Consider the following 72089-nt stretch of genomic DNA (forward strand, 5'->3'; position numbering starts at 1 on the left):
AGCTAACCTGGAGTAACCGGTCGTAAAGACTGAATGTGTAAAGTCTAATAAGTTGAAGGGGTAAATATAGATGAAAAAAAAATCAGTGACTAAATATATACAAATCAAAAAATAGATTATTCTTTTAAGTCATTTTCTCTTTTATTTTGTATTGAGTTTTTATATTGCTCATTAGCTAGTCTATCAATTATGTCTTTTCCTTTCTATTGTATTTGTATTTCTTATTTATAATAATAATATGAAACACTAGCTCTTCTATGTCTTTTACATGTTAGTTCACAACATTGATATAGAGATAATTAAAAAAGCTAATGTGACATATTGTGAAAGATCATTGATATTGTACTATGTGAATGATTTTATGAGTTGATGAGACTATAAATATTGAGTAAATAGTGTCCTGTTATGAAACTTATTTCACGGATTCTAAAAGAATTTGCAGGAATTTGAAGAGAGGATTCCTTCAATAACAATGGGATTACATACAATTCCTGTACATTCCATATTTAACGGATTTTATCATTACTCTTATCAATAGGAGAAATTTGTCCTTCTGTATTTAAAGACAAAACAATGCTCATTCGTATAAAAAATAAATAAATAAATAAAACAAATTTGTTTATGATATTCTTGCGATATACCTTGTTTTTTGATTGATTATTTTAATTCAATTTATAAAAAAAAAAAATAACTTTTTTTCCTTTCATTTTTTTTTGATAAAAAAATACTAGATAGTCTACTCATAGTTAAAACATAATGTTTAGTTGTTTACGTGTTCTTTTTGTTCGCAATTCTTCAAACTATAAACTTTAACTCAAATGAGATTTTATTAAGAGGGTTTGAAAACTACTTAAATATTTGAAGGGTGTTTTGGTCCTTTAGCATAATTAAATATTTGAAGGGTATTTTGGTCCATCACATCAGAAATTCAAATTTCGTTTGGATTCCAATTCCCTCAAATTTCATCCTTACCCTTCTAAAAAGCCCTTAATTTCACAAGTACAATTTTGAAAGACAATGTAACAACATTATAAAATATTTAGTTATGTACACATAATTTCCTCTCCTATATAAAATAATTTCAAAATCAAAATAACAGGACTCATTTGTATATCTAACATTCCTAACCCTCAACTACAAACAAACCCTACAAATTAAAACCATAAAAAAAAAAAAAAAAAAAAAAAAAAAAAAAAAAAAATTAAAAAAAAAATTAAAACATCAAACAACACAAATTTGAATCATACTCTACCCCAAAAATTGCCTTGATGAAAAACAGATCAAAATCATCATCAAACACAGGTTTAAAATGCAAAAAAATGAAAAAAAAAAAAAAGGAGCATCAATCTAAAACATATATGACTAACGAAAAAGCCTTGGCACCGATCTTTTTGGAATCTTTCCTTCAAGTTTTAACCTTCTGTACGCTTCCCGAATGTGACACGGCCTTATTGGCCCCGTCTCCTTTCTCTCTGTCATCACTACCCTCGCTGCAATATCACAAATTAAAATTCCTTCAATTTTTATTTACAATCGTTAACGACGACAAGGGCAATCACGTCATTTGCACAAAAGATTGTAACTTTTGTCTCGTTGACATCAGTCTCAATCCTTGTCCAATGCATGTCAAACACAGTATACAGTGTACCTGTCTCAACAAGTTCACCAACAAAAATCTTTGCTATCCCGGATACGACAATAGTCATTGGCATTGAAATCTTGGCACTTCCAGTAATGCTGGCTAATAACTACATAAAGAAGGATTATTAGGCTTCATTCGTTCATTTACTCATTTTTTCAAGTAGAGAGAAAAAGAGAAATACCCTCTTCATGTTTGATTTCTGAAATCCAGATCTTCTGAAAGATTCATACCTACTCATTTGTTCCTCAGTGAACTGAGATAATATTGATCTGGAACATGTAGATAAAATTATAATATTATTTTTGATGTTAAAAGTAGTTTTTGAAGGGCATATGTAAACTTACTGCATCTTGGCCATTTTGTCGGGGTCTCCTGTAGATGGGAATTTTCCAAGTTCAACATCCATGTTTTCCTCTTCTTCTTCCTCATCATCTTCTTTGTTCTTCTGATTGGTTGGGATGGCTGCTGAAGTTGAGGCCAATCTGACTCTTGATTTTGGTTGGTTTAAAGGATGAATACTGTTTTCCAAATCATCTCTTTGCGAGTTGATATTTGGTTTTGATGATAAAGTTTGAGCCATAATCTCATCATGAGTGTCGGGGGAATCAGGAAGGGATTCATCTAGTTCCTCAAACGCTACTTCAAATGGATCTTTTGATTGCTTCATGAGACCTTGTAGAACAAATTTTACAAATGGTATCCTTCAAGATTTAGCGAATGAGTTGCTTTTGTAACCATTGAATGACACTATGCTTGAAAAAACAAATGAACTTTGAAAAGTATTGAATAAAGAGGTGCATTCTGTGCTTAATTTAAGCATTAAAACAGGCAAAATTTAGGCAAAAACGTTTTGTTTTTGCAATCAGAGACGTTTCTGTGATACTAACAGTCAAGATTCATAGCTTGAAAATCATTTTAGTAAGATTTAAGTAATGTGAAAATACTGACCAAATATATAACCGAGAACTCCTTGCTTTTTGTTCCCTATCGAAAACGAAGAAACCTACAATGGCGATTGATAAAGTTTCCACCAGCTCTCTTTATCCTCACTCGCGACCAAAAATCCGAAAACCTAAAAATATGCATTGACAATTAAGCGTGATCGAACCAGTGATTCTTCATAGATTCCATTTCCACATTGAAATAAGAGTATTATCCAACGCTAAATGCATGGTATTTCCATATAAGATGTGCGACGTTTACCTTCATTCGATTCTGACGCTTTCACAGTGCGAATTTCAAGAATTTCAAACGCACAAATAGGGTCGCCGGCGCCAAAGCCCTTCCAGCTCTGGCAGCGTCTAGGGATGCCAGGAAATCAGGAATAACAAAACGGACAATCGAATTGAATGTTTATAAGAAACGGAGTTACAAAATTAGTCCCTCAATTATACATGAACATGCAGTTTTAGTCCAATACGAGTCGTTGATTTCGCCTCTTCTAGATGCACGGATTCGTTTTGGGTCTAATAAGAAATTTTACCAAATTCGTCCCTCGATTATACATTTTGTTGTCTAGGGTCATTTATTTTACATTTTGAATAATATGCCCATCAAAGTACTTCGTTTCCACAAAATCGGCTATTACCAGGATTGTTATCAAATCCATGAAAGCGCTTTTGGATCTAATAATTTTGAATTGTAATTGTAACTATATAATAAATATAGAGTTGATAAAATGCTGAATTTTTCTATGTAGTTTCTTGCATCTAGTTTCATATTGGCTTTTACAAATAGTAGTTGATTTATCATTCCTATGGTAACAAACCTTACCATTATAGTAATATATAGAACAAATGATAAAGTGTGGCAATGAAATCTTTTAGCACCGAGACTTGATGACACCATTAAACAGTCATACAATTTGGCATTCTCTTAATCAATTAAATTTATCACACAACTTGTCTTTTGGTGTAGCTACATTTTTCATTTACTAAAATTTGAATTTACATGATCATGGTGTTTAAATTATGTGACGGACATCATAAAACATATAATAATTGTCCTATGTATTGTGTTATCGTACATGTTTTTTTTAATAGAAAATTGTATTTAGTAATTACTCTAAGGAGTTATCCTCCTTTTTGGCACACCTCTTCTTACTAGATCCATTTGCAATATGTTATTATGAAATTAATCACTTTAAGAGTATCGTGTTGTGTTAGAGGTCGATTCATTCATCTAAGATATAAAAATATTATAATTAAGTTCGACGGAGAGGATCATATTTGTTATCATTTCTTTTTCATTGTAGGCGATAAGGTATTATCTTTGACTCTTGACTTTGAGGTGGATTTTGTCCTCTTGTTTCACCTATAAAGACAACAAATTTACAATTTTTATAACTTTTTTTCATGGGATTTGACAAAAAATTTCTTTGAACAAAATGGAACGAACGTTGCAGATATATTGTGCAGTGACGTCGAAAGAAGGATTGTATTATGAAAAACTAAACAATGGCTTAGGGCCCTCAATTTCAAAGTTTATTCTATTATATATATATATATATATATATATATATATATATATATATATATATATATATATATATATACACACACACACACATATTTTTGAGGATATAAAGACAAGTTGAAGCTTGACTTGGTGGTAAAAACACTAGTTTATAAAACTAAAGGTCTCAAGTTCAAAACCCTTTGCTTACTTAAAGGGCCTCAATTTTTGGTTTGCTTAGAGCCTCTAAATTAGTTGAACCGCCCTGACCTTGATGAGGAAGATGTGTTGAGATTCTGGAAGAAGGTGTTAATTCACAATTATGTTCCAAAGAAGGCTGCAAGGAAGTTCCAAATGGGGATCTTAGCTGATGAAGTCCATGAGTTTAGAGCTTAGTTTTATCTAATTTTATATTGTTGGGTGGAAGCGTAAAATTATTTTAATTATTCAGGTTTGTACGTTAATATAGTTATAGAAATTGTTTCAACTTAAAAGTTTATGTCTATGTGCTTGTTCTACGAGGATACGTGAAAAAATTGTTTGATCTGGCTTTAAACTAAGTAATATTTTTTCTGAAAAACATGTGATAAATGGTTTGTTTGGTTTTTGTAATCACATTTTGACATGACTGGAGATAATGATCATCAAATATTTTGAGATTTAACAATGAAATGGTTTTGATTATTATATATATATATATATATATATATATATATATATATATATATATATATATATATATATATATAGGGAAAAGGAAACATACATTACAACCCCACCTAAGTTTAGGTACTAAAACTCTTGAAAATACATTGTTTTACTATATAAAGATTACGGTTAATGGATTCACGATTAATACTTCAAGATGTAAACTCAAGATCGACACAATAAGGTTTATGGTTTAGGGTTTAGGTTTATGTTTAGGGTTTAGGGTTTAGGGTTAAGGTTTAGGGTTTAAGGTTTAGGGTTAGGGTTTAGGGTTTAGGGTTTAGTGTTTAGATTTAGGGTTTAGCTTTAGTGTTTAGGGTTTAAATTTAGGGTTTAGGTTTAGGTTTAGGGTTTAGTAATGTTCACTTGGATGAAGTAATAAACGATAATTGAGGAAGGAAAACGGAGATGATAAAACGATAATGAAAGAAAGAAATGTTATGGAGAATGATATATTTACCAAGTGAAACCAAACCGGGTATATTTAGCATGTTAAAACGACATATTTTAGAGGTTTAGTACCTAAGCTTAGGTGTGGCTGTAATGTATATTCTCTATCCTCATATATATATATATATATATATATATATATATATATATATATATATATATATATATATATATATATATATATATATATATATATATATATATATATATATATATATATATATAGGAAGAGAGATATGTTCAACTATTTTAACTAAGTATTGTGTGGATGTAGGAATGATTGTGAATCATTCATTCCAAAAGGATAATTTGATAATGTTAGCTATAATTATTTATGGTAATTATTAAATGGATTAATAACCCCTAAAATGGAAAATCAATTTTAAATCCCCAATCGTTCATGTTTATTAACCCTACCTGCTGAAGAAGATAAGTGCGCTTGAGCTTGCCCTTTTGCCGACCAAACTTAAACGAATTTAGGGCTCTTTCCAACCCATTTTTTGTTTGATTGGGAAAAAGGGAAAAGGCACACAACGAGGCGATGAAAGATACACGAAGGAAAGCACGAGGCAGAATCATTGGGGAAAAAGGAATTTGATCCTCGCCTGATCGAGAAGGAGAACCACGGTTGAGAACGGCCGCAAGGTCTATTAATGGTCCAGTGGCCGAATTCGTCAGTGGCCAAATTCACAAGGAGGGGCGAGCAACACAAGAGGTCGTCGCCTCTTGTCTTTCATCGGGAAGAGAAATTGCTGTCTCTCGGTGTTTGGAGGAGGACGACGATAGGATTGTAAGAAAGATTTCCACACCTTTTGTAGCTCCATGCCTGAATTCAACGTCGTGGGTTCATGTAATGACTTGTTATGCTTGTCTGATTCGCTTTACGGTGAACCCGTTTACGTTTTCAACCCGTTTTCTCGGGATTATTTGTAGCTTAGGAAGTCCAAGCAGTTTCAAGAATAGGTCGAAGAAACTGAGGCAAATTAAACATTTTTTTCACCTGAATCGCATGTGAAATTCTTCCTCCATCTATTCGAATTTCTAAAATCTAAATGATAACAACTTTTATTTTAAATTCATTGTCAATTTGGCATTTTTCTGGTATCAGTTTTCTCGCATGAAGCTGCAATTGACTTCGTAATTTGCTATTCCTCTTACATATTTAGGTGGTCAAAATTTGGGCTAAATTGTGTTAATGAGAATTGCTCAATTCAACAAAGTTTTCAATGCCTATTAGGTGTTCGATGAAATGCTTGATAGGTGTTTTTGACCAATGGTTGCTCAACGACCATATACATGGACTGCTATTTCTATGTCGATGATGTGGGGGTATTTGACATCAGTAGCTTTAATTTTTGTTGCATATGGTGAAATTTATGAAGGTGAAGATGACCTTCTTTAACCTTTTCTTGCTGGACTTAGGTAAGGTATTTTATTAATTGGGTTCTTTGAACAATCATGACTAATTTTCTATAATATTTGCTCAATTTATTATTGTTGATTTCGATTGGTTTAATTGGTTTTAGTTATGCGAAGAAGTGCACGACAAGTGTCTATTCATGTATCATAGTTTTCGACATGCCTAGCTTAAAGAATGGCCATGAAATAAATTTATGTTACTTCATCTCACGAAAATTGAGTATGTAATTGTGGTGTTGATTTGTAACTTACAGGTAAACCAATGAAGAATCACATGAAAAGAAAATATATGCAATATTCTTTCAGAATCAATATTTTAGCATATTCTTTTAGAATGAGGAAGATCAATAATTACATTGTAGAAGATTTCGAATCAAGTCGATTATTTGGACCATTGAAAAAGAACAAGCGTATCTGTTCAAGAATCATATATTTGAGAATGATATTTTTTAAGAATTTTATGCATTTTAATGATATTCTGTTAGAATATGTATAATTATATTAAAATGTATCAGATTAATAGTCTGTAAGAATATTTATGAACTTGTAATTAAGTTCGGATGTATATGAATATGTAAGAATGTTGTTATTATTCAACTGCATGTTTAAGAATTTTGACAAAACAATCTCATAGAACATCATTATAACAAAATAAAATTCTAACAAAATCATAATTGAATTAATTAAAAAAATATGAATTCAAAATTAAGATAATAAAAAATCCCTTAAATTTTGAAAATTCAATTTTTAAATTTGTGTTTCCTAATTTAAAAGTAATGGAAATATACAATTTTACCCTTCTTTTATATAGATGGTATTATTCTATTTTTGTTTTTAATTTAATAATATGGATAAATGATTTTCTTAAAATAACTAAAATGATAGGTCAACAATCATTCCTACATCCACACAATAATTAGTTGGAATACAATAACCTAAGTCTATATATATAGGGTTAAGTTCAAATGAGAACACTATTTAATATAAGAAAGTGACAACACTACTTTATGTTACTATTCTACTATGAATTTAATATGCATTGTATTGTAGTAATTATAATATGAATATATTCAATTTTATATTGCTATTCTACTATAAAATATATATATATATATATATAGTGATTTAGTAAATTCTAATGTGAATGTTAAATATGTGATTGTTCATATATTCGGTAATGAATAATGTCATAAAGGTGTACATACAAAATTTTAATGTGAATATTAATGTGTGGTTGTTCGTATATTTGTTGATGAATAATGTCATATCGTTGTATACACACAATTCTGTAGTTGTTTAGATTATGATGACATGTGCGGAATTAGAAAGATCTAGTGAATCATCATGTAAAATCAAGAACACAAGGAGTAAATAAATCTTTGTAAGCTCTTATTAGATCTAGAAAGATTATACAAATGGGTTTTGTATACAATTTCTCTCTCTAGTCTAACACTCCAAATGGACTCTTACATAATGGGAGTCACTCACTTCCTATTTATAGGAAAAGACTCAACCCATTTACACATACAAAGAGGAAAGCCTAAAACATTACATCCAAGCATGACTTTGCACCCTAACATTCTCCCCCTCAAAGTTAGGATTGGATGTCCGGCTTTAATTTCCAACGAGCTAGCGCGATCAAGACCAAACTCCCCCTCGAAGTAACACCGGTCTTCAAATCCGCAAATGAATATTTGATAAACCCAAGAAGCTTCGAATACCCATCATTCTCCCCCTTTTTATAATCAAAAAATGATTATAAAACCCACTAAGGATGAGAAGCGCCTGAGGAATAGACTTCACAATACTCCCCCTTGATGTGTACCAAAAATGAATCACCAAAAATCTTGCACGGAAAAACAATCACGAAAAAGCCATAAAAATTTTCAATTTATGAAAAATTTTGACTTTTTGGGTGAAAGTTGCAAGATTTTTCAAAATCCGGGTAGAAATTGTCACTTTCTGAAACTTGCAGGGACCCGTTGCGCCAAAAATAGTCAAATATGCGAAACTCTAGCCCATTTGTGAAACTGGGCATAAAGCCTAAATTCGCACAAACTGTAGGGACCAAAACTGAAAATTCTGCATTTTTTCAGCTTTTATTACCCATATGCGAAGTTGGGTCAATTTTGCCATTTCGTGAAAAGATCAGGGACCAATTTTGAAACTATTTGCTTTCTTCTTCCCCAATTCACTTATACAGTCAATTACTTCGCATTTTTAGATTCTTCGCACGTTTGTGAACATGGATGCGAACTAACTATTTTGATCTCATATGCGAACCGTTCTTGACCTCAAATGCGAACTCGCACAAATTAATCACAAAATTTTTATTATTCGCATTTCATTCACAATCCAAACACAAGCAATCAATTTTTCATTTTCCTGTAAACATCTTCGCATTTCGTTCTTCAGCTTTATACATCATAGATCAACAATGGAACTTGCGAACTCACACAACCAACCATATCATCAACAACTAACAACATTATCCAACATCGATTCCCAAATCTTTGAAGAAATCGACCCATCTAATCTTCTAAATCCAAACACATAGATGCTTCGTACATTCACCCCAAATTCTTTCCAAATCAAAATTATCAACAACAAACAACCTTCGCTTGTTCATTCACGAATCGTGAATCCAGTAACAAACGATTCCAAAATCTTCGTCCTTTGTATTTCAGTGATCAACCCAAATCATCAATCACCTTTCGCTTTTAATCCAAAACTTCCCAGTCTTCGTAAATCAACATCACTGAAAATCGATTCCCAAATCTTCGTTTTTCAGTCAACAACACAAATCAAGAGATTGTTTCCTCAAAATCAATCCATAACCCAAACTTTCGAAATAGACAAACACCAAATCATCAATTTCTCAAAATCGGCACCAAATACGATTGATTTTCATCCAAAACAGTCGACGACTCCAAAAGCGAATTCCAATATATAAACAAACATCGATTTCTAGCTACTTATTAGTGAATTCAAGCAAATCATCCCGTTATCAAGCATCGAATAACAACTGAAGTCATCCCATTCTTCATCCCATCTTCATCTGTTCTTCAGTTCATTATCAATTAACCATTGAAACATACTCAATCCGACATCAAACCTTCGAATCCAAAATCAAACTCTATCATCTATTTCCAAACTAACGAACATAGACACCAATCTTTCGAAATCAACATCACAACCAACCATTCCTCAGTTAAATAACCTTCGATCCTATAGATAAAACTTCCAAAATCTTCATTCGATTTGAAATTCCTTTACTGTCGAAAACTCAAATCGACTGTCGACTTCATACAATCGACATTTGATAATCCGATTTCAATTTATTTCACAGCAAAGGCTGTTTAACCTTCAAACCAATCGACGACATCAATAATCTCGATTTCAAACCTTCAATATTGACTATACGACTTTCAATTCCCTGAATCGACAATTTGAAAGTCTAATTTTGACTTTTTTTTGGATACTCGATTGACTAATATTGATTAAAATCGGCATCGATGTTTGATTGTTAAGAAATGACGAGAAGGAATTATACATGAGATTGAACAATTATCGAGAATCAAGAGTATTTGGTCTCCAGATGAGATACATGAATAGTGTCTGAATTTGTTGTATTGGGCTCAATGAACAGTAACAAGTCACATGAATGGACCAAAATATGAATTGTTGAACAATACATATTGATTTAGTAGCTTTGGGTTCGAACATACACAAATGAACAATAATGGATTATTATTTTGGGCTCAAACATTTGGATTAATGAACAGTGAACAATTTTTAGAAAATGACTTTTATTTTGTGATTTGATCTAAAAAAAATAATTGGATCAAACAAAGGGGTTAAAACGAATTTCGATCCAATGAGACAAATCGATCAAAAACGAAGAACGCAAAACACGAATCGAATTCATGGACGTTTTGGAATCCATTTGAGAATTTGAGATACCTTTTTGACGAATCGAGTTCCGTTTTCAACAAATGAATCGAATTTAGAAGATCTTGGTTCTTTTGTTGGAATGAGAAAATCTCCAATTTGAACATTGTATCACCTACTATGTGAGATGTACAACTTGTTCTTCGTGTTCTTCGTGTTCTTCGTGTTCTTCATCAAACCAAGAACATCTTCAAAAGAACCTCCAACACTTTTGGGTTTTGACTTCAAATTCAATTCAACACTTGGAGATTGTTGCTTTGGAACCCAATTTCGCCTCACGGATTTCGGCTTCACAACGTTTGACGATTTTTGTGAGTAAACCCGCTTATTTTTGTGATTAATCTTCTTCTTCTTTTTCTTTCTCATCTTTTTGCATCTTGAAGACTTGACTCCATGAACAAACCCACTTTCAACAACATGAACATTTTGAGTTTGAATCAAATCTTTTGGAGTTTGATATTTGTGAATTTCTTGAATCACCAGCTTCCGATAAGGAATCATTCCTTCAAACGAATCACAAGAACACAAAATATCATCGGTTTGAACTCCAATTGAGCAAAAAACTTTTTCATCTTGAGAATCAACTTGAACTCCTTTTTCTTGAACATCAAGAACATCACATTGAACTCCATTGTTTTGAACTTCTTTTCCTTGAACATCATGAACACGATGAACATCATCAAGAACATGTTCTTGAGCTTCACGACAATTTGCATAATATTCAAGTCTATTTCTTCCCGCTTTACAATTAGCAAGAAGAATTCCTTTTATGACTTCACCATTCCTCTTATTTCTTCGTCTTTCTTGATATGTTGTAATCAATCGATCAAACAAATCTTTGTTTTGATAAATTGGATAACCAATGAAATCTCCCTTTCCATCCCTTTCTCCATTTGACATAAGTGTATCTTCACTTTGCAATCCAACAGTCAATTGATAAAGAATGCATTCAAAAGAAGTGTATACGCATAGAAAACTTTCATTCCGAACCAACCATTGCTCCATAATTGCTTCTTTTCTTTTGAATCAAATGTTATGAACTTGAGTTTTCTAGAGAGAGAAAGTGTGAATCAAGGAGATCTCTAGAGAGAGAAAGTGAATATGAACCAAATTCTAGTGAGAGAAAGTGGTACAAACAAGTATTCTAGAGAGAGAAAGTCGAATTATGGATCAAATCAAGGAAAAATTCGACTTCAAGAACACAAAAACACTCTAAAACACGAAGATGAATGAACAATAAGAATCACCAAATCAAAAATAGCCATCAAGGATCAATTCTTGATGAAAATCAAGAACACCCGCTCTGATACCAATTGTAGTTGTTTAGATTATGATGGCATGTGCGGAATTAGAAAGATCTAGTGAATCATCATGTAAAATCAAGAACACAAGGAGTAAATAAATCTTTGTAAGCTCTTATTAGATCTAGAAAGATTATAGAAATGGGTCTTGTATATAATTTCTCTCTCTAGTCTTACACTCCAAATGGATTCTTACATAATGGGAGTCACTCACTTCCTATTTATAGGAAAAGACTCAACCCATTTACACATACAAAAAGGAAAGCCTAAAACATTACATCCAAGCATGACTTTGCACCCTAACAAATTCATAGTAGAATAGTAACATAAAGTAGTGTTCTCACGTTCTCACATTAAATAGTGTTCTCATTTGAACTTAACCCATATATATATATATATATATATATATATATATATATATATATATATATATATATAGAAATTTAGAAGATAATGATGTCGAATTCACAAGATTATGCACTTCTTGTAACATGGTATTTTTGTCGTTGTCAATAAATTACATTTTATTCACTAGTAATTTTCTACCTACCAAACAATATAAATTAATGAGTTGTTCCATATAGTAGAGTAACCAAATATGATTATGGATAATGATCAATTCCATTACCTTGTGATTCCATTCATTACGTTGTCAGTTTATTCTATTAAACCAAAAACGCCTAAGTTTTAGGGGTTTTAATATAATTTTTATCGATTATCGTTTTTCTTTTGCACAATACCTTGTTAATGTTAGTTTTATCCATCATTGATGTAAATGAGATTTATAGGATACTGTAGAGTTTAGTTTAAGCTCCATTTAGTTTATGAGGTATGTAGTGCATGCTCTTTATGTTACACCCGCCAAACCAAGTGGCAGAGATCGACCCAAATGCAACAGAAGGGCGCCAAAATGGCAAAAGGATTTTAAGATGGGATAAGTTTGGTTGTTTAAACTATTGATAAGTATTATGTTTTGTTTGGTTGGATAAAATTGAGTTGTTTTCCTGTTGGACTATTTAAACGATTGCATGAATGAAGTTTATTAAGTTTTAGCCAGATATTTCTCTCGTTCCTTCTTGTTTTCTTAGGGAGCCTGCACTCGCTTGAAGTAGTGCCAATCTTGTTCATTAAGCGTGTAACAATTGGTGCTTTCATTGAGTTTCACCATGGATGAAGCAACAATCCAACTATTATTGAAGGAGCAATTAGATGGATTCACCATCCATATCGTAAGGCTCACTACCGGACTCCAAGCTACCAAGGCATTGGTTGCCAACAAATCTCCTAAGGATTCTGGATCCAGTGGTGAAAACAGCACCAATATTCCCCGCTCTATGATGTTCCAAAGTTCAATGGTGACGACCTTGAGCGTTGGATCTTTGCTATCCTTGAGTATTTTGAACTTCACACCACCGCTCCAGATCAAAAACCACGCATCACGGGTTCAATCTTGAGGGTGACGCTATAGAATGGTACAGGTGGATGTCCCGGAATAAATTGATTACCACGTGGGAGGATTTTCTTACCAACCTTCATGTTCTATTCGGATCGTCTCGCTTCGAGGACCCCCAAGGAGCTCTATCAAAATTGCTGCAACTTACCACGATGGCTCAATACTAAAGAGATTTCGAGAAGTTGATGAACCGGGTAACAAATATTCCTGAAACCCTACTTATTTCCTTCTATATTTATGGGCTCAAACCTGCTATTCAACGGGAACTTTTGGCCTCCAAACCCCCACCTTAGGTGAAGCATTTAACGTGGCTAGAATCACAGAACCCCAATTTGAGGACCAATGGATCGTCACACCTGTGGGTCGTCCTCCTTCCACCAATACACCAGTCATATCTATCCCAAGAGTCACCTTCACTCGTCCAGACCAAACCAAATCGCCTCTACTACTGTCACCTAACACCGCCAAACCTATAACCACAAAGCCCGTCGACACCACCCACAACACGAAACCACTTGCAATTAAGTGGATCACGCCAATAGAATGACAGGAGCATATGGACAAGGGTTTATGCTTTAATTGCGACAACAAGTAGGTGAAGGGGCATAAGTGCCTATACAAATTTTTATTGCTCATGAAGGGGGAGGATGATGATGATCATGATCCGGGTCCAATTATCACCGAATTAGAGGACGAAGTGGTGGAAAATGCTGACATATTGCTGCTTAATTCCCTTATTGGCCACGTTCACTTCAACTATGGGGCCAAATTGGTTCTGACAAGGTACATGTTCTAACTGACAATGGAAGTACTCATAATTTCATACAACTTGACACTGTCAAAAATATGAATCTACCCACGAAAAACACCAGACCATTCAAGGTGTACATTGGCAGTGGGGAGTTTTTGATGTGTGAAAACATATGCACGGCTATTCCTCTACACATGCAATGGTTGGACATGAAAATCGATCTGTATGTTTTGCCTATGAAAGGGGCAGGAATTCTTCTGGGGTACAATGGTTATAGAAATTGGGGTGCGTAACACATGATTATACGTTGCAAACTATGGAGTTTTCGGTTGATAGTAAAGCATATATACCCAAGGGGGAGGAGTCACTTTGGATGAAACTATTACTCTCCACCATATGCACGCCTTGTTGGAGCCGGATGAATTTTGTAGGGTTTATAATGTGCACGATGGTTCATTAGAAAACGGGTCTCCCATGGTTGTGGGTCCATCAGCACCGGAGATCGCCAATCTCCTCACTGATTTCGCTACTCTATTCGAGGTACCGGATTCCCTTCCAACCCATCAGATGATAGATCATCGAATTCATCTGTTTCTAAATACGATCCCGATCAATGTCCGTCCGTATTGATACCCGCACTACCAAAATGAATAGATGGAGAAATTGGTACAAGAAATGCCGAGTCAAGGGATTATACGATTCATCCATAGCCCATTCTCATCATCGATTTTGCTAGTAAAAAAGAAGGATGGTAGCTTCCGGTTCTGTGTTGATTACTAAGCCCTAAATGTTGTCACTATTAAAGACAAGTTTCCCGTTCCAACTGCGAATGAGATGTTTAATGAACTTGGAGGAGTAGGAATTTTTATTAAACTCGATTTACGGGTAGCGTACCACCAGATACGTGTGCATGACCGAGACGTTTATAAGACCGCCTTCCAGACACATGATGGGCACTATGATTTTTGGTCATGCCCTTTGGGCTCACGAATGCTCCATCCACGTTTCAAGCAACCATGAACAATCTCTTCTCGCCCTACCTTTGCAAAATTGTTATTGTTTTCTTTGATGACATATTGGTTTATAGTACCAATTTGCCTTCTCACATTGAGCACTTGAGATGCGTATTCCAGTGTGTGTAGGAATAGCAATTCTTTATTAAGCAATCTAAGTGCGTTTTCGGAGCTGCGACCTTGGAGTAATTGGGCCATATATGGAGATTATGGTGAAACACCATGGTTTTCCTAAGCGTATTATGTCGGATCGGGACCCGATCTTCGTCAACAAGTTCTGAAAGCAACTATTCACTTTTAGTGGAACTCAAATTAATTATAGCACCGCTTGCCACCCGCGGACTAACGGGCAAACGAAGGTGGTTAATCATGGTTTAGAGCAATATTTGCGGGCTATGGTGTCAGATAAACCTTAGCAGTGGGCTCGCTTGTTGTCTCGGGCCGAATTATGTTTAACTCCACCTACCACAGAAGCATCAAGATGTCGTATTATCAAGCTCTATATGACAACTTGTTGGAATAGTGTCTAAGGCTGCAACTATATTAGGCAAGTATTTGACCCGGTTGTGCATGGTCCTTTTGGGTTGCCTTCACCATAGCAACTTGACAGGATGATTTATAATAAGAGAAGAAATATTATTAATATATTATGAGAATAATATAAGGAATAATAATATTATTATTTGATTAATATAAGTCATAAATTAATTAGGAATTAATTTGGTGACTTAAAGAGATTAATTGAATAAAGGGGCATAAACTGTCAATTATATGATAGTTGTACTTTGGGCTATAATCTCTTAAGGATAAGGGGTGGACGAATTTAGGGTTTAGAAGAGCCTAGAATTCGTCCAAGGGCTTATCATAAAGGGATTGGATTGCTTAGGGCCTAAGTTATCCAATTAGGGTTTTAAGGGTGAAACCCTAGGAGCCTTACAAGTATAAATAGACCCAAGGGGGTTAATGAAATCGACACTCTTGCCTTTGGAAGAACCCTGGCAGATTTCTAGCTCCCTCCCCTCTCTCTCTAATCATCCTCTTGCTAAGTTGGTGTTTGTAAGCCATTAGAGGAGTGACAATTATGACTCTAAAGCTCCAAGGACAAGAAGATTCAAGCAAGTGATCCAAGGTAATCTTCCAAATCTGATTTCTTATGTTATTATACTAGAATTATCATTAGAAGTCTTGGATTCCATGCATTTTCAATTAGAGAAACCTAGATCCAAGCATTAGGGTTTGTATGTGCACATAGGAATGTTCATATGGCTAAAACCCATCAGTGGTATCAGAGCCTTGATTGGTTTCTATTGAATTGATGCATTGGTTGCTTGTTTGTTACTTGCAAAATTCGAATTTTGTCACTTTGCCCGATGAACTCGGCGAGTTCCATAGTGGACTCGGCGAGTAGGCCTTAACTCGGCGAGTCCATTGTGGTACTCGGCGAGTTCGAGCGTCAGAAAGAGCTAATATCGGGATTTCTTGCTGTTTATCTTTTGGATACTTACCTTAATCTTAATAGGTCAATTTAAATCCGATTTTAAGATATATTTGAGTATATTCTTGACCAAATTGAAGATATTTATCAATTAATTGAATATTAATTTCCTTATGTGATAATTGATTAATTATTTTAATTAAATTGGTAAATTGTTTTTCAAGAAATAATTAAATAAATCAAATATGGATAATTATGTGATTAAATGTTAATTTAGATTATTTGTTATTTGATCCCCTATGTTTTGAAAATTTTAAAACTTGCCCTCAAGTTTTGAAATTTATGTTTTGTGATTAAAAGTTTAATTTAGAAAATTTAAATTTCAAACCCTAGAATTTTACAAGTTTAAAATTCAACCTTATACTAATATAATATTACAAGATTAATATATATATATATATATATATATATATATATATATATATATGTATAATTAAAAATGCTAGTCTTATCGTTAGTAGGCCTCATTCACGAAGCCGGTCTATAAGGTGGGTATAAGGTTGCGGCCTATAAAATGGCGCTTAATGGGTGTACACTCACACCCACCGCTTGCTTGATCGGTGGAGGGTCGTTAGCTGAACAGGTAGGATAGGGCAACCTTATCTCCTCATTAAAAGTATAATATGAAATACAAAGTAACTACATGTTTTTCAAAATTCCCAATCCTAGTTACTTTAGGAAAAGTGAATTGATGCAATCCTATGAAATTACACTTTGCACCCTTGCTAAGAAGTTAGTGGAGCGTGTGTGGTTTACCGGCACACTAATTGGTTCTAATCAAAGGTGGAAAAGGATGATTCATTGTTTATCATAGTTCGATGGAGCGTGTGTGGTTTACCGGCACATCGAATAGGTGATTGTTACAATGAAGGCACCATGTGAATTTGCATGGTAATTCACACCCACTTTGTGATCCTCGGTATCCCAGTCACAAACGAGAGGGGCATATCGAGATTTAAACATGCCATTGAAAAGTTCAATGAATCTCATCAAAACCTAGGAATTCTCAATACATTTAGAACTTAAAGTTAGGTTTTCATGGTGGAGAATTAGTGAATCGTCATTCACTTACCTTCAATTTGTTTGCATGTTAGATTACGACATCCCTTTTCTAATATGTAAATATTGTTGTTGGATCCTAGCCCTAATTTTTCTTATTGGGTGATAATTAGGGACTCGAATTTTAATCTATCTTTGTCCTTTCTATTTGTAGATGTCAAACGCGAACAACGCTGCTGCTAGCTCGTTCACATTGATGAGCCTTTGCCAAAAGGTGACTTTCGATGGGACGAACATTAGCGAATGGATAAGATACATTCGCACAATTGCTCGCTACGAGGACAAGGAGTATGTCCTCGATGAGAAGCTCGAGAAGATCAACCCAGAAATCGCTACTCCAGCAGAAATGACTGCTTTTGAGACTCATGAACGTGATGCAACGAATGTTCATTGCATCATGATAGCCACAATGAATGCTGAATTCCAAAAGTCCTACGAGGACATGTATCCGTACGAAATGCACCAAGACTTATTGGAGAGATACCATCAAAATGCGAGGCAGGAACGTTACGAGATCTTCACTAGCATGATCTCTGCCAAAATGGGTCATGGAGAATCTCTAACCGTGCACCTGCAAAAGATGCAAAGGTATGTCGATCGTCTGCGCAAGTTGAATGTTGACTTTGGGGAAGACTTGGCAATCGACATGGTGCTTCACTCCTTGCCTCCATGTTACAACCAATTTAGGATGACCTACCACATGAACAAGGAAGAGGTCACCCTAAGTAAGCTCCAAGGTCTCCTTAGGGTTGCTGAGAGCAACCTCAAGGACAAGTCTGTTGCACCCACTCCCAATCCACCCGCTGCTCCTGTTTTGGCCATTGGGCAAGGAAGAGGCAAGAAGAGGAAGGCTCCGTCTAAGAGCCACCGCAAGGGAAAGTCCCGAGATGGTTCCTCTTCTAGTGGGACCAAAGTTGATCCCGCTAAGCCTAACCCTAACCCAAAGGAGGCAGAGTGTCACCATTGCCACAAAATAGGGCATTAGAAGAGAAGCTGCCCAGACTACCTGCAAGCCATCAGGGAAGGAAAGATCAAGCCGTCTTTCGCAGGTATATACACAATTAAATCTAATGATTCATCTCATGCTATTTCTTGGGTCCTCGATACCGGGTGTGGTTACCACATTTGCTCTGAATTGCAGGGACTAAGAAGAAATATGGATGTGGAGCATGGAAGAATAAATCTAATCATGGGGAACAGAAGATCATCGCCTGTGACCAAGATTGGAGTGTATTCTCTAGTGATTAGGAATGGTTTATGTTTAGATTTGAATAATTGTTGCTATTCGCCAGAAATGGCAAGAAACATCATTTCATTTCATGGTTTGTTTAGACAAGGATTTAGATTTTCTTTTAATAATGAGAATGGTTCTATTTGTGCTTATCTAAATGGTGTCTTATATTTTGAAGCAATACCATGTAATGGAATTTATGAAACTGTTATGATTGTAGATAACCTAGGAAATGATGTTTTATGCATGGATTCTTCCAATAGTATGGATAAAGCATCCTTGTGGCATTGTCGTCTTGGACATGTCAACAAGAAGTGCATAGCCCAACTCCAAAAGGATGGAGTGTTGGAGTCATTCGACCTTAGGGAAGATGACACATGCGAGTCTTGTTTGCTTGGAAGGATGACCAAGTCACCCTTCACTAGTACATGTGAAAGGGGTAAGGGTCTATTGGACCTCATACATACCGATGTATGTGGACCGTTTAGATCAACCACAAAGGATGGGAACCGCTTCTATGTAACTTTTACCGATGACTATAGTAGATATGAGTATATCTACTTAATCAAGCAAAAGTAAAAAACGTTTGAAAAGTTCAAAGAGTTCAAGAATGAAGTGGAGAATCAATTGGGCAAGAAAATCAAGATGCTTCGATCCGATCGAGGAGGAGAGTACCTAAGTCTTGAATTCCACGACTATCTCAAGGAGTGTGGAATAGTTTCACAATTGACGCCACCTAGGACACCACAGTTGAATGGTGTGGCAGAAAGGCGTAATCGAACCTTGTTAGACATGGTCCGCTCTATGATGAGTCGTGCTTCACTACCTATCTCATTCTGGGGGTATGCCTTAGAGACTGCTGCCCATATCCTTAACCGAGTCCCTACTAAGAAGGTTGCCAAAACACCTCACGAAATGTGGACATGGAAGGCTCCCTCGTTATCACATATCAAGGTTTGGGGTTGTGAGGCTTTCCTAAGACGAGATACTCACGACAAGCTCGAACCTCGTAGTGAGGGATGTATTTTCATCGGCTACCCTCATAAATCCTTTGGATATCTCTTCTATAGACCGAAGGACAATGTTGTCTTTGTTGCGAGGAGAGGATTTTTCCGAGAGCGAGAACTCATAAGCCAAGGAGACAGTGGGAGGAAAATCGAGCTTGAAGAGATTCAAGAGTCGATTGATGAAGGAACCTCTACCGCTGGCACTCAACCCGAGGAGGAAACTTCGGTTGAACCGATTGACGGGTCCTTACCTCTTAGATGTTCCGAAAGAGTTAGAGTTCAACCCCAGTTTTATGGTTTTCATATTACTACTGAAGGGGACACGTATATTAGTGATGGTACACTAATAAATCTAGATGAACCTAATAGCTATAAGGAAACCATGGCAGGCCCGGAGTCTGCGAAATGGAAAGAGGCAATGGACAGCGAGATCCAATCCATGCATGATAACCAAGTTTAGAATTTGGTTGATAATGTGCCCGGACGTAAGACCATTGGGTGCAAATGGATATTTAAGAAGAAGACCGACGTGGATGGAAACGTACACACATATAAGGCGCGATTGGTTGCGAAGGGCTTTACTCAAACTCCCGGAGTTGACTATGATGAGACCTTCTCACCAGTTGCGAAGATAAAATCTATTAGAGTGATGCTAGCAATTGCCGCATTTCATGATTATGAGATTTGGCAAATGGATTTCAAGACCGCTTTCCTTAATGGGAAGTTGGCCGAGGATGTTTACATGGCTCAGCCAGAGGGTTTTGTTGATCCGAAGCATCCGAATAGAGTGTGTAAGCTTAAGAAGTCCATTTATGGAATTAAGCAAGCGTCTCGCAGATGGAATCTTTGCTTCGATGAGAAAGTCAAAGAGTTTGGATTTGTATGAAGCGAAGATGAATCATGTGTATATGTCAAAGCCAGTGGGAGTATAGTAAGCTTCCTCGTTTTGTATGTCGACGACATACTACTCATAGGAAACGACGTCCCGACTCTGCAGGAGGTTAAGTCCTGGCTCGGGAAGTGCTTCGCTATGAAGGACCTCGGAGAGGCTTCCTATATTCTGAGAATAAGGATAGTGAGAGAACGAAGTAAGAGACTAATAGGACTTAGTCAGAACACTTACTTAGAGAAGGTACTAAAACGTTTTAGTATGGAAAACTCGAAGAAGGGAGAATTACCGATACAAAGTAATGCCAAGTTGAGTAAGACTCAAAGTCCGAGTACCGAAGCTGAAATAGCAGAAATGAGTTGAGTACCATACGCTTCCGCAGTTGGCTCAATCATGTATGCTATGACTTGTACTCGCCCTGATGTAGCCTTTGCTTTGAGCATGGTTAGCAGATATCAAGGGAACCCTGGCAGAGCCCATTGGATTGCGGTGAAGAATATCCTTAAGTACCTTCAGAGGACCAAAGAATGGTTTTTAGTCCTCGGAGGGAGTGATGACTTGAAGGTGTGAGGGTATAGTGACGCTAGTTTTCAGACCGACAGGGACAACTACCGTTCGCAGTCGGGCTGGGTCTTTACCCTGAATGCAGGACCAGTAACTTGGAAAAGTTCCAAGCAGGAAACCGTAGCTGATTCAACGTGTGGATCAGAGTACATTGCAGCGAGCGAAGTGTCGAAAGAGGCAGTATGGTTGAAGAACTTCATCGGTGATCTTGGAGTTGTACCTGCCATAAAGGAGCCCATGGAGATTTTCTGTGATAATGAAGGAACAATTGCCTTGACCAAGGAACCAAGGGATCATGGTAGATCTCGACATATTGACAGAAAATATCACTTTATTAGACATCGTGTAGAAGAAGGACAACTCGTGGTTAAGAGGATATCATAGAAGATAACCCAACAGATCCGCTTACGAAGGGACTGAGCAGGGTTAAGCACTTGCAGCATGCTAGGAGTATTGGGCTGGAGGATGATATTAGTATAGATTAGATAGTATTAGAAACGTGTAATAGATAAATGTAATTAACATTTGATGATTAAATAAAAGAGTATTATTTATGAGTAATGTTACTGTCTTATGTTAATTGTTTAAGTATTGTTTCACTTTGCATGTTTTGACTTCCAGAATAATTGAGTTTATTAAGAATAATCGAATTATTCAAATTGTCCACAATCGTTCATATGTTGGAAGTAGGTATGAATGAAGATTGTCATGAATTGGTGTGTAGATTGTCTAAATGGTATTAGACATAGCAGAAGTTTGCTGCAACGTTCATGAGTGCTTATGAACTAGTTTTGAGCATTGGAACAAACCCGCGCTTGCTGGAATCACCTTATGGAATGTGATAAAAAGGGTGATCGCAAGACGATAATATCATATGGTCTTAAAACCTAGATATATGTTTTGTTATTTGTTAATTGGTTGTTCATTGATAATGCGAAACCGCATCAGTAACTTGATGTTATAAAACGCATTGTTGTGTATAGTTGATTAATGAATAAGTAAATGCATATAAGTCGAAGTTTATCTGTTACTTTTATCCTAAGAGGGTAAAAGCGAAATCTCTGCCGCTCGATGATTTGATTTGACTTATGTGCCGGGCCTGGTCAAAACTAAATTGATGTGTTCGATTAAGTTCTATGTCGAATAAATCTGAGATCGAGAAACCAAATGCTAGACAATTGGTTCCATATAAATGTCTGCATGATATCTAAATAGAGGACTATACGATCCCTTATCTAAAGGACAAGATTGATAAGATCAGAGTTTGACAGCGTCTTTGAGAGCTACGATTGCTAATCGGATTATACTTGTATGTATAGTTACTAGACTTATCCAAGTGGGAGACTGTTGGAATAGTGTCTTAGGCTGCAACTATATTCGGCAAGTATTTGACCCAGTTGTGCATGGTCCTTTTGGGTTGCCTTCACCATAGCAACTTGACAGGATGATTTATAATGAGAGAATAAATATTATTAATATATTATGAGAATAATATAAGGAATAATAATATTATTATTTGATTAATATAAGTCATAAATTAATTAGGAATTAATTTGGTGACCTAAGAGATTAGTTGAATAAAGGGGCATAAACTGTCAATTGTATGCTAGTTGTACTTTGGGCTATAATCTCTTAAGGATAAGGGGTGGACGAATTTAGGGTTTAGAAGAGCCTAGAATTCGTCCAAGGGCTTATCATAAAGGGATTGGATTGCTTAGGGCCTAAGTTATCCAATTAGGGTTTTAAGGGTGAAACCCTAGGAGCCTTACAAGTATAAATAGACCCAAGGGGTTAATAAAATCGGCACTCTGGCCTTTGGAAGAACCCTGGCCGATTTCTAGCTCCCTCCCCTCTCTCTCTAATCATCCTCTTGCTAAGTTGGTGTTTGTAAGCCATTAGAGGAGTGACAATTGTGACTCTAAAGCTCCAAGGACAAGAAGATTCAATCAAGTGATCCAAGGTAATCTTCCAAATTTGATTTCTTATGTTATTATACTAGAATTATCATTAGAAGTCTTGGATTCCATGCATGTTCAATTAGAGAAACCTAGATCCAAGCATTATGGTTTGTATGTGCACATAAGAATGTTCATATGGCTAAAACCCATCACAAGTTACCTCCCTCATCAATTCCCTACCCGGCTGGTGCCATGTGTCTTCACGTATAGATCACAAAATTCGGGTTTTTTACCCGTTGTGCTCTCTACGTAAAAGAAAAAGTATAATTGATGTAGTCAGTGTTAAAACAAAACAAGAATAATAAAATTTACAATTATGATAACAACCAAGTTACAACGGTACTCAACATATCCTATGCTACCAGTTGTATGCCTTGATGTCCTCCTATTGGAATCAGGGGTGTTCCGATTCTTCTGAGCAGCTTCTGACAACTTTGACCATTTCTCTGTGCTCTAATGTTGTTAAAAGAAATATATAGTTAATAATACAATAGGTAATAAAAAATCAAAAAAACAAAATAATAATGTATTGTATCTTTTACATCACACAAACATGGTCACACAGACTCTGGTATCATATCGGGACGGTGTTTATACATCTCAGGAAAGTATTTACTATAACCTTTTTTAATGGGTAGCCCATCACGCCGTGCCATGTTGGCAGATAACTTCCTCAAATTCCTCATCCTATCCCTATATCTATCCTTGAGGACATTGTTGAATGCTATATATATATATCGCATCATTCTCTGTTGTGTACCACCTATATTTTGTTTGTGAAAAGTAATAAAGTATAGTTAAAAATACAAAGTAAAAAGAAATGAGTTTACGATACAAGAATAAATATTTAATATACTACCCTAAAACGAGCAAACATCTATCTATGAGTCTTTTCCGTGATGCTCTTATATGTAGGCCACACATCATCCATACTTTGCCAAAAGAGATCCATAATTGTGTTGTGGATTAAATGATCATCAAACCTACAAAAAACTTATATAAGTATAATTACAACATCAAAAATTAAAGCTTTAAAAGATGAAAACACTAACTTATCCCTGTTCTTGTGGATAATGGACAACGATGAGTCATCAAAATCACGGACATTTGAGTCATGACTGCCCGAAATACCTCTAGAAGCGGAGCCATATGGCGTCAGTGGCGTGTGTGGCACGACTGATGTATTTGGCGCGACCAACTTTGTGTCTCCATCCTAAAAAAATAATCCTGAAACCCATCACCACCATGGGTTCTCAAAAGCATAGGTGAGGTCCCACAACCCCTTTGTGGATGTGAGGGTTGGGACCCATAGCTTGTCTGTGTAAGTGGAGGCTAGGGCCAATAGCCTATCTGTGAGGGGTGGGGTTGATGGCTCATTTATTGGGGTTGGAGCTGGGACACATAGCCCATCTGTTGAGCCTGGCGAATAAGCTCAACCAAATCTATTAGAGGACCATCCATGTCGGTTTTCTGAGTAATGACACCTTGACTGATGGAACCTGCAACTCCTCTCATCATAGGCATGTCAATCGGTGTGAACAACTTCGTATGACATGGCTGGTCAGTAGAATTAGGGGATTCCCCCCCCCCCCCCCTCTATTCCCCGTACTTCCATCATAATTATTGTTCTTACGGCCTTTATCCTTCAGTCCATTACCCGACATGCTGAATTTAATAGAATAAGAATGGTCAGATATATAATATAAGATTGATAATTCATGACAAAAAAAATGTTTAAAACAACAATGAGATGTCCATACCAAAATCATTACAAAAACAATGTTTCATTAGAAGGTTTAAAAAAATACAATGCTCCTAACATCAACAAATACAATGTTCCTAACATAAAAAAATGTAATGCTCCTAATATTCGTCCCAATCATCTTCGTCTTCAAATTCTTCTTCTAAATAATACAATTCGTTTCCATATTCTTTGTCTTCAAAACCTTCCTCTTCTTCATCTTCTTCCCTAGATCCCTCATTTTCGTCATCATATATTTGCTCATATGTATTTATAGTTGAAACTAGGCACATTCTTTCCACACGAGTTACAGTAACAGGTGACTCAAACCGTTCTTCAACCTAAAATATTTCATTTTCTTCCATTTCAGTTTCAGTGACTTCAAACACCCCTCTTGATTTTGTCTTGATAACTGCCCACTTATATTTCGTCACCTTTGTTACTGAAGGGTATGGTGTATGAAACACTTGTTCTGCTTGTGATGCCAAACAAAATGGGTCGTCAGTTTGAAGTCGAGAGTTGAGTTTGACATCAATCAAATTGTTTTTGTTGACTATTACACTGTCTTTGTTATCAAAGATAATACAATTAAACAGTACAACAGTCGAAGGCCCGCTACTATAATACTAAATCTCTAAGATCTCTTGTAATATTTCGTATTAGTCTGACTCTTGTTCGACATTATACGTCTCCCATCTCACACATACTACAAAGTTATTCGTCATACAAACCTCACCATATTGTTGAGTGTGGAACTTATAACCATTTAAAAAATACCCACGATGAAAATGAGCATGTCTCGATGGTTTCTCAATTATAACTTCTAAGTGTTTAGCACTTCCACCAGGTGTCTTATTCATTACCTACAATGAAAACATACACACATTATGTTGGTTAATGATGCATTAATAATAATAAGTACTATTGAACTAGTTCTACTTACCCTGTCTTCAAACCATTCAACAAAGTATTTATCTCTTAAATCCAAAATTGATTCATTTGGATTTGTTGTCATGACCAGTTCATCAAACTCGAGGATGTAAGGGTTAACTTTTTTTTACAGTTAAGTAATATGTAGGTGTGCGCCTTGTGAAGGTCTTTATCACTCAAGGGTTTTCTTCTTCCACTTTTTTCATATAATCTTCTTGATGGGACAACAAATATGCTAAGTGGAGCTTCTCCACTCGAAAACCTATGACTTTGCTGTGCAAAATTCCGTGCATCTCAATTATGGTATGTATAAATATAAAGAACAATATGCAGCAAGTTCATTCATTAGATGTTCATTGACGATTGAACCCTCAACCTTTGCTATGTTCCTGATTTTTCTTTTAATTATGCCAGTTTCCTATATTTAAAAATTATGAACGATGTTTTAGGAATACCACAAATAACTTTAAAAATGTTGGATATATAATATTAAAATAGGGTGATTATCTCTCGTATTGATACATCCTTCTGTATTGTACCGGACCACCAACAATAGCTTCATCCATTAAATGTATGACCAGGTGTTCCATGGAATCAAAGAAGCCAAAAGGGAATATTTCTCTAACTTGCACATGGTTTGAATAATATTGCGTTTCATATCGAACAAGTCCTGCACATGTAATGTTTTTGATCATAATACTCGAAAGTACATATATATCTCCGATATGACCTCGTGTATCTTTGTTGGAAAAAACCCTCTTACGGCTAGGGGAAGAAACCGTGGCATAAACACATGACAGTGGTGGCTTTTGAAACCATAAAAAATATAATCTTTGATGTTTCCGCAGTTCCCTATATTTGATGCATACTCGCTAGTGAATTTGAGATTTTTCAACCAAACAAATACTTTTTCAACATCTTCTTTTTCCAATGTGTAATCTCCAAGCTTCTTTTGATCTTCCTATTGTTGTCCCTAATGGGATTTAGTATAGGTTAGTCACATAACATCTTAATATCCTCTCTTTCCTTTATATTGTCTTTGGACTTTGAGGTGCCCATCGAAGCAGGGGCGGACGCAGGAATTAGTAGTAGGGGTTGCACAATTTTTTTTTTCCGGTCAAAGATAATATAAAACATCTAATACAAATTTTTTTTCTGGTTAAACATAATATAACAACGATCTATTAGAATTTAAATTTGTCCTCTTCATGCATACATCTTTTGAAACCGCTCCATTACTTTTTCATTCTCAACTTTCACAAGTGCTTCGGTCTCGACATTACAAAGCAATGCGTCATTCAATCGCCAATTTTGTTACACAAGTCGGTCTTCAAGAGCTTCATCTTTGAAAAACATCTTTCTACACCTGCGGTTGCTACGGGTAATATCAAAGCCAACTTTAAAAGTTTATAAACCAAAGGATAAGACCGATGCTTCCCCGTACTAACCATCAAACGAGAAAGGTCGGAAATTCCTTTCAAACTAGTGAAGCGCTCATCTTTGATGCAAGAGTGATAAAATATCTCAAGTTGTCCTTCAAGGTCTATCATATCTGAATCATCAAAGTCATACTTGTATAACTTACCCAACTTCAATAACTTTGATTTGTCAAATTGTGCAAATGAATCACAAGGGCTCAAAGCACCCATGTATTCTAGTAATTGGGTGCTTGTTTCACTAAATCGATCCCGATATTCTGTAAGTTGCATATCTACCACCGTGTTGAAGATTTCTACCTCAAAATGAAACCTATTAGTCTTTGTAGTCCTACGTTTTCTCACACCAATATACAACTCTTCCATATCTAAAGTATCAATTTCGTGTGTTTGACAAAAAGATCATACTTTTGGCAAAATGCTAGCAAACCCTATATTTCTAAAAGATTGCAATGCCTCATTGTCCCTCTAACCATCGAAGCCGCTTCTAAAATGTCTAGATCTTTTCTTTGAAGTTGCTTTGACAATGTACCCGTGAGGTGTAAAATGTCATACATCATAAGTAAGTAAAACACGAACTCATATGATTTAAAATATGCTAAGATTCCAGATGCTTGTTGACGGTTTGCCAATGACCCTACATCCTCTTTCACAAAATCTAAAACTACAAGAACATCCGCAAACAACTTCATTAAACTTGTGAGTGTGTTGAAATGTTAACCCCATCTTGTTTCTCCTGCTTGAACAAGTGTTGTCTCTTGATTTAACCCTCTTCCGGTTTCAACTTCACCACTACACAAGCCTTTTTGCACCCTTTCTCTTGCTTGCTCTCGTAGTAAGTCTTTTCTTTTACACGAGGCACAAACAACATTAACCACCAACGAAATTTGCTCAAAAAAGTCACTAACACCATCATGCTTCTTTGCTACAGCCACAACCACTAATTGAAGTTGGTGTGTAAAACAATGTACATAAAAAGCCGTGTCATTCTCTTGTAATATCAAAGCTTTCAAACCATTGAATTCCCCTCGCATATTGCTAGCCCCATCGTAACCTTGTCCTATTATCTATTAAAATTTAAAACAATATATATATATATATATATATATATATATATATATATATATATATATATATATATACATATTAAATTAAATTTAAATAACAAAAAAGTAAAGAATAAATTACCTGACTAAAACTCAACTTATTACTTGTAAGTACTTCATTTATGGCGTTTTTGAGTGTCAAAGAAGATGTATCCTTCACGCGCACTAGTCTTATGAATCTTTCTTTCACAAAGCCAAGACTATCGGCATAACGCAAAACAATAGCCATTTGTTCCATTTTTGAAACATCACTAAATTCATCAACTAGTAAAGCAAAAACATCTTGACCAATCACTTCACGAATACTCAAAAGTAATTCTTGTGCAAAACATTGCACAAGTTCTTTTTGAATTTTAGGGGAAATAAGTTGATTGTTTTTAGGAGCATTTTCTAAAGTATTGTTGAAAATATCTTCACTAGTCTCTCGAATGGCTTTTAACACTTCAATGTAAAGCCCTCTATTTTCCGAGTTAACCGACTCGTCATGACCACGAAACGGTAAACCGGTTTTCAATAAAAGTCTAACAACAATAATAGAAACACGTAATCGAGCTTTATATTTATGGTCCTCTGCTTCGGTTTGCCTCCTCAAGACTACATTAATAGCTTGTTTTTCCCTCATTAAAAACTCATACTTTTCTTTTGCTTTGTTGTGAAAACTATCAACACCACCCACATGAGTCCGAAATGCATCTTTTTTATTCCAAGTATCAAAACCTTGGGAAACAAATGCATCTCTCCCTCCTTTTTGTCCCATGAGGTCCCCACGCAAATAACAATATAAACAATATGCACTATTATTTTTCACACTATATTCCAACCAATCAAAGTCATCAAACCATGAAGGAACGAATCTTCTAAATCTATCACCTAGGTTTTTAGGAAACTTATGTGCCCTTACTTGACACGGTCCTTGAAGCAAATACGCTCTTCTTACATCATCTCTTATATTTGGTTTGTAACTTGTAATCAATGGCCTATCCGTCGGGTCCTTTGGAAGATCTTTCAAGTCAAGGTTATCATTAGGTTGGTTATAGCATGGTGTTTGTGGAGTTGCATTAGAAACCGAAGGGATTGATTGATTGGTGATTGGTGTTTGTGGAGTTGCATTAGGATTAGAAACAGAAGGGATTGATTGATTAGTGATTGGTATTTGGTAACATTCTTCACCATTTTCATTAGGATTAGGTCTTTGTCTTTTGGTAAAAAAAACCACTTAGTTTAACCTATAAATACATAACAATTATACCTAATCAAAAAATGAATTTAATAAAAACATAACAATTAGTCAATTACACCTAATCAAACAATGACTTCAATAAAACAAGTTGCTTTCACCTAATCAAACAATAAATTCAATAAAAACATAACAATTACACCTAATCAACCAATGACTTCAATAAAACAAGTTGCTTTCACCTAATTAAACAATAAATTCAATAAAACATATCAATTTCACCTAATCAAACAATCAATTCAATAAAAAACATAGCTATTGCACCTAAGCAAACAATATAACTTCAATAAAACAAATCAATTTCACCTAAGTCAACCAATAACTTCTAAAAACATATCAATTTCAAATATCTTAATGAATTGGTAGTAGAACTTACTTGTTTCATTGTAGTGTAGAAATTGAAAAAAGACAGAAAAGGCCAAAGGGTTGATACTTGCTTCAATGCTTCAACTCTTCAAGAGAATTGTTGAAATCGATCAAGGAGACAAGGATTGTGATTGATCCAAAAATCAAAACGATCAAGTCATGAATGATTGTGAGGTGACGAGTCTGCCAAGGCACGATCGAAGGTCGATTGGTCGAAGGTTTTTTGGACGCAATCACGCAAATCAGGAAGTCGAGTAGTTGAATTTTGGATTATGTAATCGTGATTTTTTTCTACCGATAATACTCAAGTAAACACTCAATTAATTAGGATTGGGCTATTTTTTACAAGCAATTAGCCCAATTGCTAATTTATCCAATTAAGTTTTATTTTGACTTTGGGCAATTGGACTGTTAGACAATAATTGATTAAAACATTGGGCATTTGGGCTTGTTATTATTTTTTTTCGTTTGGTAATTCCCGATACAGTGACAATATTTTTTTTTATGTAGTTGGCTAGCTGCACAAATTTTTTTTAGTAGTTGTACGATTTTTTTTACGTAGTGGCACAATAGGTAAAATTAAAAAAAAAAAACAAAAATTTTCTACTGCATGCGCGGAAGCTAGGTGTTGCCGGTGCCACACCGGGAACCTAGCTAGGACCGCCCCTGCATCGAAGTCTGAAACATATTTTCAAAAAAAATCTTCTCAATATACATCAAATCGAGGTTGTGTCGGATCAGCAGGTGACGCCAATATGAAAGCTCCCAAAAGATGCTCTTCTTTACCCAGTTATGTGTAATACGAAAACCATGAGGTTATATATAATTTGGACCATAGGGAGTACCATTGTATACGGTGGGGAAATGTTGGATTTTCTCCCAAATATATTCTCCGGTTGGGTACGGAACATGCACTTCATGACCTTTCACTTTCTTCCCTTTTAAAAAATTAACCGTATCATTTTAAAATATGTGTCTTTCGGGTAGATGTTTTCTATGATAGTCAAACCAACACGGTTTTTGTCCATAGGAAAGCCGAAATGATTCTGTTTGGTGCATACAATATGGGTAAGCTAAAGTACCATGCATGCTCCGTCCAGACAACATTGCATAAGTAGGGAAGTCACTAACTATCCATAAAAGTACAAACTTCATCTGGAAATTAGTCAGTCGATAGGCATCATAAAAAAAATCCAAATTCTGTCCGGGGCTCTTCTTCCTGTAAATGATCAACGAAAGTGGTATGCACTAATGTTTAAAGGCCAACCAAAGGGGTAGGTTGTAAACAGTGATAAAAACCAGCCAACATGAATAGGGAGTCGTGTTTGAATTATTGGGACTAAACCCATCGGTGCATAACCCAAGATGAATGTTGCACGTCTCTTTTGAAAAATCAGGAAAGGTTCTATCAAAATGATTCCATGCTTTACCTTCACTGGGATGTATCATCTTTTCTGGATCTACTGGATGATCTGAATGCCAGGTTAAATGTTTGGTTGTCTTCCTTGAATAGGACATCCTTTAAAGTCTCAGTTTCCTCCTTTTGTCTTTGTATCTATTTTCGCCACATACTACACAATGATCCAACTCATCAAACTGACCCTTGAATAGCATTCAATGGTTTATAAACACATGCATCCGTTGTGAAGACAATTTTAGTGGCTTCAACATTTTATTGGTCTCGTAGAAGCTATTAGGAAGCTTCTCTCCAGTTGGTAGAATGTCTTTAACTATCGAAAATAGTCTATCAAATGACTTGTCTGAAACATTAGATTATGATTTTCAGTTCAATAATCTAGTGGCGGCGGAGAGTGTGGAAGATTTTGTACACTCGTCCCATAAAGGCTCACTCGCTTGTTTCAAAATTTTATAAAAATTTTGGGCTTCAAGATTTAGGTGTTGTGGTGTTTGTTGATAATAAGAAGTCTCGGGTTGGTGCATGCTTTCGATAACCATCTCCTTGTATATACGATAATCATCAAAACCACTATTTATGTGTTGAGTCGTTTAAGTATTTGAACTTTGACCCACGTGTTGAGGTGGTATTGGGTTTGAACATTGACCAACCTCTTGTAATGAATATATTTCGTCATGTAAATACCATAATGAATAACCATTCATGAATTCTAGGCTAATAAGATGGTTAAAAACCAATTCTCTCGAGAGATAATAAATATTTTTGCAATTCGCACAAGGACATCTAATTTCTAAAACTTCCACCCCGTCCCTAATAATAATTTGGATGTATGTTGCTTTCGAGTAAGAAAAATCCAAAAAAAAATGACATAATGTGACTATTGGGTATTAAACAAACAATTACTATCAAGTCTCTTCATGTATACCCATTCTCAATTCGACAACATTTCAATCTACAACTACTAATATAAAAATCTTAGAACTCAAAAGTAAACATGATAGTAATATAACATGCCATTTAATCTAACATATATAGATAATGATACATAAAATTTTCAACAAATTGAAGTTCTCAACATTTTTTATATAACATTTAATAAATCTAACAAATTAACCTAACATTTATCTAATATTTTCAACAAAGCTAACATATTAACCTAATATATTATCTAACATTTTCAACAAATCTAACAAATTAACCTAACATTTTAATAATTCAAATTCTTACACAAATTCAAATTCAACCTAACACTTGTTCCTACTTACAATCACAGGTTCCAAATAAACAAAGAAGTAAAAGAATCACATTTTGTTCAATTCCTCTTGATAAAAAAAAACAAACAAACCCTCCTAACATTTAACTTAAAATCCCAAATTCAACAAAACAAATCAACATTATCAACAAATTAAACATATAAAGTGGTATACATGAAGTAATATAAAAAATCTAGGGTTTTACCTTTGTTGGACAAGAAATCGAGCAAAAAAGGGTAATGGAGAGATGCACCAGGAGATTTGCGTCGGCATAGTTGTGACCGAACGAAGGAAAGGTGATCGGGAAAATGAGGAAGGAGGAGGAGGCGTTCACAGTGGAGGAGGGGGGCTGCATTCACAGAGAGAATATCAATTGGGTTTTTTTCCAAGTGTTTCAGTCGAAGCGTTGAAAAGCGTATATCAATTTTTCATTTTAAAATTTTACCGGCAGAATCATTATTTGACAATTTCAGCACAAAACATCACATCAAAGACATCATTTCAGCAAAAATAACACATAAACATCAACATTTCAAATTTTCAGCAAGATACATCAAAAAATATTGTGTTCCAACAATATTTAACAAAAATTAAACAAGAAAGGTTATTTTATGACTTTCAGAAAGAAAAATAAACAAGAAAGGCTACATAAACAACAAGTAATTTCAGTAAAATGGAGAGTTTTCAGGAAAAATAACCTTCAATTTCATGTTAAAACAAGAGAGATACTTACCGCTGGTGGTGCCCTGGATAGCAGCGTCGAGCAGAGGACACGGGCTGAAGAATACCGACGGTCGAGGGGCAGTCGATTGAGGATACAATCGATTAGAAAGTCGATTGGAATGGAGGCATTGGAGAAGAGAAGATGCGTCCGTTTTTTTAGGTTAAAATCGGTGGTGCTCCTTGTCTTGACGGTGGCGACGAGAGGAGGAGATAGGATGAAGAAGACCGTCGGTGGAGGCCAGTCAATTGAAGTAAGCGGCTGTCCCTCTTGTGTGCCCTCGATCGTATCTTCAATTGGAATGAAGGCGCTGGAGAAAAGATGTGTCCTTTTTTTAGGTTAAAATGGCGTGAAGACCTTTAACGGCAATAACCCATATTTGTGCCAAGAAGACATCACACAGACGTTTTTAGATCCGTGGACTTCCAAAAACAAACACTCTAGGAGAGCATATGTTTGCATGTGGTTTTCGCCGCAGAGACAAAAGTGATTTCGCACGTCTGAAAAAAAAAAAAAAAAAACAAACAACCTCTTAGAATGCTCTCTATCTCTCTTCTTCTCTCGGAGACACCTTTTTTTCTTTATCTACTTATCTTTTTTCTCTACCTGCTTCATCTATCTCACTTTAAACTCTACCCGAAGGAGTGTGCTGCTCAGGAGGGAAGATTCGACAACAGCGAAGCTTCTTAGAACACCAAGAAGGCAAGCAACTCGATGCGTTCTTGCCAAACCATGGACGATCTTTGTCTCCCTTCTGTGACGTATCCAATGCTCCGAACGTGATTAGAAATTTGTCTCCCTCTACTTGCTTTGACTTCCATCGTCTATCGTCAAACACTGTGAAATCTCTAGAAATGATAATGTATGTTTACCCACCCCCCTCTGTTCGGTTCTGTCATCATCAATATCTCTAACCCTAAACACCACCATCGATGCTATTTGAGGAAGTTCCTCCCCCACCCAATTACATCAGAGGAGCCCTAAATTCTCCCCGCCACCATACATTTTGGTTTCATGATTTCCAGGTAACTTTTGTGATTTCACTAATTCATTGTCGTCTTCTAATTTCTACAATTAAAGTGTCTTCGGTGCTCTTTCTGGGCAACAGGAGGGCGACACCATCAATTTCTTTCCAAAATTCGAACACAAGGTTCTTGAGGAGAAGCATAAATCATTAATATCTTAAATTACTTTCACTGAGTCAGGTACGGAGTACGAACTAAATAAAATCCAAAGTACCAAGGCAGAACTCAGTCAGGTACATGAAAAAAAAACCACAAGCAAAAGCTTCATACACTCCAAACGGCCACTAAAAGGAAGGTATTAGATCTATCACCAATAACACTTACTCAACAACTAAAATGATGAATCTTCAGTAGGTTGAACAAGATCCACAATCATCACCGATAAGACCAAGACATCTGCAAAGAAAGTGAAATACAAGTGTTATGGGTGAGAATTTACTGAACTAACTTCTTATTTCATTAAATCCTTTACTCAAAAAGAAAAGCATCTTTTTAATACAACTGAATGACTGATCATTAAATTCTTTGACTTTGAATGCTTATAATGCTTTAAACATGTAGGTTTGAATTTGTTGGATGTTGAGACAATGATGTTTTCTGCGTTGCAGACCGCTTGTACTGTTTTCTGTCTTCCTTCCTATTATCTTTATTTGCTCTTCTGGGTGTCAAATTTGTTTGAAGTGACAAGGTGTGAATCTCATTTCCATTTCTTTCTGTAGGCATTTTGTATTAATAGCGATTGAGATATCTTGATAAAATCGTGATGCAAGTAAGGAGCTATTGATTTTTTACACACGAACTAATTTGAAGCAGGTATGCTCTGTGCTTTTTATCACTGTATTTTTTGTACATTTTTGCTCTAATTTTAGATGATTTCAGATTCGTCTGTTGTGGTGTACTTATTGGAGTTGTTTGATCAACAATGTGGTTTTTTGAAGCTTTTGTAGTACATAGCCTAATATGTATTCAAGTATATGCAGTAAACAACCTAATCCACCAAAATTGATCAATAACGTAGGTTTATATTTGTTCTTTGACATCACAAGAACCTGCAACAGGAAAGTTAGTTAATGCATTTTCTTTTTTCATTGTTGTTATATAATTATTTATGATGCATGCGTAAGACACAATCATTTGAAGACCGTCTTTGGGAAGCTTGGGCATGTTTGTGATCTTCATCAACTCATCTGAAAGTGAGATTTCATTTTAATAATTCTATATTTATTCTCTAAAATAAAACAAACTATTAATAGCTCTTTGTGAAATGATATTTAATAAATTTGTACACCTTTTATGCAGCAAAGAACTAGGGTTGAACGTGTTATTGGTTTTGTTCTTGCTATATGGGGAATTTTGTTTTATTCTCGCCTCTTGGGAATAATGACCGAACGATTTAGGGTACATTCTTGAATCATATGCGCAAAAGACAAAAATGCCCTCGTCTTCATTGAGAATATTCATGTGCAAGTCAGTATGATATTGAAAAAGATCTTCATCATATCGATGTCCTTACAAAAAAGTATTATTGTCTTATTGTTTTATGTTAAATCAAGGGTATAATATTAACAATAGATTAGATAAAGAAAATTATTCAATGCATGTTTATATATATATATATATATATATATATATATATATATATATATATATATATATATTGTAAGTTAGTGTTTATAAGATGTTAGTTTGTATATGATGTGAAAAAATATTAATAATCAGCCATTATTATTATTATTGTATAAAAGTTATTCAATGCATGCGTGTTTTTTTTTATTGTAAATTAGACAAAATATAAACCCTATTGTAACCATGTTTTTTACGAAAAAAATAATGGTATATATGCGTATTGTAATATTAACTTTATTGGTCACTTTACTTATATAAAAATTTAATACCAAAATTACTCTAATTTAAGCTTTTTTAAAAAATAAACACTTAAATTTTTGCTTGATGATTATGAAACAGGAAGTGAGAACAGTTAAGGAATTAACCATGACTAACCTGCAACATGAGATGCAAGAGATTGAAGACAGTGGTCTCATCAATCATTCATTTCCACCGCCTCCCGCTTCTTCCGTTTTCTCCACCAGCGCAATGGTCTCATCGTAACTTACACAATCTAAATTGAAATCAAGAGGTTGCTGAGGACACTAACAGTTAATTATCGATCAATTTGCTCTCTAAAGTCTCGAGTTTTTCCATTATCGATCGATTCCTCTTTTCTAATTCTATTCTTCTGCCGACTACCCTTTGAACCTAATCCTCACTCTGTTGATTGACAATTCATGGATGGACCAACGATTGACGTCGACTTGTTCGGAATCGGCGACTCTTGAAGATGAATCTGCAACCGCTTCAATTGGATTCGGTAGGCTTTTGTCATAATTTAGTCATGATTCATCTTCTCACCTTTTTCGTTTCTCCCTTGCTGTTGTGACCATCAGAAGCTACCATCTGTCTAGTGTTTTTATTTTTGGGTTCTCGGTAACCAACGGTGAAGACAAGCTTTTGACTAATCAAAATCGGCTTCCTGTATACATCAAAATTGGATTACAGAGTAAGGTGCTGTTTGTTTTTTGGAAAAAACATCTTCAGACCTCTTATTGCTGTGCGGCGCAACACACGTGCAACACTTTTCATCTCGTAGTTGTTTGTTTTTTAGAAGTCTTTGGATTAAAAAACCTCTGCGAGTGTTCTTCTTGGCGCAACACTTGTTTTGCCTCTTCCTACATCTTCCAACCTATTTTTCTTTTTTTTTTTTCTTACTAAAATATTGATTGTATATTGCTGAAATCTTATTTCACATTTTTTTTTTGTTTATTTTTGTTGATTTTTTTTATGTTGAATAATAATAATTTTTTGATGAAATATCATTATTTTATGATAAAATATATTTATTTTTGTGTTAAAATATCATTATTTTTTGTTGAGATATCATAAATTTGTGCCGAAATGTCATACATTATTAAATTTTCGGTATTAAAAAATTATTTTCGGATTATAAAATCAGTTTATTTTAAATTTTTAATATCTGCAGCATGCAGGTGTTAAAAAAACAAACGCGCTTCTTATTACAGTCAGTAGCCGTTTGGTCCACCTCATCTACTGCAGAGAGTTGCAGAGGTGGTCTGCATAGTTTATGGATTTTTGTTTCAAAAAAACAAACAACACCTAAGTTTTATATGTTTTCCTATGAAATTGATATTCAATTCAGGGAGATATCATCTTATTGGCTTGATGGGTGTGATATACATAAACTTGATGATATCATGATAGTATATGTATAATTTAACTTCAAAAACTGATTTTTGTTCAAATATCATCTGATAAAGAAGTATATACGTGGGTGCTTCTGCACAGGTTTTCATTATTCTTCTTTTTGTCTACATTTGTAATAATACAAAACTATAGTTTCTCAAAAGAATTACATTTAAATGTATATGTAATTAAATATGCATACTTTCGTTTTTCTGTGGAATGTTGAATTTAAGTTGCTTTGTGGATGAAACTTAAAAAAAAGTCTAATTCAAGGTAGGTACATATGGTTTTAGTCTCTTAGTTTGGATGAGATTTTCCCTAAAAAACATTAAAAAAATTAAAAAAACATTAAAAAAAATTGAAATGAGGACCAAATTTGCAAAAAGGTTTTTTATAGACTTAATCCAAAAATACATGACATGGACATAAATTGTAATTTAGTATTATTAAGCCATTGTAGTTTGAAAGTACACTGTTACGTTTAAAAACAGGGACCAAATGTGTGTTCTACTTCTATTGTTATTTCTTATTCACATAATTGGGGGGTTTTTCAAAGATGCGAGGTGGTTACCATTTGTTATAGTTTGTTTCTAGAAACTTACTTTTTTACTTTGTTTTTATTTTTATTTTTACTAATACTAATTTGTTTTTAATTTATGCAGCTTTTGTAGAGGGATTTTCAAGTGATTGGAAAGGGATTTTGAAGAAAAAAAGGAAAGGGAGAAAAAAGAAAAATGTTGTATTGTTGTAAGGGTTGAAGAGGAAAAGGAAATACTCATCAAAAGGTGGAAAACGTCAAGATAAATTTTTTGATTTTTAATTGCTTAACTTATATTTGTTGTCCCTTAGATGATATTTCAGTTATGATGCTTAATTTGAAGTTTTTCTCACATTTATGGTCATTGTTTGAAATAAAATGAATATTTTTGGAAAAATTAGTGATACTTGGGGACCATTTTTTTTTGAACATGGAATATTAGAGGTATGGTTTGCAGCAACATGTGTTTTATTATTCTGCATCTGTAATCATGTGTAACATAGGGTACCTATAATGCAATTTTTTTTTGCAAGATTGAAACTTGCATTGAACGCTTAGCTTTCAAACACTTCTATAAGCAATCTGTTTACACTAATGTGCCACCATGTCTGTTTTTAGCAATGGACTTGGACAATAAATTAGTCAGAAAATTTAGGGCTTTAGAGCATAACAAAATGCTAAATCGATATGTTGTAACGATCCAATTTTCATGACTAAAAATTTCTTTTAAAACATTACTAAAACCATATTTATAAAAACCGTTTCATAATTCGTAACATAGTTTCATAGTATTAATTCAAATCATAAACTTATTATCAGAGTAAAACATCCCAGGCTAACTGACTATGGTGTGTGCACTGCAACCTCTCCGAGCTCCTCGTTTGAAACTTGAGTACCTGAAACCAAAAATTGAAACTGTAAGCACGAAGCTTAGTGAGCTCCCCCAAACTACCACATACCATACAAACATATAAAGCACATACTGGGCCTTGCCCACTGTATCGGACCGAGGTCTGGACTAACTAGGGCCTTGCCCCCTGCATCGGACCGAAGTCCGGAACTGACTGGTACCTTGTCCCCTGTATCGGACCTAAGTCCGGACTAACTGGGGCCTTGCCCCCTGCATCGGACCGAAGTCCGGAAGCTGATTGGGACCTTGTCCCCCGCATCGGACCGATGTTCGGACTAATTGAGGCCTTGCCCCCTGCATCGGACCGAAGTCCGGAAACTGACTGGGACCTTGTCCCCTGCATCGGACCGAAGTCCGGACTAACTGCATCGGACCGAAGTCCGGAACTAACTCAACATAGCATAGTATAAACATATCAACTAGCATGAACACATATACTGCATACTGCATCGGGTCATAGCCCGGGACACATAACACATAAATCCTGTTTGAGCCACAAAGGCATCCAACATACTAACTACTACATCAGACTAAAGTCCGGAAACTACTGCTAACTAAACAGGTCGGCATTGTGGCCTTAGACCCGTTCTTACTGGAAGGAAACTCACCTGTACTGCTGGAGTTTTTGCTGATACCCTTCTGACTGCTATCAGACACTCTCGAACTGCTGCTCCAAAAACTCCCCGATCTACTAATACCAAATATAACACTTAGCCTAACTGCCTTTCAACAGTCAAACTAAGTCAACTCTGGTCAAACTCAACCTTCCAGGTTGACCCTACTCGCCGAGTCAGCCTACTGACTCGCCGAGTTCATAAGCTCAAAAACCCTCTCCTTCGCGACTCGACTCGCCGAGTCAACCCATGACTCACTAAGTCTACTGATTTTCGAGTTATGTCTTGTCCAACTCACTGAGTCTCCACTCAACTCACTGGTCTGAGTATTAACTAGAAGGGTTTGGGGTTCTGCGACCAGACTCGCCGAGTCCAAGAACAGACTCGCCGAGTTTAAGGCAATCTTCAACAGACTCGCCGAGTTGTTCTTCCAACTCGTCGAGTTCCTGCCTATCTTCATCCAACTTGCCGAGTCCACCCATGTGACTCGTCGAGTTCCTACGCGACTCTAAGTCTGATATCTAGCCCGACTCGCCGAGTCATCTCCCAGACTCGCCGAGTCCTTTCGTGTATTCTCATAATCTCGAGTCACAGAGCTACTCCTTTGCTCCAAACAATAGATCTGGGTTCCTAGAGTCCATTAACAACTTAAAGTTGCTACCTTTACGTGCTTCTTGTCTCATGATACCAAAACCAAGCTAGAAAGGGACTTAACTCTTGGGGAAAGGCTTTTGCATAACAGCTAGAAAGGCTTTCTGCATAAATGATTCATATAGAACTCAGATCTGGAGTTTCAACTCCAGATCTAACTCATGCTTCAAGATCTCATAAATATTTCTCTAACCAAACCCTAAAACTCCATGAAAGTTGAAATAGAAAGGAGAAGGCCAAGGATAACGATTCCTTACCTCCAAAATGACCTCCCACTGAAGTATAATCCGGATTTCTCTAACCAAACCTTAAAACTTCAAGATTTCCTTCACCAAAACTAGATCTTGCTCCAAAAAGGATTATGGCGGATAGGGTTTGGTATTCTAGGTTAGAGAGACTGTAAAGGAACCCTAAGGAAGAGAATGAGACGTTTAAATAGTGCACAAAGTCCCGAACTTAGGGTTTTTCTCTTCAGAGCAGACTCGCCGAGTCGGTCACTTACTTTACACCCGGATCCCGCTCCGACTCGTCGAGTTCCTCCCTGGACTCGACGAGTCGACCCTCTTTAACTTATGGTTTTCCTTTCCTTTCTTGACCTTTCTGATTTTGGGTGTTACATATGTTTTGCAAAATCATGTATCTAATATGCTCACATCTCCAATCCTTGATTTTCCTGACCCGTAGTGAAGCTACGAAATTCCCTCTAGTTATTACTAATAATAATAATAATAATAATAAAAGAAAGAAAATAGCTAATGGATAAAACGTATTAAGTATCCCCTGTTAGTAGATGTGGCATGCCCGACCTGATAGTAAAGAGATTGATATGGTACATGGTAGACGTGAGTTCGAAACTACCCCTAGCTTTTTTTTCATTTTTCTAGTTCTAATGTTTAGTGACAGATTGTGACGGAAAATAAATAAGTTAATATTTTTCTTAGATCCGTAGCTATTTCGTCGATATTTACCGACGGATTTTGCTTTTGTCGGTATTCTATCACAATCTCGTCGCTAATTTAGGGCAACACTTTTCGTCAGTATTATGTTCGGTAACTAGTTTCATCATCAATTTTGGTAACTAGTTTCATCATCAATTTATAAGTAATACAGTAAATTTAGGTTTACTTTGGAAATAAAAAGGTCTAAAATGGAAAAAATGCAAAGCATAGGGACCCATAATTCTATATTAAAACATCTAGAACCAAACATACTAAACTAAGACCATCTCCAACCCATCTTTATTTTTTCTCCATAAATGGAGTAAAAAATAGAGTAAATAGTGTTTCATCTCCAACCCTACTCCATTTTCTATCTTATTTTTTATCTCAAAAGTATATTCCTAAAATATTTTATTTTTATAACTTATATATATTGTCAAATATACCCCTCTACTAATTAGATTTTAACAAATATATATTATATGTTAACTTAATATAAATTAGTATATATCATGATATTATAAATATTAAATATTATATTTAAATTATAATTAATAGATCAAATAAACTAAAAATGTATAAAATAAAAATAAGAATGACTAAAATTACTAACCAAACTTCATCTTTATTTTTGGAGATATAAATAATATTCCCTATATATCTCCATATATGGGAGAATATTATTCATATCTCCAAAAATAGAGTTGAAAATGAGGTAGGGTTGGAGAAGAATGGGGGAAGAAATGAGGGAAAAATGGAGTTTGGGGGTAGGATGGAGATGCCCTAAAACCATCTCCAACATATTTCTATTTTCCCCCCATAAATTGAGTAAAAAATAGAGAAAATAATGTTTTATCTCCAACCCTACTCTATTTTCTATCCAATTTTTTACCCCCAAAAAATATATTCGTAGAATATTCTATTTTTATAACTTATATATATTATCAAATACACTCCTCTACTAATTAGATTTTAACAAATATATATTATATTTTAACTTAATATAAATTAGTATATAACTTGATATTATAAATATTAAATATTGCATTTAAATTATAATTAGTAGATAAAATAAACTAGAAATGTATAAAATAAAAATGAAAGGGATTAAAATTAACAACCAAACTTCACATTCATTTTTGGAGATATGAATAGTATTTTCTCGTGGGGGAATCTTATTCATATATCAAAAAATGAAGGTGGAAATGGGATAGAGTTTGAGAAGAATGGAAGAAGAAATGGAGAAAAAATGGAGTTTGGGGTGGGTTGGAGATGCCTAATAAACCATTCCATTAAATTGATGAACACCCTGGTTTTAAGATGTAATAATTTTGTTTTTGATATGCTATGATGTTTTCTTTGGGTGGTTTTGACATATGCAAATAGCTAAAAGCCTAGAACAGGTTTTACTTTACAAAATTCTTCTGTTTCTGCTTCTATTTAAGAACATTTCAAATATATTTAACCAATAACTCTATATTTATTTGGACAAAAAAAAAAGTAAAGAGATATGAAAAATGAAAAAAAAAAAGTATAAATCATATAAACATTGATTTTCACCAAGAGAACCGCCCCACAAAATCAAAGTTACAACAGCAGATGGAGTGGTATCATCTTCATCAAAAAAATTATGTGCTTGTTGAATGGATATATAATTACAGGTTCTGAGTTATGTATATACTTGTTTTTGGTTAAAAAAGAAAAAAGAAAAAAATAAATTATGGATCATGAGTAGGACCAACATCACTTGTGGAACCAATCCCAACCTGCAACCATGAAGATGAACTCCCACTGACGTTACTCATGTCTTTCAACTCACTCAGTTTAGCCAACTTCACCTTACTATCGGCTTCATCATCCTCCATTGTCGTTGTTGCTTCTTTTTCAAGGTTACTTGTGTTTTTTTGATCATCTTGTTGATCACCGGTTCTGTTTTGATCTTTTCCATCTCCATCTGTAACATTTTCATGATCTACGTTCCATGAATGTAGATTGATCTCTGTAGAAACTTCTAATCTCAGCCGATCTCTCCTTAATCCGGCAATGTCATCTGCCGGAGCTGGGAGGTTGAGGTCGAGGGCTTTGGATTTGTTAAGTATTTGTGAAGGTAACGCCAATGCTCGTCGATGGAGTTGCTCAATATGTTCATGGAAGTTAAACTTTGCTAAAGAAGTCGTATCAGACATGTTAGATGTAAGCCAATGACACCTCTTATGTCCGCCTAGCGCCTGACCGGAGGCAAAAATCCGGTTACAAATCGAGCATTTGTGTACTTTGGATTTCCTTCTTGCGGCTCCGACCAACGGTGCTGGGACAGGAGTCGCTGCGCTTGGACCTTGATTGACTTGGTAGCTCGAGATTGGCTTTGGTGAAGGAAATAGTTGGTCGTGTGTGATGACGTCATCATCAACAATGGTGTCATCAAACTGATCGTTTCTTGCTGCGAAACATCCTTTTACCTTCTTGTGACTTGCCCTGTGACCACCCAATGCTTGATGAGAATTAAACACTTTTTTACATGCTTTACATTCAAACATGCCTTTAGGGGTGGTGGCTACACCTTTTGCTTTATCTATAGGTGGTGGTGGTCTTGTAAAAGGTGACAGAAACGCGGCCGTAGTAAACATAGGGTTCCGCCGTTGCTCCTCCCTAGTCGGGGAGGCGCATGAGTCTTCCGCGTCGGTTTCCACCGGATCGACCCTAGCGTTCGATAACTCCATCAGGCATTTCGCTAGGGCTAGGTCTTCATCTTCGCTAGATGGACACATTGAATTAAAGCTGCCAACTTTAGCCCTTAAAGATCTTTTTCTTTTCGACCACCCACTTGCTCCACCACCACAATCTTTCCGGCCACCGTGATGATCATCATAACCATCGTCATCGTCAGCCTCTGACTCCGGAGACGATACTAGAGACTCACCATCATCGGAGCTGCATTTCCGATGCTCAAGAAACGATTTCCATGACAAGAATTCTTTTCCACAATTTTCACAAACCCGACAACTTTTTAAACGATTTGGGTTTGTTCTTAATGCATACATTCTCTTGTTTCCTTGCTTATCTTCCCAATCGCTGGGTGGATCGTCATCGTCAAGATTCCCCGTATCGTCCCCAATACCATGAGCTCTCATATGGCCGCCTAATGCTCTTCCACACATGAAACCCTTCTTACATATTCGACAAAAATGCTTGAAATTCGTGTGTTGATCATCAGCACTGGCCATGAAGAATGAAGAGAAGGAAGAGAGAGAAAAACATAGAGACAATAAAACAAAGGAGAAAAAAAGGGGATCGAAGTGAGCAAAAGAATTGAGGGTGGAGTTATGTTCTTGTAGTTGAAGTTGTTGTAAAGTTGTATGGTGAAAAGAAGGTTGGTCCTGGTTTTTAGTTAGAGTAATGGTTTGTGGTATGAGAGAGAGAGAACGAGAGAGAATGGAGTGTGAGTTGAGTGTGTGTGACAAGTGGAAGGAGGGTATGATTTTCAGAGACTTTTTCTACCACTCATATTTTGTAGTGGTAATGGTGGCGCCGCCGTTCTAACCATATGTACGGAGAGCGAGGAAATAGGACATTTCACACCCTCCTTTATCCATCGGGAAACTTTTAAAGAAGCCCCTCATAACCAATCATCTATCCATATTAAACTCTTAATCTATTTTAACAACCATTCTTACCCCTTTTTTAACAAACAGTAATTACTCTTATGAACCACTCCTAAGTTACACATGCCACTCTTATGTTGAAGAGGGTTATTTGGACCAAAAGTGGGTGGTTGATATTAGGGTTATGGTCATAAAATGATAATTGAGAACTCTTAATTTGATTTTAAGTCATAATATTTAATTATATCTATAAAATTTTCAGTTTTTTATGTTTTATTACATCAATCTAGTGAATTTCAACCTCTTGTTACGGCCACCATTGGTTTTTATTATCAAGTCTTGATAGGTTGTGTCTAAGATAAAACAACTATGTCACAATAAATAAATAAAGGGAAAATGACTTAAAAGCCCAACAAAGTTTTCAAATAATTCAAAAAATCTCAATCATATTTTGTCTGTTTAAAAAAACCCAACGAATTTAACTTTTTGTCTAAAAAGTCCAACAAAGTTCCAAACCATTAAAAAAATCCCAATTTTGTTTTGGTTAAGTTCATTGGGTTTTTTTTAATAGTCAAAACATGATTTCAGTTTTTTAAACGTTTTGGAAATTTTGTTGGTCTAACAAGTCATTTTTCCGATCCGATAATAAGCCACGTCATCTATTTCTCTTATTTGACTTTCAGCAAATTGTAACTTAGTTGGGCTTTTTAGACAAAATGTTAAGTTTGTTGGGTTTTTTTGGACAAATAAAACATGATTGAGGTTTTTTTGAACAGTTTGAAAACTTCGTTGGGCTTATAAATCATTTTCCCATAAATAAATTCTATCAGATCAGATGTCATAGAGGACACGCATAAGGTGTTGAAATTCACTCTAATAATGTAGTGAAACTTATAAAAAAGTTAGAAGAAATTACCAAAACGGTCCATATAGTTATGCATTTTTTAATCAAACTCTTGTCTTTTGAATTTGTCCAAGGTTCCACTTGCAAATTGTGTAACATATGTAATTTTGGTTCTATAGTAAAACTTGGATCGATAAATCTCATAGAAAACAAGATGTATTTCTATTAAGCTACAATTAAATATAAAACATAAAATATTATTTTGAGAACCTTTTTAGAGATAAATATCAGCATTGAGACAAAAATGACGCAAAACATGCTAAGACTAAATTGGCCAAAACATACTTAGATGACTAACTCTTAGATAATTTTGGGATCACATCATATATATATATATATATATATATATATATATATATATATATATATATATATATATATATATATATATATATATGCAATGTTATCATTAAATCCAGTTATTATGGTAAGAATATAAATTGTTGATGAACCGATTTATAGAATATTCACTTACCTTGTGGGTTGAATTCTCTGTTTGACTCAAGATCTTCAAGATCCTTTCCATCTCTCACATTAGGGTTTATCTCCATCTATAAATATATGTGATGAGGAGCAGATCGACACACACGAAAATGCACATGTAAATTTGTTTAAGGTTTGCTGATGGATTTTAGAGAGAGCTCTTGAGATCAACTGGAAAGCCCAACCTAGTTCTTCAGATTCGAAGATTATAATGAACTCATGTATCTAATCGTTATTTAATGTTCAAGTTTTCTTTTAATCAAATTCGAGATTAAAGATCCAAAGTTTATGCTTCCGTGTTTATGTTTTGGTTATCAAAATAACCAAAAATTGGTATTAGAGCAAACTCGAATCTTTTATCAGAAACTTGGATTGATTTTATTTCTTTTGATTTTCGAACTAAAACATACCTTTAAGATATATGTTACTTTACTCTTCTCGATCCTGCCGACATTTTATTTCTTAAAATCAGATGACATAATATGGTGATTTGTATGTATTTCTTTGTGTGTATATATCACCAACATTAGTGATTTAGCAATCATTTTTTTTTGTTAGTGATTGACATAATATTGTTACCAAAGTAACCTTTATTATTTTAATCAATTTGGTTATACGATATTGCTTATGTGAATTTGTTCCACCTAAATGTATACCTTATACACAATGTCACACATTGACAAATATTTTAGGTTGTCAATAAAATACAATTATGACATGTTATTTATTTTCATAGTATATTTATTAACACAATATATTGCCAAAGTGATCTCTTTTGTGAAAATTAATTTACAAAGAATTTAAATTTTATGGTTTGTGTTTATTAATATGAATATTAATCGACTCAAAAGTAGGTTAATATTTGGCCGGATGAACACATGTTTGATGATAAATATGCAACAATATTTAGGTTACATGTCATTAATAAGTCAATCCAAAGAGGGACTTATTAATTGACATGATATATTGTCAATTTGTATTATCTAAATTTATAGTTTATGTGTTTATTAATGCGAGTATTAGCTGACCCAAAGGTAGACTAATATTTGGCCGAATAAACATATATGTGGTGATAAACATGTGGCGATTTTTTTGGTTCCATGTGATTAATAAGTCAATACAAAGAGGGGCTTGTTAATTGACATTGTTTATTGTCAACGTTTATCTCTAAAACAAAGATATCTCTTGCAAGTTAATATTATTGTCCAAAGACTTGATATTAATGTTGTGTCGATACCTTGTAAAGATGCCATAAATTGAATTTTTTTTATTACGGTTTATTGATTAATGAGCATAAAAATATACTACCTCCGTCCCAAATTGATAGTCCACTTTTGACTTTTGAAGTCTTTTTTCTTAAACTTTGACCTTAAATATTTTTATGTTTGATAGATAATACTTGATGAAAAATATATGAATGGATTGTATTTTAAATATTTTTTCATTGTTATAAGTTTTATCAAGTAATATATAATACAAATAAAAATATTTAAGGTCAAAGTTGAAGAAAAAAAACTTCAAAAGTCAAAAGTGGACTATCAATTTGGGACAGAGGGAGTATTTGCTTATATTCTCTAAACAACAAATTTGAATTATGGTATTATATCTGCTAACATTGATCACATTTATGATTAATTTACTCAATGAGATTAACTTTAAGGAATTGATTGAGGGCATTATGTTAGTTCTCAATTACATGGATATTGACCTTGCATTTTGGATAGAACAACTTTCTTTGAGGATGTTGAATTTGGGGGAGAAACAAGGCTAAAACATTGTCCTTAAGGAGGAATCAATCTTGATTCCTATTATTGCTTTCGATAGTATGCAGATTATGAATCAATGATCGACAATGTTATTCAATCTCCTATTCAGAATACACAAACTCAACAACCTCAACAACCTCAGCTTTGGATATCCTATGCATGGTACCACATTTTTCATCAATTTTTTTTTATCTCTTTTGTCTTTGAGGTAAATACAGTAGATGATTTTGTGTATCATAAATTAAGTGGGAGTAAATTTATCTTTCTGGTTTTGGGCAGATATCTACGCAACTCAAGTTTGGATCATAAGAAAGCAACCAAATGGATTTTGAGATATCTATATATAACAAAAGGCTATATGCTAAACTATAGGAAATTTCGATGTTTTGGAGATCATTTTTATTAAGAATTTGATTTTATTAGATGCCAAAATGTTTACTGATCCATATCGGGATACTTCTACATTTTAGCATGATGAGCCATTTCATGGAATAGACTTTGGTAGCTTCTTCCATAATGGCTGAATAATTTGTAGCATGGAATATCGTTATGAAAATTTATCACGAGGCTACACATTATTGGTTTTGAAATATCACTAAAGTTGTGATAATAAGTCGGCAATGTTATATTCCAAGAACAGAAGTTCTATTATATCAATGCATATTGACATCAAGTTTTCTTCTGTTCACACAATAATGCAATATGGAATATATATATATATATATATATATATATATATATATATATATATATATATATATATATATATATATATATATCACATATGAACAAACTCCATGAAAGTGGATCCGCTCATAAAGGGATTACCTCCCTAGGTCTTTCATGAGCATACTACACACGTTGGTGTGATATTTTGTTTTAGTGGGAGTTTTTATGGTGCTTTATGTCTTGTTTAAGAACAAGTATGTTTTTCTATACAGAATTAAGAATTTGGTTAACTCCATTATTAGTTGCACTTATTTGAAGTTTGATCTCACTTTAATCTAAAGAAGAACTCGTTGGAAATCTATTTAGATTTCAAAACAACACATCATGTTTAATCTATGTCATTACTTATATATGTATATGTGACCATTGATAGGTTTAGCTATGTAAATTGTAACGAAGACCGCTTTGATCCTATACTATTATGATTAGTGGACGAGATTGTTTAAGGGTACCAATATTATGATAACATTCATTAAAGCGCTTATACAGTTATACGTACATTTATATATTCGTGGTCCAATGGGAGATTGTTAGATAATTATGGGACCACATCACACACACACACACACACACATATATATATATATATATATATATATATAATGTTATCATTAAATCCAGTTATTATGGTAAGAGTATAAATTGTTGATGGACTGATTTATAGAATATTCACTTACCTTGTGGGTTGAGTTCCCGGTTTGACTCAAGATCCTCAAGATCCCTTCCATCTCTCACATTAGGGTTTATCTCCATCTATAAATACATGTGATAAGGAGCAGAACGACACACATGGAAATACACATGTAAATTCATTTAAGGTTTGCTGAGGGATTTTAGAGAGAGCTCTTGAGATCAACTGGAAAACCCAACCTTGTTCTTCAAATTCGAAGATTATAATGAAAGCAGGTATCTAATCGTTATTTAATGTTCAAGTTTTCTTTTAATCAGATTCGATATTAAAGATCTAAAGTTTATGCTTCCGCGTTTATGTTTTGGTTATCAAAATAACCAACACTAACAACATTGAAAAAAAAGCAAATTATAAAGTCAAAATGAGACTAAACCATAACATCAAGTAGAACATCTCATGAGTGCTACATCAAAAGTCATTAACCATAAACATTAAGAAAAATAACAAACATTGTTTAAGCATAAATCCATTAACACAAAGAAGAAAACATTTAATATGAGAAAATAAGCAACAATTATCAATGACTAGGTTTATTTTTTGGCCCAATTATGCTTCCTCGTGCAAATGTACCAAGATTCTCTTACAATTTCTTGAATTATGCCCTAAGTTGTTACATTTTGAGCATTTCGTTGACTTACCTTATCTTGATAACTCACAATTCTTCACCATATCCTCACCATCATAGTTTCTGAAGTTTATCAACTCCCTTCATTTTCTTATTTTTAGTCATTATATACTTTTATAGTGATAAGATACGTGAAAATGGTTAGGCATTATGATTGGGACACATAAGCATGTCATTGATTGATTAACCAAAAAACCATACATGCCTAGCTTTTAGGTTTACCATCACCTGCTTTATTCTTCCTCAAATCCCATATTATGGCCATCGAAAGTTTGAATATTCTGCAAAAGCAATACCTTACCTTCATGCCAACCATGAATTGGGCGATACACTCCCATTATTAAGTGTCTCCCTTTAGAAATAACAAAAACCTTGTTCTTTTTGTTTTTTCCTCAGTTAATGCCCGTAACTTCGTTTTACTTAGATTGTTTGTACCATTTCCACCTTTAGAAATCGAGTTAAAGTCTTCATTGATTAATATTTATGCATCCTCATCTTTTGTATCCAATGTCAAGTCGTGTAGACTTCTGTTGAAATGAAAGTCCCTCATTTTAACCTCCACATTTAGTGATCTCCTATAAAATGGACACTAGCGAACAATGTAAAAATAACTAGTTGTGAATTACAAAAATATATGTTGTGATTTTATATCATCAAATATTATTTAAGTGTAATAGGATTAAATTTGTTGACCAAAAGTGATCTTGTTGAATATTGAACAAGTTAGGATGGTGTAGGAGTGCACGCTTTTTCAAGTTTTTCCATATTCAAAGTACATTGTTATTTAAGGGCGAAGCCCCTAAACGAACGGGGGTCCGAGGGAAGCACCCCTGGGAGTGGGGTCCCAGGGGCGGTAGGCCCTGGCGGGGTCCAAGGGGCAGAGCCCCTGGTTGGGATCGAGCTGAGATCCGTTTCATGAGAAAACTGACCATTTTTTCCCTGAGATCCGTTTAATGACAGTTTGGTAGTTTTATGACAGTTTGTAACTGTCTGTTGACAGTTTTCAGACAGGAATGATATATCCATTTTTTGGTCATTTTTTTGGTACATCTTGAAGAATATTTTCATATACATTCTCAGATTTCATTCTCTGAATTTCATCAAATTGAGTGTTCGATCTGTACCATCGAAATACTTCAATTTGATAGTGAATCACAACTTTCAGAGAATCCAAGCAATCTATTCATCCCCTTTTTCTAACAATATATAACACAATACAAGTAATAAAACTGTAAATAAATTTAAGCAATATGCGAATGTAAATATCAACAATAATATGGGACAAGAGTGGGACAACAACTAAATGACAAGTCTAAGGACTTGAAATGAATTTATTACTTAGTCTACACATTATTCTATTGCCATGATTCTAATTAAGCCTCCATAGCCTTCTATGTAAAGTTATCTTATCGATAATCTCAAACTCCTTTAATTCTAATCTCACACAAAACCCTATCTTTCTTTTTAAACGATATCCCCTCCTCATATCATCCATATAGACCATCTTCATCAAAGATGACCTAAAGGTGTAAAACACCAAAATTTTCCATGTTTATCCTTTTTATTTTTCCCAAGAAACTTCTCTAAAGTTAAAACTCAAGAATATTGTTGAAATTAATAAGTATTATAGAAATTAATTGTTGGAATATATAGTTATAGTGATCATTTAGTCTTATTTAACATGCATTTTGTATATAAGACTCTATCTTGACATAATTACCTATTCATACACTTTAACCTTACGTGTATTAATGATAACAACTTCCTTAATTACGCATGTCGTAGAAGGAGATAGCAAGTGGAGTTAACAACCCACTAAGACTAACGTATCTATAACTACATCCCCGAGTGGCAGTCAAACGGGGGCGTGAATGCAAGATGCCAGCGGAATGATCGGCCGGACAAAGGCTAAGGCTCATTCCTTCCCACCACATCCTTCCTTGTTTGTTAGAGATATAAAGTGAGTGCATCAGAAAAGAACAGGAACTGGGTATAACTTGTATGCATTTTCCACAAGACGTTTGTTTTACCAATTAATGTTGTTACATCTATTTTTTATTTGTAATTTAACATTACAAGAAAATTGTGATAAATTTATGGAAATTTTTGTAGTAAAAAAATGAAAGTCCATAGCTAAACCTAAATAGCTACCAAATTGTCTATTGAGATTCCTTGACAAATGTTTCGTGTAGCCAAATCTTTGGACTTATTTATACCCAAAATGTGAACTAAAATAGTTTATAAAGTTTACCGTTCAGCCCAAGGTGCATAGTTACTTTCATGCATTAAGCTCTTGTAAAATTCACCTAAATGATGTTAACAAGATGGCATTAAAGATTCCAAATAACCCACCAAATTAAAATAATAGAAAAAAAGTAAACAAAAGAATATACATGCAAAACTCTAAAAACATCAGAAAATCCATGAGCCTCCATAAATGAAAATTTACAATATAAAAAATTATTACTATTACATAGAAATCTCATATAGGCCCCGTAGTTACATCAACATTTTTAAAAATTTTGACAAACACATTTCTATCCTCCATAAAAAAAGAAAATACTTAAAGTGTAGTTGATACGGACACTTGGACACAAAAACTTTGGACTCTTTTTATAGAAAAATAATAATAGAAAATCCACTCGAAATTAAAATAATAGAAGAAAAAAGTAAACAAAAGAATATACATGCAAAACTCCCAAAACATAAGAAAATACACTCCACCTTTTATCTTTCCTTTAATATGAATAAATATATTATTGTAGCTAAATCTCAACAATATGGACCTTGAATAATTCCAAAGATATAGAATCATCATACTTCATAAATATTAGAGAAAACTATAAATTTTGTCTTTATGTTGAGTAAGCATAATAATGGTGTGATTCATGATGGTAGTGCCAGAAAAGGTGAAGTTTAATGAAGGAGATCATTATGAATGGTGATAATCAAGACCATGATAAGAGAGATAGTTGAGGCAGCAACATGGATCGTGATAAATGATGATAATTGAGAGCTTGATGAGAGATAATCATATGGTAGTGATATAATTTGTGGTGGTTTTTTTCCAGAAACTGAAGGGTTGTGAGACATTACAGGGAAGATGAAAGAGGTTTTGGGCGGGGGGTAATGCCTTAATGGGTTATGGTTTTTATGTCAATAATAATAAACATATAAAACAAAGGGTAAAATAGTAACTTTACAATGTTTAATAAATGTAAATTAACAACTATTAAATGGAGGGACCAAATATATAGCTAAACCTATTGAAAAGGACAAAAATTTCTGTTGAGTTTTTATTCAAAAATACTCTAACTTTAGAGACAAAAATTGATGTAGTTAACAACGGAAGCATTTTTGTTTGAATAAACTAAAACCATTTTAACCCACCAATGATCATTTTGCAAGATTTAGAAAGATTAAAACATAACCAAGTGAAAGATGAAGTTTACAACCTTTGAAGACTTTGGTTCCTTTTGGTAATTAGGGAGTTGATGAAGATGACTTTAAAACTCCAAGTAGAAGTTCTCTATAATGTATCCACCAAAGCAATAATAAAACCACTTCAAGATGGTAGTATTCACTGGTATATTAATTGTTCTTAAGCCTTAGAAATATATACCAAATATATGTTCAAAGGAGAAGCAACTAATGGTCTTTTATCTAGCACCAAATGAAAGACAAAGGAAGAGAAGGAGAGCTTGCAAATTTCAAAAATAGGCAACCCTCTTATTGGGAGAATATGATGTAAAGAAATAGTTTTCCTTCCTCTAATACATCCATTTATATACGTTATTTTATCACGGAAGTACCTTGCCTCATTAATAAAAAGGTGTAGCCAAGTAAGGAAGCATGGGAGGTTAAAACTAGGGCTGTAAATGAACCAAACGAACACGAACGATGGTTGTTCATGTTCGTTTGTTTAAATTTAACCGAATAAATGAACGAACACGAACACATAAACACACAAATTTCATTGTTCATGTTCGTTTGTTTAAGAAATTACTTTGTTCATGTTCATTTATGTTTGTTCATGTTCGTTCATTAAGGTGATAAAGGAACATAAATGAACAAATATAAGAGAACGTAAATGGATAGATGTAAACCACCATAAATGAACATAAGCGAACAAATATTAAAAATAAACCTAAATGAACATAAACAAAGTTAAATAAAGATAAAACACCATTAAAACCAAAACATAAATACATGTATTATAACAAATCCTACGATTAAAAACATCCAAAAGTACTGAAAATATTATCTTTTTCTTTTTCAAATATCTTCTGCAAAAAAAACTGGCATAGCTTGACCTTTAACTTCATCACATCAAATATCTTTTCTAGAATGACCCTCTTGTTATTAGAAATATCACCAAACAGTTAATTACCATAGACACTATTTCCAACAATCTCTCACTTGGAAAAGTCATTAAAATTTTAAGGTCTTAATACTTCACTAATAATCAACAAAGAGTAGTCATCCAATACAACTACCAAACTATGAATTGAATCAAAATTTAGTCCTTAGACTCGTGATCAATTATTCATTTGTTCTAGATATTTGTATTGTGACAACCCGAAGTTGTTCCATCGCCGTAACCCGTTCCGTCCGTAAAACCCGTCTTTAGCGATTTGTTCCGATTCCGTTTTGGGCTAGGTTTTCTAAATTAATATGTTTATTATGATATCGTGAGTGTCTAAACCCTTTAGAAACTCATATAAACAGCCCAAATTATTTATTTGAGAAATTTTAGATTCGACCCCGCCGGGTTACGACAACTTAATCGGGTGCGACCAAAAGCCCCGTTTAACGTCGGTATCGGGTAAAATTCCACCGTGTCTCAAATCCAAACCATATATAAAGTTGATTAAGCCTCATTTGAATCCTTTTAACTCTCTCTCTCTCTCTAACCTCTCTCCTCAAATCCAAGTTCTTGATCCAAAATCACTAATTTCAAGCTCCAAATCATCAAGGTAACTATCCTAGCTCCTAGTATAACATCCTTAGCCTTCAAATTCCTGGTTAATCTATGAAATAGGACCATTAACATGAGCTTACGCCCCTAGAACAATCCTCGGCCTTGAACTCACATAAAATGGGTTTTGGAGCCCAAAAACCCTTCCAAATAGGGATGGCAAAAAACCCCGAACCCGACGGGAAAACCCGAACCCCGAAGATTTTGGGGCGGGTTGGGTCACTCTTATCGGGTATCGAGTCGGGTTTCGGGTCATTATCAGGTTTTTAGTTCGGGTTCGGGTCAGGAAGTGGGATATGCATGCCCCGACCCGCCCAAACCCGAAAAATTATATATATATATATATATATATATATATATATATATATATATATATATATATATATATATATATTTAATGAGATTTCATCCCTCTTACCCATTTCACCCACCCAAAGACTCTAACCTTCAATCCCATCACGTATTCCCAATTTCTCACAATTGTGATGAATTTAGTTACGATATTAGACTTTAGTAATTTCTATTTGGTTCACTTATGTTAAGAACTTATTTGTATTTTAAGCATTTGTAAGGTTTTAATTTCTCAATTGTTTCATTGTAGTTTTCCTAATTTTTTCTACCACCATTTTCGGGTCGGGTTTTCGGGTTTATATCGGGTTTCGGGTTTAGGGTCGGGTTCGGGGATATTTTTAGCCCCGACGGGGCGCCCCGATAAGAAACCCTTTGGGTTTCGCGTCGGGTTCGGGGACAAATATAAATATCGGGTTCGGGTATGGGATATGCCGCCCCGCCCCGAACCCGCCCCGTTGCCATTCCTACTTCCAAACCACCTTTGGAGCTTAGATACGACTTAAGGACTTATTGGATTGGACTTGGAAACCCTTAAACTCATCATTTAGGGAGTGAACATGAGTTTACTGACCAAGAACATGCTTGGGCCGTAAACACCCTTTCATGGGTAGTAAACTCCTTTTAAGGTATTAAAATGCCACTTACACACCTCCTAAGCCTTGAACTAATTCTAGAAGCAACCACAAACGAATTAGGATTCTTAAACATGATGAAAACCACTCCTATAGGAGCTTACGACCGTAAACTCCCCAAGGATGGGTTCCTGGGCCGTAAACTCCTATAAATGGGTCAATTGGTGCCTTAAATTCATTCCATGGCTTGTAGATTTAGCTAGAAACACTTGTGAATGACCTAGGACCACCAAAACATCAAAGGAAGATGTGTGGGGGAGCTTACGGCCGTAAACTCCTTATAATGGTCCATATGTTGGGTTAAACACTTCCAATGCCTTAAAACCAAAACTAGCATGACCCCTCAAATGTTATAAGGCCATTTAGCACCCTAGAAGACCCCACCATGAGTTTACGGCCGTAAACTCATGGGAAGTGGCTCATTAGGGCCGTAAACTCTCTTGGGAGTTTACTATTGAAGAGTAAACTCCATATCCAAGCCATATACGTCCATAGATGTCACCCGGGTCACTCCAAACACTTGAAATGAAGTGTTTTCGCGACTAGAAGTGTATATCCTCAAATAATTAGTAGTTCAAAGCCTAATTAGATACAAATGTGTATCTTTTCATTTTACATAGGAACCTCTCACGCGTTCAAGCCCCGAACTGACGTTTAGCACCCAAACCGACACATTCCGCGACTGGTGAGTTCATACCCCTACTCTTTTTCCGTGTTTTCAAATGTTTTCAGGGGGGAATAAAAGCAAAAGTACAAGGAAATCTTGTAATCAAACTATTATTTTCAGTTCAAATGTTTCATATTCTATATGCTTTTAATATCGAAAACCGTATTAACCAATAGCTCGCATTGCAGAGTTAACTTTCAGACTAAATGTAAACTTCTTTATAAAGTGTTATAATCTATGTTACATTTTATAATTTGCAAAGGATTCATACTAATCATAAATTAGGTTTAATTCTAATAAGATACACTCTCAGATGGTAACGAGATGACGAAATACAGTTAGGAACGAAACAACGAAAGTACAGTTAGGAACAAAACGAATACGAATACGAAAGTACGCCTTTGGATGACACCAAGACTTCAGAAATATAGTTAGTGTACGCCTTGAGTGTCACCAGAGTTTCGGAAATAAGTCAAAAGTACGCCTCTGGACATCGACTGAGTTTCGAAAACATACGGCTTTGGATGTCGACAGAGCTTCGGAAATACGTCTAAATTACGCTTTTGGAAGTCACCAGAACATCAAATATACAGTTAATGTACGTTTCTGAGAGTATCCAAATATTCGAAAATACGGCTAAGTATGGTAGATATTTGACATTCGTGTGTAGGATAACTAAGATATCAGAATACTTAACTAATACTACAAGTATGGTAAATATTAGTACATTGTGTTACGAATGGATAACTAAACTATTAGGAAAATAAGGGATTTTCCTAGGATAACATAACTACTCATAATCGAATTGTGTAACGAGTGGATAACTAAACTATTAGGAAAATAAGGGATTTTCCTGGGATAACATAACTACTCATAATCGAATTGTGTAACAAACGGATAACTAAAATATAAGAAAATATGGGATTTTCTTGGATAACAACTTTTTCAGAAAACCAAAGGAAACTTATTCTTTTTCAAAAATGATCCGCTTATGAACTTACCAGCTTTATGCTGATTTTCAAATTACTTGTATTCTCAGGTCCACATTAGACAGGTACACCGCGATCTTTTGGAGAAGACGAAGCGTATAAAAGACTAGTCTTTACTTTTGTTCATATGATATATATTTATAACACTTGTATAACTTTACTTTCAAACAAATGTAAATTAATCTATGTAATGTAAAGTTTTGTGTTTACTATGCTTACTCTGTACATTGGTTGTGATATTACGCATGACGTCACCTCCGCCCCAGAACATTTCCGCCTTCGGTTTCGGGGTGTGACAGATTGGTATCAGAGCCCTTGTTTATAGTGAACAAAGTATACCAAACCTTACATGGTATAAGACTATAAACATTAAAGGGGCCTAAGTGCTTTGAACTAAAAGTATACTTCAAAATATAAGTATTTTCAAAAATTATACGAGTATGCGTAACCGTCTAGATCCGTAACTACAAGTAGAACAAAACATAAGTAAATGGGTGTTGGACACTGCGGTTAAACCTGGGCAGTTATGTAGTCGTGTCTAGGGTCAATATTGCCTGATCAACTATATTCATTCGAGACATGGACAACATGTGCTTGGGAGTGACTGTAGTGTTCAGCATGCCTAAAACTTACCCAATACCCAAACAACGAGCCGTCATCACAGGGAATCATGAAATACTATGGGAGTATTTCTCGAGCCAAATCCGTTATAGAAATCCTCAATCCAGCGTTGCTCCTCAATCATTCCTTAGCGATAGTTTATTTGCTTTGATAACTCTTTCCTGTTTATTGCTTATAAAATCCTATATCTGTCATATTGAGATATCCCTTGTTCCATATCTCTTGATTCAATTCAAAGGACTTATGATCCTCTCTTTCCTGGCTATTTTAGATCAAGATGCCTCCTAGGAAAAGACCCAGCTCAAAGAACAACAATCCTCCTCCGCCATCACCTCCTCCTTAATTTGATCCCGTCATGTTTCAAGCAGCTGTCAATGCTGCTGTGGCTGCTACCCTATCGCAAATGAACCTCAGTGGTTTAGGTGGGCAAGGAGGTGGTCCCCAACACCAAAAACAAGAAGGTAGTCAGGGACACCGGAAGGAGTGTTCCTATAAAGACTTTATGAATGCGAAACCCACATCCTTCGATGGCACAGGAGGTGTCATTGCCCTAACTCGATGGCTAGAGAAAATCGAATCTATCTTCGAGATCTGTGCCTGTTCAGAATCCGACAAGGTGAAATTCGCCTCCTGCACGTTCACCGATAAAGCTCTGACTTGGTGGAACGATCGAGTCAAATCTTTAACCCTACCTGTAGCAAATGCTATGGGCTGGGAAGTTATGAATGAACTTCTGTTCGTAGAATATTGCCCTCGGGGCGAAATGCAGAAGCTGGAGCATGAACACTGAAACCTGAAGATGAAGGGTTCCGATATCGCCGCCTACACATCCAGATTCGATGACTTGGCATTACTCTGTCCGGGAATGATTACCCCGGAGAGTAAGAAGATTGAGAGGTTCATCTGGGGATTGACCCAACCAACCAAAGGGAACATTTTAGCTGCGAAGCCGGATACATACGAAAGCGCCAAATGCCTAGCGCAAACCTTGATCGACCATAGTGATGACATAGAGGAAGCAACCACCACTCCTGAGCCGACAAAGAAAAGTGGTGAGACAAGAAAGTTTTAGAAGACGAAGAAGAAAAGTTAGCCTTCACATGAGTCCTCGAAGAAATAGCAGATAGTGGCAGTCCACGCTGCCACTACCCCTGCTGCTGTTTCTGTCGTCGGTTCCTCAGCCCAAGCACCTATCACTGGATACGCCGGTATTCTCCCGTGGTGTAACCGATGCAGTTACCACCATCGTATCCCTGGCCCATGTCGTGAGAAATTTTGCAAAAAATATGGCCAAGAGGGTCACCTTGCGCGAAGCTGCAGAACACTAACCTAATCAACCAGTCAAGCTTCCGGAGCAGGTATCAGTCAGGCCTACTATGGTTGCGGTGAAGTCGGGCATTACAAGCGAAAATGCCCCAAGGCAACAACAACTGGCAACACCGGGAGAGTCCTAGCTATTGGACAAGTTGAGGCAGCCGCCGACCCTACTGTTGCCATAGGTATATTCCTCCTCGACAATTCTTATGCCTGTAACCCTTTTCGATTCTAGTGCTGAAAGAAAATTTGTTAATCATTCATTCAAACACCTTTCTAAACTAAGTCCTTTGTTAGTAACCGAAACATGTACTGTCGAGATGGCTAAAAGTGAGAAAGAGAACACTAACGACATATCCATTGGTTGTATCCTTACTCTGGACGATTATTCTTTTCCATTCGGCCTAATGGCAAATTTTTCATGAAAAGCTTTGATGCTATCATTGGCATGGAATGACTGAGTCTCATTCATGTTGATATCTCTGGGTACGAAAAAGGTCATCCGTCTAAATCTTTCCTCTAACCCGACTCTCATGATCTACGACGATAAACCTAATTCCAACCTTCACATCATTTCGTGCATCAAAGCTCAAAAGTTTCCCCGAAAGGAGTGCCGTGCAGTCCTAGTCCATGTGATCATCGGGAAACAGGAAGTTGAAGACCTCGAGAGCATCCTAGAAGTCTGCAACCTTTCTGATGTCTCTCCCGAAGAGCTCCCAAGAATTCCTCCCGAACGTCAAGTCGAGTCTCACATCGACCTAATTTCTGGAGCTACCCCCGTAGCCAAACCTACATAAGGATGATGTTTCCAAGACAGCGATCAAGGCTCGATATGGTCACTACGAGATCGTGATGGTGCCCTTCGGTCAAACCACTTTCCCCTAGTCATGTAGTAAGCGATGAAGACATACCCGTGGCCCTTTCCAAAAATCAAGGCGATAGAGAATTAGTCGGCATCGAAGATATCCACAGAAACCCGTCAATTCTTGGGTCCCGTCGGCTATTATCGTAGACCCACCCAGAAATTTCTTCCAAAATCATCAAACCCCTAACTACTCTGACACAGAAAGAGATACTCTCTTGTTGGAGATTTCGTCCTGTTAACGGTCTTACCCCGGGAAGGCATGATACATTTTGAAACGCGTAAAATTTAACCCGAGGAACATAGGACGTTTCGAAATCCTCATTAGGATCGATCCCATAGCCTACAAACTCCGACTACCATAAGAACTTAGTAGCATCCATCCGGTATTCCACGTCTTTGTCCTTAAGAAGTGTCTATTTAACGAAACCCTAGTAATCCCTTTAATGAGACTGAAATCAACGAAAGTCTGAACCCCCATGGAAGAACCAATCGAAATCATAGATCGAGAGCTTAAACGTACGAAACAAAGCCGTATCCCAATAGCGAATGTTCGCTGGAATGCCACACTAGAACCCGAATTCACTTGAGAGCACGAAAATCCGACAAAGTAGAAGTATCTGTATTTCTTTCCGAATCCATGAATTGTATCTAAAGTTTGAATTTCGGGATGAAATTCCCTCTAACGAGGGGATAATGTGACAACCCGAAGTTGTTCCATCGCCGTAACCCGTTCTGTCTGTAAAACCCGTCTTTAGCGATTTGTTCCGATTTTGTTTTGGGCTATGTTTTCTAAATTAATATGTTTATTATGATATCATGAGTGTCTAAACCCTTTAGAAACTCATATAAACGGCCCAAATTATTAATTTGAGAAATTTTAGATTCGACCCCGCCGGGTTACGACAACTTAATCGGGTGCGACCAAAGCCCCGTTTAACGTCGGTATTGGGTAAAATTCCACCGTGTCTCAAATCCAAACCATATATAAAGTTGATTAAGCCTCATTTGAAGCCTTTTGACTCTCTCTCTCTCTCTAACCTCTCTCCTCAAATCCAAGTTCTTGATCCAAAATCACTCATTTCAAGCTCCAAATCATCAAGGTAACTATCCTAGCTCCTAGTATATCGTCTTTAGCCTTCAAATTCGTGGTTAATCTATGAAATAGGACCATTAACATGAGTTTACATCCCTAGAACAGTCCTAGGCTGTGAACTCACATAAAATGGGTTTTGGAGCCCAAAAACCCTTCCAAACCACCTTTGGAGCTTAGATACGACTTAAGGACTTATTGGATTGGACTTGGAAACCTTTAAACTCATCATTTAGGGAGTGAACATGATTTTACTGCCCAATAACATGCTTGGGCCGTAAACACCCTTTTATGGGTAGTAAACTCCTTTTAAGGTGTTAAAATGCCACTTACACACCTCCTAAGCCTTGAACTAATATCTAGAAGCAACCAAAAACGAATTAGGAGCCTTAATCATGATGAAAACCACTCCTATAGGAGATTACGGCCGTCAACCCCCCAAGGATGGGTTCCTGGGCCGTAAACTCCTATAAATGGGTCAATTGGTGCCTTAAATTCATTCCATGGCTTGTAGAGTTAGCTAGAAACACTTGTGAATGACCTAGGACAACCAAAACATCAAAGGAAGATGTGTGGGGGAGCTTACGGCCATAAACTCTTAGTTTATTGCCGTAAACTCCTTATAATGGTCCATATGTTGGGTTAAACACTTCCAGTGCCTTAAAACCAAAACTAGCATGACCCCTCAAATGTTATAAGGCCATTTAGCACCCTAGAACACCCCACCATGAGTTTACGGCCATAAACTCATGGGGAGTGGGTCATTAGGGCCGTAAACTCTCTTGGGAGTTTTCTCTTGAAGAGTAAACTCCATATCCAAGCCATATACGTCCATAGATGTCACCCGGGTCACTCCAAACACTTGAAATGAAGTGTTTTCGCGACTAGAAGTGTATATCCTCAACTAATTAGTAGTTTAAAGCCTAATTAGATACAAATGTGTATCTTTTCATATTACATAGGAACCTCGCACGCGTTCAAGCCCCAAACTGACGTTTAGCACCCAAACCGACACATTCTGCGACTGGTGAGTTCATACTTCTACTCTTTTTCCGTGTTTTCAAATGTTTTCAGGGGGGAATACAAGCAAAAGTAAAAGGAAATCTTGTACTCAAACTATTATTTTCAGTTCAAATGTTTCATATTTTGTATGCTTTTAATATCGAAAACTGTATTAACCAATAGTTCGAATTGCAGAGTTAACTTTCAGACTAAATGTAAACTTCTTTATAAAGTGTTATAATCTATGTTACATTTTATAATTTGCAAAGGATTCATACTAATCATAAATTAGGTTTAATACTAATAAGATACGCTCTCGGATGGTAACGAGACGACGAAAATACAGTTAGGAACGAAACAACGAAAGTACAGTTAGGAACAGAATGAATACGAATATGAATGACGAATACGAAAGTACGCCTTTGGATGACACCAAGACTTCGGAAATACAGTTAGTGTATGCCTTGAGTGTCACCAGAGTTTCGGAAATAAGTCGAAAGTATGCCTCTGGACATCGACTGAGTTTCGAAAACATACGCCTTTGGATGTCGACAGAGCTTCGAAAATACGTCTAAAGTACGCTTTTTGATGTCACCAGAACATCGAATATACAGTTAATGTACGTTTCTGAGTGTATCCAAATATTCAAAAATACGGCTAAGTATGGTAGATATTTGACATTCGTGTGTAGGATAACTAAGATATCAGAATACTTAACTAATACTACAAGTATGGTAAATATTAGTACATTGTGTTACGAATGGATAACTAAACTATTAGGAAAATAAGGGATTTTCCTGGGATAACATAACTACTCATAATCGAATTGTGTAACGTATGGATAACTAAACTATTAGGAAAATAAGGGATTTTCCTGGGATAACATAACTACTCATAATTGAATTGTGTAACGAATGGATAACTAAACTATAAGAAAATATGGGATTTTCTTGGATAACAACTTTTTCAGAAAACCAAAGGAAACTTATTCTTTTTCAAAAATGAACCGCTTATGAACTCACCAGCTTTATGCTGATTTTCAAATTGCTTGTATTCTCAGGTCCACATTAGACAGGTACACCGCGATCTTTTGGAGAAGACGGAGCGTATAGAAGACTCGGCTTTACTTTTGCTCATATGATCTATATTCATAACACTTGTATAACTTTACTTTCAAACAAATGTAAATGAATCTATGTAATGTAAAGTTTTGTGTTTACTATACTTACTATGTACATTGGTTGTGATACTACGCATGACGTCACCTCCATCCCGGAACGTTTCCGCCTTCAGGTTCGGGGTGTGACATGTATGAACATGAGACATGGATAAAGGTCAATCGCAATATTCAGAATTTTGTTTCCCGATAAAGATTTCTGTCTATCACCTTTGACTTGTTAATCGAACACATCAATTTTGTCAGGACTCGGCTAAGCACTTCAGATGCCAACAACAAATCAACGAGGGGCCCATAGATACCGCTTCCCAGTTACGAGAAGGAACAAACAAACTTTGAATATATAGTTTTTGTCTACTCGTCTAATCATACATGTACATACCATTTATGACTACTAGTGACAGAGAGCGTTGGAGCATACCAATGCATAATAGATTTTGTAAACAAAACCCCATATGTATCTTGGTTTGAAGAATAAAATACATTATCATCTTAGAATTACTTGTGAGTTGGTCCATGAAGTAATCTCTAAGTACGAGTTGTTCCAATAATTAAATCTCTATTTCAAGTACTCATGAGTGTTAGTACAAATTCAATGCAATGACCAATCTCAATGGTCAATCAACCAATACTCATGACATTCTTAAATCACTCACTCACTTCCCAGAGTGTGACCGACTATCGAGGTTTGAATATTATCATTTCAATATTCTGTAAGTGGGTTTAAAACATGCAAAATTGAAACACATAAACAAAAGAACACAATTTTTATAACAAGACAAGCTCTTTATTAAGTCACTATGAAATAAACACAAAAATGGTTACAATTCATACTGTTAAATGTGTCACAATCAAACCAAACTATTACATCATTTCAAGCCTCGTGCCAATGGTCCTAGCATGATCATCATGCTTGCTTCTCAACAATGGCTTCGTGAAAGGATTAACAAGATTCTCCTAATATGATATTCTACTCATGATGATGTCTCCATCCTCAAATCTCTTCTAAACATAGTGGTATTTTATGAGTATGTGTCTATAGTTCCCATGATCCTTGGGTTCCTTAGTCAATGCAAATGCACCCTTATTATCACAGAAGATTTCCATAGGTTCTTTGATGCTTGGTACAACTCCAAGATCACCGTTGAAGTTCATTAACCATGTATCCTCCTATGTTGCTTCACTAGCTATAATATACTTACACACACATGTTGAGTCTTTCATAGTATTCTGCTTGGAAATTTTCCATGTTGTTGCTCCTCTATTTAGCATGAACACCCATCCCGACTGAGAACATGAGTTGTTCCTGTTAGTTTGGAAACTCATATCATTGTACCCTATAACTCTAAACTAATTTATGTCTCCATATACTAAGTGCATATCCTTAGTTCTTCTCAAATACTTAAGGATATTCTTTGTTGGATTAAGGTGTCTAAGGCCCTAACTAAATTGGTATAGTGTTGATGAATAAAAGTAAAGTTCTTTTTGGATTGCCCTCCTAACTAGGAAATGGTTGGTAAATCATATGAGAGAGATAAATGATCTATTAATATATTATATGATTAATATATTAATTAGAAATAATAACAAATAATTAAGAATTAATCATAATTAATTTATACTTAATTTTGGGTTAATTAGAATTAATTAAAGATTCAAGGACTGAGTTGTAATTGTGCAATAACTGAACAAAAGAGAGGATCTAGAACCCTCCTAAGGGGTGGACTGTTTTAGCACCCTTTAATAGGGTTTTTGGAAGCCTCCAACTTATAAAAGGAAACTAGATAAATACTAATTTGAACTATTAATATTTTAAGTTCAAATATAGGGTTTTTTGGATTATTAGGCAGCGGTATTAGGGGGATTAACCCTTGTATTTTCTACCTAAGCATTACCACATGAGAACTCCAAAAATTCTCCATCATCTTCCCTCTCTCCTTTAATCCTAGGGTTTCTTGTGTTTTGGGTGTGACACATTATAGGCTACCATACTTTTGGAGCTAGTTTTTCAAGGAGACTACAAAGGGTTTTTATTACATTAATTTGAATTATGCAAAAGGTATGTGGCACTACTTATGAATTTGATTTCACAGGGTTTATAGTTTTTTTCATAAGTATGTTGCTATTAATAGTGAAAAGACATAGATCTCATTTAGGTTCAATTTACCTTTAAGGGTTAATTGAAATTTCGTATGTATAATGTAATTATAACATAAATATCCCAATAGTGGTATCAGAGCCATGCCTTTTCAATTGATAGTGCATAATAGATGAAACTTGAAAAACAAAAAGAAAAATGATTCGTAGTATGCGACACGTCTTTCAAAAAATGAGATTTACCTGAATCGGCTTGCCTAATTCGATCAGTAGGTTAATCATTAATATTTATCTATAATGTTATCTAATAAAATCCGAACCAAATAATACTAGATAATTTTGAAACCTTAATTCGATTTTTGAGGAAGTAGATAAGGAAAGAAATATTTAATTATAAGATAATTAAATGGAATTATCCTTAATGAATTTTGATATAGTATTTAATTAATGGTTTAATTAAACGATAATTATCAAATCCATGATCGGTTTAAAAGATTATTTATTTAATTGTTTAATTTAGATAATTAAATTTAAACATCGCATTTTGAAAAGTTTTTGTTGGGTCAAAAGTATATAGTGAGAAGTCAAAAGCCGTCAGAGTCTTTATGTGTCGAAAGTAATTGTGTTTCGACATGTTATCTATTTATAAGGTGGTATAGTTTCAATTCTTAATGTTTAGTACTTGTATTTTTTTTTTGTTTGTTGTACCCTATAAATATGGTAAGTACTTAGAGTGGAGGGTGAAGAATATAGCGTTATTACAGATATTATACTCACTCTCTATTGTACTCTTCAGACATATATTGAGTCAATTAGATCTTATTTAGATCTTGTGTCTTTTCTAGCTTTTAGATAATCAATTGTACCATTTATTGATTTCTTTCATATATCAATTGGTATTAGAGCAGGATTCACACCATCACTTGAAGTTTTCTCGTATTTTTTTTTTTATCTTTTTGAATCGCTCTTTTCGATTCAAAAATTTATGCAGATTGAAATATGAAACTGGTGTCAAATGATTGGCTTGAATTGATTCTGCACTCTGTGTCTTAGATCAATTGATTTCTGATTGATCTCTAACTGATTTCTTTCTTTGATTTATATTTGAATAAAAAATCTCTTTCTTCAAAATCCATACAATAATGACGAATTTCAATGTGAACACGATGACTAATTTCTCTCACTTGTTGGGTTTGGCAACAAAGATTCCAACGTTGATTCAAGAGTATTATGAACATAGATAGATAGAATGGAAGACTATCTGAATGGCATTGATGAGAATTTGATGCGATCGATCAATAAAGGTCCATTTTTTCTTGAAATGTTAGTTAATATTGGAACTGTTGCTACTGCCGAAGATATGATTACGTAAGGAAACAAGATTAAGTCGAACGACAAGAAATGTATGTGTGAATTACGAGATGCTCTTCCACCAGTAGTTTATAATTATGTCCATGGATGTTCAACATTGAAGTAGATTTGGGACACCTTGAAGGAGAGATATCAAGGTAATGAGAAGACGAAGAAGAGTTTGGTTAAGCAATGTTTGCTATAGTTGGGGGAGTTCAATCAGAAATATCAAGGTAATCGATCATAGTATGATTTGATTGAATGAGTTGATCTTTAAATATTCTCTCTATTGAGTGACTCGTTCGACACTAGAGTTCAATCTCACCTTTCTCATGGGTTTACGAAAGGAATGGAGAAACATCAGTTTGATGATCAAGAACATTGAATTAAGCTTAAAAAAGAAGGTTCGAAAGATAAAGAGTGATAATGGAATGGAGTTCAAAAATAGAATTTTAGATTCATTTTTTACTGAACTGGACATTTCTCACAACTTTTTGTCTCCATACACACCACAACAAAATGGTGTTGTCAAAAGGAGAAATCATTCCTTTTGTGAAGCGGTGATGTGAACGAAAGTACTCACTAATTTTAATATTTATAACCTAACAAACTTAGACTAACTATGCACTTATAGGCAGTGTACCTAGTCAGATTACAGTATAGCTTGGGTAAGTCGGGTGTCGATCACAGGGAATGGTGTTATTAATTTATATATTCATCACTAAATTAATCTAATTATTAATAAGCTAAAAGGGGTTTGTATCTAATTTTGCAAGTTTAGATAAACTTAATTCTTTAATGAAAACTCAATCAATAAACAAAATACTTCTATTAGTTCGAATCCACTTTCACTCAATGGTTATACATTAGTCAAGACTATTACCGTTGGTTACCAATTTAAGAAGTATTAGCAGTTTAGTTCTAAACCCACTAATTATTAATCAATTCATGTAAATCTATGTATAGTCACAAAATAGTTAACACATAATCAATTATTAAGTAAGATTGGAGATATGAAGATTGATTAATCAAAACACAATTACATTCATAATATGAGTTCTCTAACACAACTTAATTCAATGAATCAATTACTTATCTACGATTGGTTTGATCTTAGCTCTAATAAACTAGTGTTCACTTTGTTATTAGGTATTCATATTCATGCAAATTTGTGTTCACTAACTACACAGAACAAGAATTTAAAGCAATTAAATCACTAACTAAACATGCTAGGTAAAATCAATCAACACAAGCATATAACAACAAATAAAGTCTAATCTAATGCATTCAAACCATGAGTTCCAGCTTCATCTAGCTAACAGAAGCAGCTGGATTTAGCTGGACGTGTTAACAACTAAACAGTCAAAAGCTATAATCAAACACATGATAAATGTACCAAGTTTATAAAGCAAATTATGATCTTCCTCTTCTTTGGTGTTGAAAACCACTTCCAGATCTCTTTTTCCTCTGAAATTCGCCTTCTGGAATCTCTTTCTTCCTCCCAAAAGTCTCCTAGTCGTAGAGTTTAAGAGCGTATATATATATATATATATATATATATATATATTCTTAAAAATCTCTTTGCCACGTCGTGGTTATCAACAGATTCCGTAGCGGGCAAGGACTCCTTCTTTGTGTAATCCTGTCTTCTAGAATACTCATGCCACGTCGTGGTTGTCTCTGCCACGTCATGGTTTTAGTAATTTCCATGGATTTCTTTTGTCTCTTGTGTTTCAAGTCTCCAATGTTCTATATATTGTCGCTTTTGGTCTCTCTCTTCGAAAATACTTCTAATTGACTGCAAATAACAATTTAAAGTCATAAGTATCATTATTCTAAACATATTATCAACTTATTAATAAAAATGTCAATAAATATTGTCTAAAAATAGGTATAAATATGGCAATATCAAGCGGCGAGAATGATGCTCACTTATGTAAACTTGCCACAATACTTTTGGGAAGAAGCGGTTTCGACTGCTTTCTTTATGCAAAATCGTTCTTTTATTCATCGTCGTTTCAACATCACACCTTATGAGATTATAAACAAAAAGAAACCAAATGTCAAAATTTTCCATGTTTTTGGATGCAGATGTTTCATTATGAATCTCGAGGATAATCTTTCCAAAATTTAGACGAAAGCTTATGAGGGAATTTTCTTGGGATATTCTCACAACTCTATAGCTTATAGGGTGTTGAACAAGCGAACAAGGAAGCTTGAAGAAACTTTCAATCTCACATTTAACGATCAATATGTAAAGAGAGTACAATAAATATTCATCCAGAAACCAATTATTGTTGAATCAGTTGTTGAATCTGAAAAAATGATTACCTTTGATATTGATCTTGATTTGATTTTTGGTATTCCTGATAGGGAAATCAACGCTGGGGTCAATGTTGAAGATAATTAAATTCCAGAAGCATCGAAACATTTTGAAGATTCAATAGTTACAAATGAAAAAAAATGAAGCACATTGTTCATCAACCTCAATAGTCAATGTCGAAAGAGTGCAAGTTTCGATTGAGGATCAAGTAGAGGCGGGTCATTTGGCTTCTTCATCTCAAAATGAAATACATGATTCGTATGTTGAGGGGGATCATATGCCTAACCAAGCTGATGTTGAGGGGGAGCATCACACCATAAGTCCATTGGTTGAGGGGGAGCCAAGTGGATCGAGTCATGATGAGGGTAATGATGAAGATAATGATTTTCATGATATTACTGATAATATCTCAATTGCAGGAGATGTATCGGATGATGAAATCTTTGAAAAAGAACCTTCGGAATTTGATTCAACATAGACACCAATGGACAAATGTACAAGAGACCATCCGAAAGAACAGATTCTTGGTGATCCAAAATCTGGTGTCTTGACACGAGCCCAGATTCGAGCCAAAAATGAGGTGTTGAATGTTCATCAAGAATTCTGTATGTTCAATGTTTTCATTTCAAAATTAGAACCAAAAATAGTCAAGACTGAGTTAGAACATACCGATTGGGTTGTTGCAATGCAATATGAGTTAGCTGAATTTGAACGAAACATTGTTTTGAGATTAGTTCCATAACCTGATGATGTTTCGATAGTTGGACTAAATGGGGTTTTAAGAATAAAACAGACAAAGAAGACAATATTGTTAGAAACAAAACAATGCTAGTTGTAAAAGGTTATTCTTAACAGTAAGATATTGATTATGAGGAAACTTGTGCCTCGGTTGCAAGACTCTAGGTAGTATGAACTTTTTTACCTTATGCAGCTCACAAGGATTTCAGTGTCTACCAGACGGGCGTGAAGTGTGCATTCCTTAATGGTGTTTTGGAAGAAATGGTGTATGTCAAACAACCACCAGGTTTTGTTAACGGTGAGTATCCTAATTATTGTTATATTTTAGATATGGTAGTCTATGGGTTGAAACAAGCACCTCGTGCCTGGTATGTAGCTCTAACATTTTTTTTTGAAAATTGCTAAATTTAAATAAGGATCATTTGATCCTACTTTATTTTGAAAGAAAGTAGGGAATCATCAGATGCTCGTTCAAATTTATGTCAATGACATTATCTTTGGTTCAACTGATCCTTCATGTCTAAGGAATTTGAATAATTAATGAAAAGGAAATTCAAAATGAGCATGTTGGGTAAGATAAATCACTCTTGGGTTTAAACATTCTTCAAAGCATGGAAGGAATCTTTATCAATCAAGAGAATTACACTCGGAACCTGCTCGAAAGGTTTGGCTTAACGAATTTCATGAAAGTCAAAGTACCTATGGTTGTTAGCATGCGCTTATAGTCATATATATATCAAAAAATCGGATTAGGGTTGATCTAATATGATAAAGGCAAGTTTCCATAAGATAAATATAAAAATCCCGATTTTAGCTCTTCCTGACGCTCGGACTCGCCGAGTGCCCAACTGGACTCGCCGAGTCAGGCCAACTCGCTGAGTCCACCATGGGACTCGCCGAGTCCATGACTCAGAACCACAAAATTCGAATTTTGCAAGCAAGAAACAAACAATCATGCATCAATTTAATAGAAACCAAACCTGGCTCTGATACCACTGATGGGTTTTGGGCATATGAACATTCCTATGTGCACATACAAACCCTAATGCTTGGATCTAGGTTTCTCTAATTAAACATGCATTGGATCCAAGACTTCTAATAGCTAATAGAGTATAAGAACAATATAAAAGCAGAGTCAGAAGCTTACCTTGAAACACTTGTTTGATCTTCTTGTTCTTGGAGCTTTAGAGTCATAAATGTCACTCCTCTATCGGCTTACAAACACCAACTAGCAACAGGATGATTTGAGAAAGAGAGGAGAGGGAAGAAATCGGCCAGGGTTTCTTTTCTTTTTCAGAGGTGCCGATTTCCCTTGCCCCAAGGGTCTATTTATACTTGTAAGGCTCCTAGGGTTTCACCCTTAAACCCTAATTGGATAACTCTTACTCAAAGCAATCCAAATCCTTTCCAAGATAAGCCCTTGGACGATTTGTGGCTTATCCTAAGCCCTAGAAATCGTCCAACCCTATCCATAAAGGATTTACAGCCCAAAGTGTAACTATCAAACAATTGACAGTTTATACCCTCTTACTTAATTAATCTCTTTAAGTCACCAAATTAATTCTAATTAATTTATGACTTATATTAATCAAATAACAATATTATTATT

The 72089-nt window shown here is 35.1% G+C and overlaps 3 protein-coding genes and 3 long non-coding RNA genes across 17 annotated transcripts; 2 read left to right on the plus strand and 4 right to left on the minus strand.

Moving 5' to 3' along the window:
* Positions 1-1235: 1235 nt before the first annotated feature.
* LOC111896018 (transcription initiation factor TFIID subunit 11) lies at positions 1236-2968 on the minus strand. Of its 2 annotated transcripts, none has more exons than XM_023892050.3 (6): positions 2846-2968; positions 2591-2714; positions 1987-2314; positions 1824-1911; positions 1649-1748; positions 1236-1490 (listed from the first exon to the last, which is right to left on the minus strand). In XM_023892050.3, exons 3-6 carry the CDS (start codon positions 2307-2309, stop codon positions 1363-1365), a joined length of 639 nt encoding a protein of 212 aa, XP_023747818.1. In that variant the 5' UTR covers positions 2310-2314; positions 2591-2714; positions 2846-2968; the 3' UTR covers positions 1236-1362. The 2 variants fall into 2 exon arrangements, with proteins under 2 accessions (XP_023747818.1, XP_042757783.1); XM_042901849.2 differs by having other exon boundaries at positions 1987-2343.
* Positions 2969-5546: 2578 nt separating this feature from the next.
* LOC122197305 (uncharacterized) lies at positions 5547-7270 on the plus strand. 3 transcript variants are annotated; one of them, XR_008231571.1, is made up of 2 exons: positions 5547-6681; positions 6928-7270. It is a non-coding gene; the product is annotated as an uncharacterized LOC122197305 (long non-coding RNA). The 3 variants fall into 3 exon arrangements; XR_008231569.1 differs by having other exon boundaries at positions 5547-6676; positions 6781-7270; XR_008231570.1 differs by having other exon boundaries at positions 5547-6676.
* Positions 7271-28168: 20898 nt separating this feature from the next.
* Positions 28169-30180, minus strand: LOC111896011 (uncharacterized). Its single transcript, XM_042901612.2, has 4 exons — positions 30172-30180; positions 30060-30076; positions 28641-29754; positions 28169-28519 (listed from the first exon to the last, which is right to left on the minus strand). Exons 1-4 carry the CDS (start codon positions 30178-30180, stop codon positions 28169-28171), a joined length of 1491 nt encoding a protein of 496 aa, XP_042757546.2.
* Positions 30181-32772: 2592 nt separating this feature from the next.
* On the minus strand, positions 32773-33977 carry LOC122197306 (uncharacterized). The gene is made up of 2 exons (XR_006190411.1): positions 33565-33977; positions 32773-33180 (listed from the first exon to the last, which is right to left on the minus strand). It is a non-coding gene; the product is annotated as an uncharacterized LOC122197306 (long non-coding RNA).
* Positions 33978-34147: 170 nt separating this feature from the next.
* On the plus strand, positions 34148-38770 carry LOC111896015 (uncharacterized). 8 transcript variants are annotated; one of them, XR_002851763.3, is made up of 7 exons: positions 34437-34577; positions 34661-35004; positions 35139-35192; positions 35297-35770; positions 35877-35975; positions 36543-36945; positions 38498-38770. It is a non-coding gene; the product is annotated as an uncharacterized LOC111896015 (long non-coding RNA). The 8 variants fall into 8 exon arrangements; XR_002851764.3 differs by lacking the exon at positions 38498-38770 and adding an exon at positions 37022-37370; XR_002851765.3 differs by lacking the exon at positions 36543-36945.
* Positions 38771-39072: 302 nt separating this feature from the next.
* LOC111896019 (zinc finger protein ZAT9) lies at positions 39073-44947 on the minus strand. 2 transcript variants are annotated; one of them, XM_052771365.1, is made up of 2 exons: positions 43253-44947; positions 39073-39269 (listed from the first exon to the last, which is right to left on the minus strand). In XM_052771365.1, the coding sequence occupies exons 1-2, from the start codon at positions 44708-44710 to the stop codon at positions 39189-39191; spliced, it is 1539 nt and encodes a 512-aa protein (XP_052627325.1). In that variant the 5' UTR covers positions 44711-44947; the 3' UTR covers positions 39073-39188. The 2 variants fall into 2 exon arrangements, with proteins under 2 accessions (XP_052627325.1, XP_023747819.1); XM_023892051.3 differs by lacking the exon at positions 39073-39269 and having other exon boundaries at positions 43100-44947.
* Between the last annotated feature and the right edge of the window lie 27142 nt (positions 44948-72089).

Source organism: Lactuca sativa, chromosome 4 (genome assembly GCF_002870075.4).
Source record: "Lactuca sativa cultivar Salinas chromosome 4, Lsat_Salinas_v11, whole genome shotgun sequence".
NCBI lineage: Eukaryota > Viridiplantae > Streptophyta > Magnoliopsida > Asterales > Asteraceae > Lactuca > Lactuca sativa.

Coding starts and splice junctions, on each gene's coding strand:
- LOC111896019 (XM_052771365.1), bottom strand. CDS start 44,710: ATGGCCAGTGCTGATGATCAACACACGAATTTCAAGCATTTTTGTCGA. Junction 39,270..43,252: donor GTTCATCTTCATGGTTGCAG/GTTGGGATTGGT, acceptor TTTTGGTTTCAG/GTACTCAAGTTTCAAACGAG.
- LOC111896011 (XM_042901612.2), bottom strand. Junction 28,520..28,640: donor ATAAGTTGAGTTTTAGTCAG/GTAATTTATTCT, acceptor AAATTTTAATAG/ATAATAGGACAAGGTTACGA.
- LOC111896018 (XM_023892050.3), bottom strand. CDS start 2,309: ATGAAGCAATCAAAAGATCCATTTGAAGTAGCGTTTGAGGAACTAGAT. Junction 1,912..1,986: donor GACAAAATGGCCAAGATGCA/GTAAGTTTACAT, acceptor TACATGTTCCAG/ATCAATATTATCTCAGTTCA. Junction 1,749..1,823: donor AGAAATCAAACATGAAGAGG/GTATTTCTCTTT, acceptor TTCTTTATGTAG/TTATTAGCCAGCATTACTGG.